At 41.4% G+C, this 53,322-nt stretch overlaps 3 protein-coding genes across 3 annotated transcripts; 1 reads left to right on the top strand and 2 right to left on the bottom strand.

Moving 5' to 3' along the window:
• Positions 1-4,541: 4,541 nt before the first annotated feature.
• LOC135462664 (dapdiamide synthesis protein DdaC-like) lies at positions 4,542-9,377 on the bottom strand. The gene is made up of 4 exons (XM_064739891.1): positions 9,347-9,377; positions 8,465-8,647; positions 5,873-6,005; positions 4,542-4,900 (listed from the first exon to the last, which is right to left on the bottom strand). The coding sequence occupies exons 1-4, from the start codon at positions 9,374-9,376 to the stop codon at positions 4,602-4,604; spliced, it is 645 nt and encodes a 214-aa protein (XP_064595961.1). The 5' UTR covers position 9,377; the 3' UTR covers positions 4,542-4,601.
• Positions 9,378-23,107: 13,730 nt separating this feature from the next.
• Positions 23,108-34,437, top strand: LOC135463117 (uncharacterized). Its single transcript, XM_064740439.1, has 3 exons — positions 23,108-23,402; positions 28,415-28,521; positions 33,354-34,437. The coding sequence occupies exons 2-3, from the start codon at positions 28,463-28,465 to the stop codon at positions 33,898-33,900; spliced, it is 606 nt and encodes a 201-aa protein (XP_064596509.1). The 5' UTR covers positions 23,108-23,402; positions 28,415-28,462; the 3' UTR covers positions 33,901-34,437.
• A 1,049-nt stretch (positions 34,438-35,486) lies between these two features.
• Positions 35,487-49,916, bottom strand: LOC135462800 (thioredoxin-like protein 1). The gene is made up of 9 exons (XM_064740068.1): positions 49,716-49,916; positions 48,063-48,159; positions 47,353-47,523; positions 46,023-46,145; positions 44,081-44,147; positions 42,605-42,698; positions 38,996-39,074; positions 37,730-37,834; positions 35,487-36,701 (listed from the first exon to the last, which is right to left on the bottom strand). Exons 1-9 carry the CDS (start codon positions 49,817-49,819, stop codon positions 36,672-36,674), a joined length of 870 nt encoding a protein of 289 aa, XP_064596138.1. The 5' UTR covers positions 49,820-49,916; the 3' UTR covers positions 35,487-36,671.
• Positions 49,917-53,322: the final 3,406 nt, after the last annotated feature.

The raw sequence follows: 53,322 nt of genomic DNA on the forward strand, positions 1-53,322 counted from the left end.
TCAAAATTACAGTACATTTAGGTGTGTCCCTTTTGTCGAGCTAACCGCCACTGGTGACAGATTCGATGGTCTCTGCCAGAAGGACACGGTGCAACTCCGAACCTGTAACTCTGACAGCTGACACTATCAACGTTAGTGATGTCACTGGTGGCTTGCTGCTATAGAGAAGTGCGGTGGAATGAGTCAGGGGCTTTCAGCACTGTGAACACGCTCGGGTTTTCTCATTCCTCAAATTCCCGTGGAGTGGTTGCAGATCATTTTGATCCACGAGATGCGGTCAGCCTAGATTTAAACTGTTCGTTAGTGAATAATTCTGTTTTTAACTTTTGACTTAACTCAGAAACCTTGGCTTTGTGGAGTCGGTCCCAGGTGCATTTACCTGCTGTATCAGTAATATGGCGGTTACCATTTGAGTGTTTGGGCCCGGGATCGCCAAGCAATCTTAAGACTTAAGCCAAAATTTCAAATTACTTTAAAATTGTTATTTCCTCCCTAACAAGATCAAAACATTGCTTGGCAACGTAAATTTGGGGTAAGTTGATGTAAACGAATTTCATTTAAAATTTTGGAAAGGAACATACGAAGTTTAACGATTGAAATTTTGACTTCAGACTAAGATCGCTTCGTGATCCCGTAGCAAGTTTTTGGGGTGTGCATCTTTTCGCATGTACGCTACCCATGTCAACGCATGTATCTATATGCATTTTGAAATATTTATGGTACACAATTCAAGCCCTTAGGGTATATTTATGCAAGCGCAAGTATAAAGGTAAGACGTTAGGATAACATAACCCGATTAAACCAAGATTTAGCCGTATACTGTATTGGAGAATGTATGCGATAACACGCCATACAGGGCATCTGAGCTTTGTTTGTCAGCCCGACGACCATGTGGCGCGGTAGTTTCACATTCACAATGCTACCCGACAACGCCCTGTTGTCAGATAAGAGATGATGTAAGACGTACGCTAGTTTATCACAAAGAGGTCAGAGTGATGACTTGCACGATTTGGGCCCAGCCTGTTTGATTTAACTGGGGCACTGGAGAGCTCAAGCTCATGGCGATTACTCGCTAACACATTGGCTGCTTCGATAACTGCACGACACAGAATTTGAAAGCGTTTGCTGTTTGTGATATTCGCATGTTTGGGATTGTAAACACCCCTTTTAATTTATGCACGAACATCTTCGATTCAGACACAGTAGTCACGATTGTTATTCTTTTTTGTTTTTACTTAAACTTGATTACGTCAGTTAATATCTAAGAGTTAATATCACCGTCATTGATTGGATCCATCAAAGATTGTGAGAAACCTGACAAAATTCGTCATGATCCAATTATTTCATCCTTCCTGTGGAGAAAAGTTTGTCATGGTAGCTCAAGATTTCATCGATGTTTCATTGATGTTAAGACTTTGTGTTTTGGTTAGTCTGAAGGTGCGTATAGCATGTAAAGGATTAGACAACGCATCGTTTATGTCTAATTCCAATGAAAGACCACTATGCAAAGAACCCTAGTGTTATCTGTGGATAATGGGTCACCAGACTACAGCACGAGCAACCTCCAAATGATTGTCGATAATACATAGCCTACACCGGTGGCTTCGGTTAATGGGTAAAACGTGACAAGCTCATGATGCGCCAACAACGTAGCCTCAGACCACCTTTGTTAGTGTTAATATTCGTGACTGTCTTGAGAATGGGTGTTGATTTGGTCCAAAACAGACATATGCTTGGCATACTTTAATAGTAACCGGATGTTATGCTACTTAGGATTTTTGTATAGATAAAACTTCTTTTTCTCCTGTAGTTTTAGTATTTATTTGTCAGCACCTTATGCAGATATTCCTTGTCGATATTTCTCCTATACAAGAGCATTTCATCAAAACGTGTATATGGAGGACCAATCGATGTGTTAGCATGCAGGTTGTACATACTAAAGACTGGCAACTGAGGTTAAACGAGCAAACATCCTCATCTGTATAAAACAAAAGATGGGAATAAAGTCGTAAAACTGCGTTGGAGTTTGTTCGGTATAATTTATTTATTCATTTGTTTGCTGGCTGTTTTACGCCGTACTCAAGAAGATTTCATTTATACGACAGCGGCCAGCATTGTGGTGGGAGGAAACCGGGCAGAGCCCGGGCGAACCCATGACCAGCCTCAAGCTGTTGGCAAACCTTCTCATTTACGACCAGAGAGGAAACCAGCATGAGCTGGACTTAAACTTACAGCGACCGCGTTGATGGGAGGCTCATTGCGCCGTGCTGGAGTGCTTACCCCTCGTCCACGGAGGGCCCTGTTCAATATAAATGGGATTGCATGTCTTTGTATCTATGATTTTTGTAAACTCTGAACACATTTGTCAGAGGGCAAGGGTGTTATTTCGGAAAAGGGCATTACGTAGAGGCAAGGTACTGATCTGCTAGGTGTTGTCATTCTGTCATTGAGAAACGTGTCATGCCTCTTGTTTTAGTGATGGGGACCTTCGCTGCAGACGGTTAAAGCTCTGACTAGCTGCGACTGAAAGCTCACGTGTTCGAATCTAGATCACTCTGCCTCGGCTATACTCCGGTTACTTCAACTCATAAACCTAACCACAATCATTTAAGACAAAACCCCTGTCTTAAGTACCACGTTAAACACTAAAATAAATATTAAAAATCAATAAGGAGACAGCGCCAAAATTTCAATATTGCACTATTGTTACCTTGTTGTTACAAAATTTAGACTCCGATGATCTATTACAAGAAACTCAAGTCTAACATGCAATATGAAATCAGCATACATCATTTGCCTCAACACGTGCTGATTTAGATCGCCACGTTGGTTCTATATGAACCGCTGCAATCAAAGCGCAACTGAGACAGGCTGCGCATTGTATTATCGACAACTTCTATACTGGCATTGTACGCTACACGATTCGAATACTGATTTCACTCATTCGCCTACAAAACATACCTTGCGTCTTTCCACCATCACTGAAAACTGACTGCTCCTCTTTGGCCGATTCCATCCTAATTTCGTGATGTATAGACTTTAGGAACGGTTTGGTGGTCTATGTTAAACGTCGTTTTGGGAATTGGGCTTGCGATTATTGACCTGGACATCCATTTTGGTTGACGGCTGGTATCAGACGGATAGATTCACTTCTTTCTTCATTAGAGCTGCGAAATGGACAGAGAAGTGCATACAGGCCTCCATGTTTCAGATTTGCCACTGTCCGATTGTCCTGCCGTACGTCTTTAAATATTAGTTATGATCCCAATTAAGGACATATATGGCTTAACTGAAGTTTTACTGTCAGTATTGAACCCTTCTGTGTCCTGAGGGTTAAGGCGTTCTTCTCGGAGTCGGGAGAACCGAGATCAAAGCCGGGTCAAATCATACCAAAGACTTTAAATTTGGTCCTCAGCACTGAGAAACAGTAAGGAAAACGGATTGTTTGTCCGGGTGACAGTGCTGTGTGACTGGGTGGGGATGTCATGACTGGTGTTTTCGGTATGAGACTTCAGTGGTGGCAGTAATTGAGCGGTACGGATTCGCCCTGCTACAAGAGGGCACAATGTATGCGCACACACCTAATGACTCCTAGTCGTCATAGGACGGAAAAACTATTAATTTGGTCGTAAAACCATACATACTTATCAGACAAGCTAGGTGTCCGCGAGTCTATCTGGTAACACGCAAATGACGTATATAAAGCACTGTATACATGTATAGTCTTACATGAGTTTGCTAATGGAAGGGGCGACATGTAAGTTGTCTTGGGCTGGACACTTCAGACGGCAATACTACAACCACAAACTAATAATACAATGATCGTGTATTTTAAACTTTCTATGGTGCCTCCGATCTGTGCAGCGCATCACGTGACGGCCACTTGCTTGAGCGTTCAAGTTGCCGATAGACTGTGGCAAGGCCTTTCAACAACTTGCGGATGGTCGTGCGTTTCCACTGGGCTCTGTCCAGTTTCCTGCCATTATAATGCTGGCCGCAGTCATATAAGTGAAATTGCCCATTCTTGAGTACGGCAAGTATCAAATCAATAATTAAATAAATATTGCTAGACCAGTATGGTTACAAGACGCAAGTTCCGAGACAACAAACTTGGTTTAAGCCAACACGGACTCATTGGCCTATTTCAGTTACCGGTACGTGGTGTGGGACCCATGTCTAATATCTTAGCCAAAGGTGTATTATAAAACTGTCAGCATTTGGTTAAAGTATTATTGTTGTGGTATAGAGAGTTTAGTCTGTGACCTACGAAATTCGCGGAAATATTTTCATGTTCAATGGAACCGAGTACAGTTTTGCGGTTTTGATGCAAAAATACAAAATCTGTTCCCGCCGATCTTTGAGATGACTCATTAAATATTTAATTTAATTACCAAATTAAAATAATACAACGCAATACAATACAATACAATACAATACAATACAAGTTTTTATTTATTTATTTATTTGATTGGTGTTCCGCAGGTTGCTGTCAGACCCAATACAAGTTTTGAATAGAATGATCTTTTTGTGAGTTGTGCAACCGTGTCGCGAAGACTGTGTATCATATCTTTTGTATCCGTTTGAACAGAAAAAAATCCACTCTACAGACCGCTCATAAGTGTGACCAGTAAACGTCTCTTGCCCACGTAACCAAGGCGGCCATGTTGAACAAGCATGTTGTCAAGAAAGAGTAGATCTCCTTTCTGTGGCTGCATGCCGACGGCGTGTTTCCATTCGACGCTTCTTATATGCCGTATCACGTTCGGGTCAACCGCTGACCCGTCCCCGTAATACGTATGGAACGGCATCATGTGATCCGGAATGTCTGCATCCATCCATCTGGGGTGTGACCGGAAATAGCTAGCGTTGCTCTGGACTTGGTTGAACCAGATTTCTTCACCTGGAATGGAAACGGCCCTGGCTAACAGACTATATTTATTTATTTATTTGATTGGTGTTTTACGCCGTACTCAAGAATATTTCACTTGTACGACGGCGACCAGCATTATGGTGGATGGGAACCGGGCATAGCCCGGAGGAAACTCACGACCATCCGAAGGTTGCTGACAGACCTTCCCACGTATGGCTGAAGAGGAGGCCGGCCAGCATGAGCTCGACTTGAACTCACAGCGACCACATTGGTTAGAGGCTCCTGTGTCATTACGCTGCACTAACCAACTGAGCAACGAAAGCTCCGACTTTTAACCCTGAGCTACGTATATATTAGCAGTAAACGATCGACACTACATCGTCCGGTCTTTCCATTAGATGGCGAAATACAACAAAAAACATAATAATTAAAAATATGTTTGCATACATAGTTTTCAAAATGTATTATCTTCCATGACTAATTACACTTAGAATTCCTAATTGCTGCGTCCTTGTTACCCCCACTATAAAAAAAAATTTGTCTGACGAATATGGCAGACTACAGTTCTGGGTTGTTCGCCTACGGCTTTAAGTCAAGGAGTTTTTCAGCCACCGGGAGATGGGTGCCGGATAACTCTGGTCACTTCCGTCTCCTGATTATAACTATGATGAAACCAGGAATTTTTCAGTTATATGACGACGAGCAGTCATTTGGTGTGTGCACATATATTGTGTCTTCTTGTGGCAGGGCGACTCCATGCCGTCAAAATGCTGCCGTCACTGAAGCATCATGCTGAAGACACCAGTCATGACACCTCACATCGTCACATTATACTGACATCTGGCTAACCAGTCATGTTTCCTTGCTCTAACCTCTCACTGCTGAGCGTCAAGCGGGGCAGCAGCAAGTACCATTTTTAAAGTCTTTGGTATGACCTGACCCTGGGGGTGTCCCGGCTCCGTGAATGATTATGTAAAATGATATTAACAAAGCAGACGGAACCTGTTGAATGATGTGGCCTGGTGGCGGGTAGATGGTACCAGTAAGCAATAGAGCCATCAGGGTGCCATTGGTAACTGAAGCCTTTGTTTATCATCACTCGCTCTGCACTTTCTCTGTCGTCCACTTCAAGCACCTGAGAAAGACAAAACACGTCACGGAGAAGCGGTCAAATGTTGTTAACCTGTCACAGAGCAGTAGTCCAATGTTGTAAACTCGTCATAAAGCAGCAGTCCAGTGTTGTAAACACGTCACACAGCAGCAATCTGATGTTGTAAAGACATCAGAGAGCAGCTGTCTAATGTTGTAAACACGTTACAGAGCAGCAGAGCAATGCTGCAAACACGTCAGAGGGCAGCTGTCCACTGTTGTAAAGAAGTCACAGGGCAGCTGTAAACACGTCACAGAGCTGTAGTCCAAATGTTGCAAACACGTCATACAGCATCAGTCCAAATGCTGTAAACACGTCACAGAGTAGCTGCTGGCAGCAGTCCAGTGTTGTAAACGCGTCACAGGGCAGCTGTCCAATGTTGTATACACGTAACAGAGCAGTAGTCGTGCTGTAAAACACGTCAAAGAGAAGCGATCTAATGTTGTACACACGTCACAGATCAGCAGTCCAAATGTTGTATATATGTCACAGATCAGCAGTCCAAATGTTGTAAGCACGACACAGATCAGCAGTCCAAATGTTGTAAACATGTCACAGAGTATCAGTTTAATGTCGTAAACACGCCATAGAGCAGCAGTCTAATGTTGTAAACACGTCATAAAGCAGAGGTCCAATGCACGTCACAGGGCAGCTGTTCAGTGTTGCAAACACGTCACAGAGGAGAGGTTTAATGGTGTAAACACGTCACAGAGAAGCAGGAGCTGCTCACAAGGAGGTCACAGGGCTGCAGTCCAATGTTGTAAACACGTTACATAGCAGTAGTCTGATGTGAACATGTCATAGGGTAGCAATTCAAATGTTGTAAACACGTTACAGAGCAGCAGTCCAAATGTTGTAAACACGTCATAAAGGAGCAATCCAGTGTTGTAAACACGTCACAGAGCAGCTATCTAATATTGTAAACACGTCACAGGACAGTAGTTCAAATGTTGTAAACACGTCACAGAGCAGCAGTCTAATTTTGTAAACACGTCAGAGACCAGCAGTCCAAAGTTGGAAACACGTCATAGAACAGCAGTCTAATGTTGTAAACACGTCAAAGAGAGGCGGTCTAATGTTGTAAACACGTTACAGAACAGCAGTCCAAATGTTGTAAACACGTCATAAAGGAGCAATCCAGTGTTGTAAACACGTCACAGAGCAGCTATCTAATATTGTAAACACGTCACAGGACAGTAGTTCAAATGCTGTAAACAAGTCTTAGAGCAGTAATCCAGTGTTGTAAACACGTCACAGAGCAGCAGTCTAATTTAATAAACACGTCAGAGAGCAGCAGTCAAAAGTTGGAAACACGTCACAGAGCAGCAGTCCAAATGTTGTAAGTACGTCACAGAGCAGTGGTCCAATGTTTAACATTGTAAGAACGTCACTGAGGGTCGCCCAGTGCAAATCAGATATTTGCCAACATAGGACATATAAAATCGGCAATCGTCCGGTCAAGTAAAACAGCGGTGAATTAACCGTCAGAACGAACGTTTACGAGTTTAATGATGACGTCTAAGACTATCAAGAATACGATCGTAAAGCCATGATTTCTGACAAATGCTTAATTACATTTTTCGATAACAAACTAAATGCCTTGTAACATTTTTGCAGGACTGGTTTGTCCCGAGAAATAAAAGAACACGGATTTATTCATGTACAATATAATATTATTAATAATTTTCCCACGGTTATGGGGAAGGTGACACCATTTTTATGTATATCTTATACTAAATGATAATATATATGACTGCCTATCCTCACAGTAAACTGGAGTGACGTGTCATAAAAGTTTTATGCAGTCTTACACAATGCCCGCATGTTAAATTTTTTGGGCGATTACGTGACAACGACAAATTGAACGGAAATGATTCTTTGAAATTCATAATTCTCTGAAATTCATAATCCTTCGGTCAAGGAAGTCTCAGAAGTGCTTTTGTTCGGTCCAGCTGTGCACTTTTCACAGTTGACCTACGATTAGGCTATTTCTATTGCCAGGCCCAAATCTAATTTAAATACTCATATTGCGAAATTTTACTATCTACCCAATGGTAACCTGTGCCACATTTGAAGAAAACTGGTTCGTTTTTTCTAAAGAACAAATTCTCAAAGAGTTTTCATATAAATCCAAAATGGCCACCAAGTCCCGTGACAAAGGGCGGCACATTTTTCATAGGCACTACTTCAGAGCATAAGCAAGCGCCGTGTAATGTGTCAGCATCTTTGGTCCATAGGTTTTCTCTGTAGCCTGTGCACAAAATTATGGTTAATAATCCTGGCAATTTCAAGGTGTCCGCCCAGATAATAACATCGAAACATGTGAATATTATTGCTTTGAGGTTTTCATTCACTTTGAACTCGATGTACATATGTCTGATTATTGAGGTTTATGGGGAGATAGAAAATCGGAAGTTGTAAGATAGTCACAGATTATTACCAACCTCCTGCCACGACAAGTACGTATCCTTTGTTCGACTGGGATATACATGCGTATGGCGGATACCAAGCCTCTTGAATTTATCTTTGACTTCTGGATTTATCTCCCTTTGAAACTCTCTGTTCGCTACCAGGACGGCTTCCCCTCCACATCCAGGTTCTGGTGGAATCTCACAAAACAACGATATCTACTCAAGCAAAAAAAAAAAAAGGGTAAAACAAATAGGAGAGCTAGGACGCCAGCATGACCTGAACCCACCGCGACTGCATTTATAACAGATTCCTAGGTCATTGCACCGCGCTGGCACGCTAACTATACCTCGGTCACGGAGGCCCCAATTAGCCCAAATCTAGCTGGAAGTACTTTCGTAACGTCCAGCTTGCTAGGGCCTAACCTAGATCCCTGAGATTAATTTCCTGATAATAACAACTATCTTACATTTGGTATGCACCGATATCACACTAAACACACACAGGAAATTTAAATTAATATGTCATCGGTAAACCAACTTTCAAGAGTAATACAGCCGTCCAAACTTTTGAATGAAACAAGTCGAAACAACGTCCACCATGTTTGGAATCTGAATTTTCGGCAGGGCGATGGGCCGCAAAAATTGTATCCCAGGCAAATATTCTCATTACAGCGCATTTTTGAAAGTCTTGAAGTTTAAATTCCAAACATGGCGGACGTTGGTTCTATATATTGAATTCAGTAGGAGAGCTACGGTGCTGTATATTGGTAGATTGCCTCGTTAGTACACAGAATGAAAAGTATTACCTAATGTTACTTAGGGCAGTTAAATATGCGGTAATGAACTGGTAAACTAATAGTGATTTCAAAGACAGCAGGAAACGAAAGGCCCCCTAGTACAGTAAGCGAAATTTACGTAAGTCGGAGACTGGAGCAGATAGGACATCTCGTTGTGAGGTTCGATGGTGAAACACGGGAGTTCCTCGCTAGCCGTCATGACGTTTGATTCGAAAACTGTACGACGTGTGGTGCCACCTTCGTACGTCATTGTGTTCACGCCAAGGAACTTGTTGAACGTAGCCAGGTCCCTAGGGGTTTGAATTGGAAGACCCCTGAAGAGCACAACACCGGAGACTGGAAGCTCTTGGTACAGGATGGCTTTAATGCTATCTGCCAGCGCCTGTGACACGCTCCCACTAAACGTTAACTTCGTCATGTCCACTACGCTAGGGAAGTCGTCCCGGGGCCTGGACAGGTAGCACGGTATCCCCGCTCCCTGGCTCCCCGGCATGTACGGACGACCAGCTAAGATTGGTTGGCCAGTTGGGGAAGTGAAAGATCGCAACAAATCGACTTCAGAGGAGACGTCCGAGGAAAAGTCCTGAGATGTATACCGCAATGCTACCAGCACAGCGGGCTTCCCTCGTCCGAGAGACCTGGACAACATAACCCTCAAACACGCCATGGCAATCAGTCAAGTAACTTAGACGTCTTGCAACCTTTCCAGAAATAATAATCTGTCTGCGATAAAAAAAATAGCCCACATCTGTGATTATACCTAGATTCAGACAACCTCTGGAATTCTACACTGACAAATGACATGGTCGTTGTTATGTGGTTCATAATGCTACTTATACAGCTTCACGTCACTGCTAGCTCTAGACAAGCTTGGCCTTTGAGAGACTGTTCGATGCACTCAGGCTCGTTTAGATTTATAGCCTCATCACTGGTGTCCTCTGGTGGAACTATTTAATCAGCATTCATCAACAAAATGGTTTCAGGTATTGGTTAGAATCATAGCATACACACCTTAGATAAAGAGCATGTGTTGTATTAAAGTAGGCGATAATTTGTTGTGTGTAAAGGTCAAAACGTCATCTGTAAGCCTTCGTAATATTTTTTGTACTTCATTGTTTTTCTTTATTTGATGTGCTAGTTCTGAAGTAAAGTTAACCATTATATCCTCCAAACTTTGTAAGCTAGTCACATATGCTTGTAAAACGTCAATCATCTCTGAATTAGCATGAATTCCTTTGACAGCATTTCCCAGTCTATGGTGTACTTGGCTTATGAAAGAAGAAAAATGTTTATTATGCTGTTGTGTTATGGTAATCGATCTTAAATTTTGTTTTCTGATTGATTCAATATGTTGTTCAAGTATTTTCATATCACTGACAGTCGCAGTGCCGAAAAGAGTTTTGGATAGAGATTCCATAAATGGTAATAAGGATCTTTTTGTTCTAACCCTCTTCGATTGGGGCTTTTCAGGGATCAAATCCCTAATTTGATCAACTTTTCGGTTAATCAGATTACTGCTAGTTAACCGTAGAGCATTTATGTGAGAAATGATTTGGTTTAGGGTGGCGCATATAGCAGCAGTGTGGTGCTCTTGACTACACAGTCACAGTTTTGTATCATCTACTTCTGTGGAATTGTAAAATCATAAGTATGGATTCGATAATCCTGCGCAGAGGCCATAGTTCCTATATCTTTGAACATAATGCCGTAATTTGGACATTGCACTGTATTAAGATTAGTATTTATGACTATCAGCTTGCGAATACTTCCAGATGTTTCTTCAAAGAGGAAGAAAAGAGGGCAAAGATTAGAGAACGGGACATGGGAATGGTGAACTACACTATACAGGGTGACCAATCCTGTTAGCACTATGGCACGATGTGTCGGTTGGCGTGTTGTACCGAGGTTGGGAAAAATAGGAGTAAGGATATCTGGAAGCAAGCGCAACTCGTGCCATCCGTGACTGATACCACATTCAAATTTCTCATTAAATAAACTGTTTTAGCCTATGAGGTTTTCTTCGCTGTCGACCTGATGCCGTCCTGGACACATGAAAAGTCTGTCTTAGTTCTTGTGGAATGTTTCCGCACACTCCTACGAATCCTCTACCTGACCTTTTCTCGTTATTAGATACTTTTTTACATTTCCATGTCGCTGTCCTTTGCGACTTCGGTTTTCTGGGAAGCAATATCTGTATCCTTTGTTGCGAGTGTTTGTTCACCACCAAGCTTATCAACGTATGGTTTAAGCCGAGCATTTATCAACGATTTATGGGAGAGTCCTCAGAACACTTCCTCAGTTTGAACGTGTGGTTAGGATGTGCCACTGTGATGTAATATGGTCCTACCCATTTATTAGTTAATTTACTCGATTTCCCTATTTTAACCTTATGATCGAACAACCATGCCTTTTGATCTACCATTAACCTGGTTGCTCTGGATGTTTTGTCAAATTAAGTTTTACTTTTATTTGTGCTCTCTGAATATTTTCAGTTGTGATCTTCTCCATGTGCTTTAAGTTCTCTATTAAGCATTCAAAATACTGTTTAGCATCTTTTCCTAACGTTTCTTTGGGAATTTTCTCGGTATCAAAATTCATGTTCATCCGTTTGCCAAACGTAAGTTCAAATGGTGAGTGTCCTGTTGAATTGACACAGGGAGACATGCGCAGAGCCATCATTATTCCTGGCAACAGGGACGGCCAGTTGTCATGGGATGGGGTAATGTAAGCACGCATCATCGGCATGATGGTCCTACTCTGTCGTTCACAAGTCGAATTAGTTTGAGGATGATACGAACTGGTGTGAATTCTTTTCACTTCAAGAAGTTCACACACGGCACTAACTAATTTTGACATAAAATTTCTGCCTCTATCTGAAATAAAGGCAAGTGGTGCACCATAGCGAGTAAAAATTTGCTCATACAGTACTTTTGCTACTTCCGTGGCTTCGTGCGTGTTTAAGGCGAATGCCTCTGGCCGTCGTGTAGAGCTGTCAGTAACTAAGAGGATGTGTTTAAACTCCCCTGGTGTTGTTGTCAATGGCCGTATGAAGTCTATGTGTCATCGGCTGAATGCCGACGTGACCGGCATTGAAGTCAGAGGTGCATTACTGGCATGAGGATGGTTTTTGATTTGCTGACAGACATTACAACTTAAGATGTAGTCTTTGATATCTTGATACATTCTTGGCCAGGAATACTTATCTCTCACTGATACAAACGTTAACGATACCCCTTTGGGGCAGCCTCCTGTTTTGGCATTATGGTAGCAGGCAAGTACGTTGGGTATGAGCGTTGTAGGTAGGGCTACCTGTGCAAAGCGTTCTGCTTTGATTAGGTTTTTAGATCGTGGCTGGAAGAAATGATACAATATGCCGTCAAAAAGATCAAAGTGTGAAGATATATGAACAACAGACTTGATTTTCCCGTCATCATCCAATGGCCTATCGGGTTCTAAATAGATTATCATATCTTTAAAATCCTGACACTCCCTTTGCAAGTGTTTTTCTCTGCTGGAGATCTCGCTTAAAGGGTATTCTAATGGATGCTCTTCTGATGGATCTATCGTTGCAACGCTGAAAAACATTGTTCAAGTGAGAAAGGTGCATGTCAAAGGTTTGGTTAAAAAGCAAAATGTCATCAATGTAGACTAATGCATATTTCCAGTGGATGCTTTTAAGTACTTGGCTCATAACTAGTTGGAAAGTCATCGGGGAATTCATCAAGCCGAATGGCATTCTAGTCCATGCGTAAATTCCCGAATGAACGGTGAAAGCTGCTTTGTGTCTCGTCGTAGGGTCCATAGCTATTTGCCAAAATCCACTAGCTAGATCAAGAGAACTAAAATAATTTGCCTTAGATTGACCTATAGCATCGAACACATCGTTCAGTATGGATATTGGGAATGACACTGGTTGTGTGACAGCATTAAGTTTCCGATAATCAACTGCGATCCTGCATTCGCCGCATTTCTTTTTCACCATGACAACAGGGCTATGCCATTTTGAGCTAGACGGAACAATAATGTTATTTGCTCTCATCTCGTCTACTTGTTTGTCGATTTCGGCTTTGGTAACTGGCCCCTGCCTGTATGGTGTCAGGCGTAGTGGACGAGCAGTTCCAGTTTGAATGTGGTGATAGTAAAGTGGAGTTTTCTCCAGTTTCACTCTGGATATTTCGGGAGAATGTGTCTGCATTGTTTTTCAGCAGGTCTAACAGCCTTTGTTTTTGTTTCTGATTTAAATCTGAATTTGACAAGTCAAATAACGTTTCCTTCCCAGTATCATCTTTTGCGTCTATAGACGAGATCAAAGGGATACAGTGAGAGGGATTTCCACTGTTTTCTGTAATCGGTTTTATCGTACTCTCAGCTACTTCCCAGACTTGAGCTATGACTTTATTAACTGGAATTCGTTTGGCTTGATCTGTCTGGTTAAGAAGGGTAAACCATGCCTTACCATTATGTATTTTAACAAGACTTCTTCCGGCTGCAAAAATAAATTTTAGTAATAGAGATTTAACAGGTTCTAACAGTACAATAGTGTTTGGTTTGTGTTTGGAAATGCGTACTGGAATCGTTTGCTGCGAGTTAGGTGAACTAGTCATGCTTGATATTGTTGGTTTTTTGTTGGTAGATCTATTTTTACCCCATTTTTTTTCTAGAAAATCCATTCCTATTATCAGTGAATGATGCAAATATTCAAATACGTGAAATTCAAAGTTAAATTCTTTCTGCTACACGGGCACGTTTTCTCAGCTCTTCCACTGTTTGTGGATTGTTCTTAATTACATAGCTTTTTTAAATGTGGTTGTTGCATCCGGTATGGGCTTATTTACTGTGAGCTGCCGGGCACGAGGAAAGTAGTCTATCACGGACTTGTGCGGTCCTTGTACAGTTGCTGTGGCCGGAATCTCTACTAAATTGCGGTCTTGTGGAAAAGCAGTCCGGAAAGCTCTTACTAACACAGTCCAGTCACTTTTCGTGCCTTATGTTTGACTCTTGTACCACTGGGTTGCATAAGTTGACAGATGAAAGAGAAATATTGCAACCTTTTGTTTGTCAACTGTGTTGTGGAAGGTACAGAACCGATGAAACATTTCCAACCAGCTCTCTCCGTTTTGGGAGGTACGCTTGTGTTGGTGACCTAATCTCTAATCACCGTCTGATTAGACATGGTAACCACAGGACTACTGATTATTAAACAAACCCAAATTAAGGCGAGGCCATCAGGCTTGCACTGATTTCAACAATGTACCTAATAAATGAATATTAATAAGTTTTACGCATTTAGTATGATAAAATAATACACATCTTAATTGTTAAAAAATAAGACCATATTGGTATATAAAAATACACATTTAATTCATATATGATACTCACGTGATACGCATATGAACATATAATAATTCTTTACTTTAATATATCTATGTAATACCTAACTGATATCACAATTTATTCACATGTTCTATGAACATAGAATTACACAATAATTCTTTACATCAATATGTTTATGTAACACCTAACCTATGCCGATATGTGCATGCACACTTATTTCAAATGTGGATATGTACGTAAAATCATAGAATAACTCTTTACATTAATATAAATATATAATACATAATTGGTATTCACATGGACCCTCTCCTATAACAATTGTCCTTAATATATATATATATATATATATATACATACAATGCAACACATGCATAGATAAAGAGGTTGAGAATCAGTTGTTGTGTTTTCCCACATCACTGAGGCCCCATTGACCTCGGCGCTGTTCAAGATTTCAGTGCAAATTTTGTCGGTGGTGGCAGTGATGTGCAGAAAACGTAGACAGTGGCACATGTGATGTAGGGAATATGGCACATTTAAACGTTATGTATAAGAGAACGCTACAAATCTTGTTTGCCTAACCTTGTTAGGCACGAGAACGGAGCAAATCCTGCGTAAATAAGAGCGATAGGTTTTCAAATAACGTAACGTTATTTACCAATGTATGATATTCCGGTACTGAAGGTATTGATTGCATAAGCGAGATACATATAATAACAATACGTCAGTGATAAACAATGGCTGGAATAAAGGTCTTAACGAGTTTGTCCTATACCGTTAACGCAAAACAACTTATGGGGCCTACGTGGCCGAGGAAGGTAACATGCGGTCGCTGTGAGTTCATGTCCAGCTCATGCTGGTTTAATCTTCGGTCGAAAGTGGCAAGGTTTGTCATCAACCTGCAGATGGTGGTGGGCTTTCCCGGGCTCTGCTCGGTTTCCTCCCACCATAAGGCTGGCCGCCGTCTTAAAAGTGAAATATTCTGAAGTACGGCGTAAAATACCAATCAAATAAATAATAATAATAATAATAATAATAATAATATACCTATATCGTAGGATAGCGGACATGACGTAATATACTATGCAGAGGGTTGCGTTTATCTGAAAATAATGAGTTACTGTAAATATGTAAAATCGAATGTGTAAATACCAATACTTATATTTATAATAAATACAGTATAGATATATATTACTTGTCGAAGATTTGTTAGCAATTTACTTCAATTTTCTTGGACATAATAATAATTAAGATAAATTTCTTCTATAGAATTGCGGAATTCTAATTGTTGATTTCTAGCATGTCTATTGTTGTAGTGACAGGTGTTTTCCAACGTGATCTGATGCAATTAATAACTCGTGGGGAAATCAATGTATGTTGTCCAGTTCAGCTTTAAAAAATATCTAAGAATTTAAATTTTTGGACATTTATTTGAAATAGTTATCAAATTGTTAATGACTTTTTTCTTAGTTAGCGGTAATATAACCGTATATGTTAGTTAACTGACGCCTAGAGATAAATGATTTCTACAAAGTTAACTATTGAGCTTCCCTAGCTCTCAGGACATTGTATTTACAGCAGTCGTAGTGCTGTTTAAAGAGAAAATCTAACTGGCATCACCAGCAAAATGAATGAACGGAAGAACAGTAGTCGCTTCGGAAATGTCGTTTGTGCGCAAGTGAAGTGGAGAGGCCCAAGAATGGAACCCTGTGATACGCCACATTTTAGAGGATGACATTCAGGAAAACTGCTGTTGACAGAAAAACACTGAAACTGTCAGATAAGTTACTTTTAACCTAGTTTTTGCACGCACGCTGAAACCCATACTATTCGATTTTTTTAAGCAAGTTGTGGTTAACATTATGGAAAGCTTTGGATAAATGAAGATAACTAACCATATATAATGTTTCCAGAAAATGATACCTGGCATATAAAAAGAGTTTTTCAAATATTACTAAAGCCGGTAAGCAGTGGTATTGGTCCATAATTTGTAAAGGTGATAGGTGTGCCTGCTTTAAATATTGGCAAAATTTTTCCAAAGTTTAAATATTCTGGCACAGTTCCCGACGAAGAAGTTCAAGGAGGAACAAGACTGGAGATCTACTGTAACAGATTTTACCTCAGAAAGTGTGAAAACTTGAAAAGAGGAATTGCTGTGTAATTTAGGGATCTTCAAGACAATTTGAGAATTCTGTCTGGTCTTGGGGAATACTTGAATGGAATTTCAACAGACTCTAGCTGAAATATTTCTTAAACTTGTTGTAGATTAATTTCAGTTAAACCGTTTAAAATCTGCCTAACAATATTAAAAGACAGCGACAATCAAGCAGTAGTCGTCTAACTAAGAAGTGAATTAATCTGTTGGTTTATTGTTTTACAGGTACGTCTTTATGTTTGGTTTATATTTGTTAAATGCATTAGTGATGTTTTTCCGTTCTATGCCAAGAGTAACACTGATGCAGTGTCCTGGTCAATAAGTGAGTGAGTTTGAAAATTAAACTTCGCAAGCCTAATAAACAGGTGTTTCCAAACTTGCCTGTGACCGTCCAGAATGGGAACGTTCTCTGACGCCGGGCCAGTGCTACAATCAATCGCCGGTGATAAGACATGCGGCTTCTAACTTCCTTTTCAGTTAACACTGCTTGAAGCATAGTAATTCCTTGACAATGTTGATTAAATGTCAGGCGTGACATGGCGTCGTGCTGTTTTCAAACTGAACGGTTGAACTTTTTGCCACGACTTGAATCAGACGTTCTAACGACAAATAAAACTGGCGGATCAGGGTAAACCGAGACATTAAAGTGTCACGTGGTCCATACCCGTCATGTACTTCATAACCTCCCGTCAAAGTTAGTTTATGAGCGAATGCACTTCCAATAGATTGATTGATCGTTTGTAATATCCTGTTTAGATGTCGACGTTTTAAATATAGGCGTTGTTTTTGCCAGGTGCTGAAGTGTTAAGAACGTTCAAAAGGAAGGACTTCGGGTTTAGCGTCGTACTTAAATTTTTCAGTTATATGACGACGAACTAGTCCTTAGAGTGCATGTGATGTGCCTCCTTATCGCTCTTTTATCTAGTGCTGCTTCACTACGACTTCTGCTCTAAGTTAGCCGCCTCGCCCGAGCCATTATGACGATACGGGTCAACCGGTCGTTGCACTATCCCCTAAATGCTGAACGCCAAGCGAGGAAGTTGCAACGTCTTCTTTTAAGGTCTTAAATGTGACCCGACCCAGGAACAGACGCTGTACCAACTGAACTATCGGGGCTCGAAGTTAAAGAAGTTACTGTCATATCCATACAACAAATTCCATAGCCCAGGCCTATTTACCAATCCAATTCATCCAAATACTGTGCAGATTCTATACAAATGATGTGTGCAAGAAGCGCGCGTTAATGTTTTTTTAACATCGATTGTGGGTAAATTCAGCTGTATAAGGTTTACAATCGATTGTAACTACAATCCATTTGTGCGTGCACGCGTCCAGGCCAGCATGGATCTACAGAAACTCCATATCCACCGATAAGAGACAGATACTCATATCGAAATCTCTCAGGAAACTCGAAGTATTAAAGCTGCCGCACCGTACTTTTTATTTGTGTGGATCGAAGAGGAATTTCTCCACCCACATAGCCTTGACTGCTATCTAAGTGAAAAGACCGAGGGGTTAGTGTGCTATAGCGCAGTACAGTGACCTTGGTACTCTCTCAGCAATGCGGTCATTATGTAATGTTGGAAGGGAAGGAAGACATGGGAAGGTCTGCTAGGACACTGCAGATGGTCACGCTCCCACCATAATGCTGACCGCTGTAGCGAATATCCTTGACAATTTTTCGTAAAACACTAATAAAATAAATGAATCATATTTGCGCTGATCAAGGACCGCTCCCTCCTTCCCCCACAGAACTGACCGCCATCGTATCAGAGAAAAGGCCGAGTGGTTATACGGTGCTAGCTGAGCACAATGAACCTCCCACCAGTACAGTCGCTGTGAAGTCCAACTCTTCGTACACGTGGCAAGGTCTGCCAGTAGGTCACAGGCCCCCATTAATTTTCTATAAGCGTCAGTGTTAGCGTTTAGCCCTATAGCTCAGTCCCAAACATTTCGTGACCAATAAGTTTTGATGCACACCTGTGAGATAAAAATCTTGACATAGGCTGACCGTCAAAATCTGGAGTCTTTCTATGCCGGGGCAGCTGGGAGGGGTGCCTAGCAACGCCAAGGGGACGTCACTCGCAGCCTCATCACTACCTCACACCTTGTGTCCTCTCGCCCAGAATTTCACAGTTTCATCAATAAACATCATACCTCCTGAACGTTTAGACAGTTTCCGGCATGTTAATACCAAGCATGCACCTGTACACCAAAAACGGCCGACTGGGGGCCAGAAAAGACTTTATACCCTAAAATACACAGAAGTACATTCGTACCGAACCCGAAAAACGGAAGTTGTAATGGGGGTCTGTGTCCAGTAACCCGTAGATTGTCGTCTCCCTCAGGCTCTGCCTGGTTGGCCTCCGTCGTATAAATGAAATATTTTTGAGTACATACGGCGTAAAACACCAATCAAATAAACAAAACAAAATATAAGTGAACAAATTCTTCAGTGTGGAATTAAGCTACAATCCAATCAATCCAAAAATGTGTGCATTTCGAAGGTGATCATTAAATTGATTGTGGTCAATGTAAAGTGCTAGCTGAAAAGAATAACGAGTTAACTGTTTGGTTGGTTAGTTGAGTGGTTGGTTGGGTAGTTGGGTGGTAAATTGAGTGGTTGGGTGGTTGGGAGGTTGATTGCATGGTTGAGAAGCTAGGTAGTTGGGTAGTTGGACCCTTTGTGAATGGGTGGAAACGTCAGGAAAAGAAGGCTCACTGATGACTTCGGTGTTTTGCTGTCTAACAGTCCAGTGTTTATGCTATCTTGGAGCTAGGCACGTAATCTCCGACAAACTTCATGCTAGACGACGTAAACTGTGTTTGTCTGCAACAAGGCAAACGAGAACGGCCTAGCTGGCACGAACACAGATCTGTGCTTAGCGTCAATGTCTCGAAGACGGCCTACATGGCGCAGATACACATCTGTGCTTACTAGTGTCAAGGCCCCGAGGACGGCCTACATGGCATAGACACAGATCTGTGCATGTTGGCGTCAAGGCCCCGAGGACGGTCCAGATGGTGCAGACACAAATCTGTGTTTGTTGGCGTCAAGGCCCCGAGGACGGTCCAGATGGTACAGACACAGATCTGTGCTTGTTAGCGTTACGGCACCGAGGATGGTACAGATGATACGGACACAGATCTGTACTTGTTAGCGTCGAGGCTTCGAGGACAGCCCATATGGGGCAGACACAGATCATTTCTTGTCAACGCCAAGGCCTGGAGAACGGGGCTCTGTGTTTAGGCCTAGATATCACTGACACAAATCTGTTCTTGTTAGCGTCTAGGCCTCGAAGACGGCCTAGATGGTACTCTCACAGATCTGTTCTTGCTAGCGTTAAGGCCCCGAGGACGGCCTAGATGGTGGAGACACAATCCTGTGCTTGTTACCGTCTAGGCCCCGAGGATGGCCTAGAAGGCACAGTCGCAGATCTGTGCTTGTTGGCGTCAAGGCCTCGAGGATGGCCTACAGGATATAGACACAGATCTGTTCCTGTTAGCGTCAAGTTCTCGAGGATGGCCTAGGTGGCACAGACACCGATCTGTGCTTGGTAGCGTCGAGGCCCCGAGGACGGCCTAGATGATACTGACACTGATCTGTGCTTGTTAGCATAAAGACGCCGAGGACGGCCTAGATGGTACTGAGAAAGATCTGTGCTTGTTAGCATCGAGTCCCCAAGGATGGCCTAGATGGTACAGACGCAGATCTTTGCTTGTTGGCGTCGAGGCCCCGAGGACGGCCTAGATGGTACAGACACAGATCTGTGCTCGTTAGCGTCGATGACGGCCTAGGTGGCACAGACACCGATCTGTGCTTGTTAGCATAAAGACGCCGAGGACGGCCTAGATGGTACTGAGAAAAATCTGTGCTTGTTAGCATCGAGTCCCCAAGGATGGCTTAGATGGTACAGACGCAGATCTTTGCTTGTTGGTGTCGAGGCCCCGAGGACGGCCTAGATGGTACAGACACAGATCTGTGCTTGATAGCGTCGGGGCCCCAAGGATGGCCTAGATTACACAGACACAGATCTGTGCTTGTTTGCGTCAAGACCTCGAGGATGGCCTACATGGTACTCACACAGATATGTTCTTGTTAGCATCAAGGTCCCGAGGACGGCCTAGATGGTATAGACACAGACCTGTGCTTGTTAGCGTCAAGGCCTCGAGGATGGCCTAGATGGTATAGACACAGACCTGTGCTTGTTAGCGTCAAGGCCTCGAGGATGGCCTACATAGTATAGACACAGATCTGTTCCTGTTAGCATCAAGGCCCCGAGGACGGCCTAGATGATACTGACACTGATTTGTGCTTGTTAGCGTAAAGACGCCGAGGACGGCCTAGATGGTACTGAGACAGATCTGTGCTTGTTAGCGTCGAGTCCCCAAGGATCGCCTAGATGGTACTGACACAGATCGGTGCTTGTTGGCGTCGAGGCCCCGAGGACGGCCTAGATGGTACTGAGACAGATCTGTGCTTGTTAGCGTCGAGTCCCCAAGGATCGCCTAGATGGTATAGACACAGATCTGTGCTTGATAGCGTCTAGGCTCCAAGGATGGTTTCGATGACACAGACACAGATCTGTGCTTGTTAGCGTCAAGGCCTCAAGGATGGCCTAGATGGTACAGACACAGATCTGTTCCTGTTAGCATCAAGGCCCCGAGGATGGCGTACATGGTATGGACACAGATCTGTGCTTGTTAGCGTCAAGGCCTAGATGGTATAGACAAAGATCTGTTTCTGTTAGCGTCAAGGCACCGAGGACGGCCTACATGGTATAGACACAGATCTGTGCTTGTTAGCATCAAAGCACCGAGGATGGCCTAGATGGTACAGACATAGATCTGTTCCTGTTAACATCAAGGCCCCGAGGACGGCCTAGATGGTACAGACACAGATCTGTGCTTGTTAGCGTCAAGGCCTCGAGGATGGCCTAGATGGTAATCACACAGATCTGTTCCTGTTAGCATCAAGGCACCGAGGACGGCCTAGATGGTACAGACACTGATTTGTTTTGTATCAGTGTTCTCTACAGTGTCTGTGGGAAGTGCTATATACCGGAGTGATATATGCTGCACGCCTTCTGAAGACAAGAATTATATGTTACCTGAACTTTTCACAACAATTTAAAATGTTTATTAACAGAGACTAATTCAAACACCTTGAAACTTTTCCATGCAATTAACGATGCATTTTGGATGAGATGTTGTACATGATATGCAGGAAAAAGTGAATACAACGCATGGGTACTCATGGAAAACAGGAAACCTGTGTGAATGTATACCAGGGGAGATAAAACGTTTTGTCTTGAAAATCCATGAATCCTAAATATATATTCATTCAAGATATATTTCATAAATTCGGTTTTGATTCAGTAAGGATTCAAGATTGTTTATAAATGTTAAAACACAATATCTTGTTAGTTTGTTAGAATTAATAGAATACGTATGTTATATTTAACAGAATAATCTGTTACCACAGTAGAATTCATTCTAGTATCACTCAGGCAACATACTTTTCGTTAAAATTGAGAAATTAATTTTTCGAATGTATTGTCACTAACTTTTCATTTATGCGACGGAGGTCAGATTTATGGTGGGAAAAAATCTTTATCTTCCAAATCTATATCTGATCTCCGTCTGTACTATCTGGACCGTCCTCGGGGCCTTGACGCTAACAAGCACAGGTCTGTGCCTGTACCATCTAGGCCGTCCTCGGGGCCTTGACGCCAACAAGTACAGATCTGTGTCTGTACCACCTTGCGCCTGCAAGTGTGATTTTCTTGGGTACAGCTATCATCAGCACTAATCAGTTATTCTGTGGATTGTGTCGTATATTTATCCACTGACTCCGAACCTTGGGATATTTGTGCCTTATTTCGGATAACAGAACGACTTCTTCTTTTAAAACACGCAGGTTATAATATCTTATAGATTGTTTGAAAAGTGTGGACGGTAGCTTACAAATGTGATTCATCATTTCTTAAATCCGTGAATTCAAGCGTAAGGATGTGCACCAGTGTAATGCTGTACTCATATATATATATATATATATATATATATATATATATATATATATATATATATATATATATATGCATTAGACACATCTGCATATCGACTCCTCCTCAGCCGAGGACCATGTGTCGTATCGATCCGGGCCGGATTGTTCCCATCAACCTTTGTTAGGTAACAGGTGCTTGCTCTGTGATCGCCTGTCTGTGCATTATGACAATATGTGCGGGGGACTGACGAAATCCCCCCTACTCAGAATATGACGGCCCAAATGGCACGGCTGAGACGTATGGCATGACCCTGCGTCGTGAGGGTAATAGGATGACTATATTTCTCTCGGAGGGTAACCGAGGGTAGCATGCGTGCACATGTATGTGTCGCGGAATGTACCGAGAGCCAACATCACAAAAAGACTGCATCGGATCGGACAAGCTGGAGTAATCGGAGCTAGAAGTATATATCAAGACATAGTTGTCCATAGTTTCACAGTCGTAGCAACACCCAAGCTAGATTTGAAATCTGTCCCCAGACGGCGTTAAACGGGCAGGGGAACCTACTGGTCTGGAGACTATAGACGATGTCTAGCCTCACCCCCATTTCCCCCTGAAGCTGTGAGGAGAGTTAGGGCAAGGTTGAGCTGTTGACATATCGCACAGGGACTTTTGTTCAGGTGAGCGAATGGGAGGTATTTCCATTCTAATGAAGTATAGCGGCGATGTGGACAAAATATGATTAGGTGGCGGGCTTTATCAATGTTTCTGCTTCACGTGGAGCGAAGTTGCAGCGACAGCTGGCCTAAACTGAAGGGTGCGGGGACGAAGTTCGGGCTTTGAACCGGGTAACACTTACGACGATGGTACATACGTTAGTTCAGTAAACGTCAGAGCAGTTGCGGTCAGAGAACCTTCCATAACTGACACAGCTGGGTGAGAGCAGAATAACAGCTTACTAAAAGCATATTCTAGCAATACAGCGTCATTTGAGTATTTCGAATTATTTATTTATTTGATCGGGGTTTCACGCTTTACTTATTTCGAATCAAGACTTAGATATAGGTGTATTTTGGTGGAATACATGTAGAAGATTAAAGTCTTCTTTTTAGCCATGTTTTGTACATATCTGATAGCTTGGGAAGTTACATGCAGCTATCAGTTTTAGCGTTAAACACTAAACCTGTTCTGTTAAATGGCTAGAGTGCGATAGAATAGGTTATGACATTGCTTCAAGGTATTATGTTATATATGATAGCCTTGCTCTGTTGTTCCACCAGAATGCTGTTGTTGGTATAGTGGAGCATTGTATTATTCATATCATGCTGGCTTCCTCTCCGGTCGTACGTGGGAAGGCGGATGGTCGTGGGTTTCCCCCGGGCTCTGCCCGGTTTCCTCCCACCATAATGCTGGCCGCCGTCGTATAAGTGAAATATTCTTGAGTACGGCTTAAAACGCCAGTCAAATAAATAAATAAAATGTTTTATCCATAACATTATATTCCGTTGCTATAGCTTTGTTTGTATTGTGTAAAACTATGAAATGTGACAGAGAATTTTCTCCTGGATTTACACATCTTCTCCTGGATTTACACATCTTCGCATGTGTTTACATATATTCTCACGGGTTTACACATCTCTTTGATCTAGACATGTTCTCATAGATTTACACATCTTCCCATGGATTTACACATCCTCGCATTGCTTTACACATGTTCTCATGGATTTACAAATTTTCTCATGGATTTACAAATTTTCTCATGGATTTACACATCTTCGCATTGATTTATACATCTTGATTTAGACATCTTCTCACTGATGTACATATCTTCTCAATGATTTACACATCTCATTCATTTAGACATCTTCATTCTCATGGATTCACATATCTTTGCATTGATTTACGCATCTTCGCATGCATTTACACATTTTGTCATGGATTTACACATCTTCTCACTTCAATGCATTTGTGGGGCCAAGGAATATTGTTAAAATCTCTGTGTTCTTTCGTTTGGTCGACACCTGGCATTTCCATTTCCTCGCCTAAACTTGATTATCATTCAATTAATTACTCAATCAATCAATAAAACAATCAGTCAAACAGTGGTTTTGTATTTGCATTTTCAGTAGACTTTCTATTAATGCTATATATTGATGCTTATTGTATTACATTTACATGCCACATTGAACACACAAAGGTTAAGCCGATAAAATGTAAATTTCTCCCAAGTTATAACATGGATCGGTAATACAGCCAGGTAAAGTACTGCAAGGTGTGCAGGGAAACTTCTTTCCCAGGCCATATATCTGTATACTGCTATTTATTCATTTATTTGATAGGTGTTTTACGCCTTACTCGAGAGTATTTCACTTATACGACGGCGGCCAGCATTATGGTGGGAGGAAACCCACGACCATCCGCAGGTTGCAGGCAGGCCTTCCCACGTACGTCCCATGAGAGGGAGCCAGCATGAGTTAGGTTTGAACTCACAGCGACCGCATTGGTGAGAAAATAGCTTGCACGCCATTGAGGCCCCTATACTGTTACGACACATACAATCAGATGCACATGCCTATCGTTCATTTCCTTTAGTCACTTTCGATACAGTGGTTATGTACTGTATTAAATTTTGTAGTCATGGGCTCAAGTTCAGATCTAGTTATTTACTGATCCGTCAGTTATTTTTCCCGATGTGGTTCAACTACGGCTTTAAGTCAGGTGATTTATCAGTGACGAAGCCAGGTACTGGAGTTTGTTCTGGTCAGGTTCCACCACCCATGAAAACTAGCTTCTCTTAGGCTCTATCTGATAAAAAAAAATTCATTAGTGAGGCGTAAAACACCAATAAAATAAATACATTAACCTGAGATAGTGCATGTACATCTGGAGAGCCGAAACTGATCTCACTCAGTACCGTTGGGTGCTCAAATCCAGTTCTCGCTGATTTGATTACATGAATATGCGTGTAAAATGTATATGCTATTTTCTTAGTTGACTGCGCTTTACCTGACTCTGTTGTTTCCCCTGACATTCTTTTCTCTTGGCTTTCTTTTGTTTCGATGGCTTTTTGTTGTTTCACCTGGCTTTGGCTCGCTTTTTGGGGTTTCCCCGATATTTTGGTGTTTCCCCTGGCTTTTGTTCAGGCTTTCTGCTGTTTCCTAACATGGTCTTTTGTTGTTTCCCCTGTCTTTTACAGTTTTCCTTGACTTTTTATTGTTTCCTATGTATCCTTTCATGTCTAGTTGTTGTTTTCCCTTCTGTCGTCTTCGGTGGCTTTCTACGTGCCATTTCCCCTGGCCTTCTGTTGTTTCACCTGGCTTTGTGTTTTGCGCTGGATTTCTGTTGTTTCCCTTAGCTTTTGCTGCTTTCGCTGATTCTTTTATCCCACTTCTTCCTGCCAGCAAGGTTAATACTGCGATTAGGCTTCATAATCACCCTTGCTTTACTGTTCACATGAAAGTGTGCATTGTGGCCCTCCTACTTCCGCCGTGGGACTTTCAGGCAATCATTGATCGCCTTTGTAAGTGTGTATTTCTTTGTTTTTTGTAGCCAATGCATGTCCGCTCGTGTCTGATTTATTCCTTGACACAGCATTACGCAAGAGCAAAAATAAATGCTATGAACGGTGATGTGCTTTTATCGAAAAGAACAGGCTGCGGGAAGTCACTGTGCTGTTAGTCAATACTCGTGATCGATAGTGGATGACGTCGAACAGCCAACGTAACATATGTTGTTTTTGTTTTGCAATAATTTCTATCGTGGCTATTTTGTCTCAAAATAACCGTCCCCGCGATAACCTTAAAAAAGTCGACGTGCAGGGAATTATGTTTTGAGCTGGAATTTTCACGTCTGTTGTGAAATAGATTTATTCCATATACACCACATAGTTTTCTCTACCTCCACTTTCCAGTGTTATACTGTCATGTACTCTTGTCAGTGCCAGTAGATCTTTGTAAAGTGGAACCTGAATGAGCCGTGAATCCTGGATATTAGAAAGGAAAGTTCAGGGCTTTGAAGAATTAATATGGCTCAGTAAATCAAGGCAGATGATGTTGGACATCGCTAGCTAAATACGTCTAAATGAAGATGTCAATCCTACCCACTAGATTTTGCTGTTTCCCCTTGTTTTTTTTTTTTATTTACCCTAGCTTTGTCGTTCCCTTGCTTTCTGTCGGCTCCCCTGGTTTTCTGATCCTCTCTTTTCCTCTCACCCTCTGTTTACCCGACCTTTTATTTGTTCTCTGGGTTTTTTCATGTTTCCCCTGGTCTTTATTGTTTCCCACACAGTCAGTCCAAGCTTCTAGAGGGACCTTACGTTTTGTTACTGAGGTACGTGTTATACACTGTAAAAACTAATCTGTTGCGTTTAACATAATATTCAACATAATATGATGTTAGGTACATCACAATACCCTGTTACAGCACAAAAAGCATATACAACACCATAGCCTGTAGCAATGACATAACCTATTCGGCCAAAGCATAGTGACCTGTCGGTTTAACAAGTTAGTTTCTGGAGTGTACTACGTATAACATCGACCTGTCGCCACAATGCATCTTCATGTTTGTGCAGATGTTAATGCAAGTGGACACAAACATACGCATGTAGGCCCTACCATTGTGCTTATGTAGGCCCTACCATTGTGCTTACGCAGGCCTTACGATATTGCTTTGTAGGCCTTACCATAGTGCTTAGAGCTTATGTAGGCCCTACCATTGTGCTTATGTAAGCCTTACCATAGTGCTTATGTAGGCCCTACCATTGTGCTTATTTAGGCCCTACCATAGTGTTTATGTAGGCCCTACCATAGTGCTTATGTAGGCCCTATCATAGTGCTTATGTAGGCCTTGCCATTATGCTTATATAGGCCCTACTATTATGCTTATATAGGCCCTACCATAGTGCTTATGTAGGCCCTACCATTGTGCTTATGTAAGCCTTAGCATAGTGCTTAGTGCTTATGTAGGCCCTACCATATTGCTTATTTAGGTCTTACCATAGGGCTTATTTAGGCCTTACCATAGGGCTTATGTAGGCCAAACCATTGTGCTTATGTAGGCCCTACCGTAGTGCTTATTTAGGCCTTACCATAGGGCTTATGTAGGCCCAACCAATGTGCTTATGTAGGCCCTACCATTGTGCTTATGTAGGCCCTACCGTAGTGCTTATGTAGGCCTTGCCATTATGCTTATATAGGCCTTACTATTATGCTTATGTAGGCCCTACCATTGTGCTTATGTAAGCTCTACCATAGTGCTTCTGTATGCTCTACCATAGTGCTTATGTAGGCCCTACCATAGTGCTTATGTAGGCCCTATCATAGTGCTTATGTAGGCCTTGCCATTATGCTTATATAGGCCCTACTATTATGCTTATATAGGCCCTACTATTATGCTTATGTAGGCCCTACCATAGTGCTTATGTAGGCTCTACCATAGTGCTTATGTAGGCCCTACCATAGTGCTTGTGTAGGCCCTATCATAGTGCTTGTGTACATGTAGCTTAAGCTTTTCTACCCGCACAGTGTCCCTGAAATGATAGGCAGGTTTGCTGAAATAGCATGCGCGTTTGCTGGTGCGGTAGTGGCTATAGTTTACGTTTGCTAACACACTCTTCCCCACAAACCGATGTGCCTGTGTGTATGCTGTTAGGCCAAGTGTTCATGGTTGTTGATATTTGTCGTTGTTGCAGTGATGGCGTGTTAATGTAACCGCATTGGTTTGCTGCCGACCAGTAAGAATGCCGGATTACGTGGAGTTTGATGACCCCTACGACACGGATGGCCTGTACGAAGTGGAGTAAGTATAGGCTGGTTAACGGGTAACATTCCTCCTTGTGACTGTACCATGGAAAGGTGCAATATACGCATGTGTTTTTGTTTTGTTTTTTTTAGCCCTGGACATGCCACTGGGCATTTATTCAGCTCTTGACCCAGATTTCACAAACCCTTACGCTTAGCGCACAAAAACAACCTTTAACGCCGAAAATCGGATTTTCAGATCGCGGTGTCAAATAATCCGGAATATTGGTTACGCGCACCCGAGCAACATTTGTTGTCCATTTTTGAAGATTTCAGCGACGAAAGAAGGTCACGCGCGATATACTTCAAGGCCATGCAACTCCAAAACGTTGTGTCACAGCTTCCATTTTGCACGTGCTCACATAACATTTCCATCGACGGTGATTGGTTGTCCTACACGACAACGATCTCACAAGATGTAGATTGCCCACAGAGGAGCAAAATCTTGTACGCGTCTCATTGGTTTCTAGATTCTTTGTTGCCCAAAGTTAAACAAGCTGAAATCTTTTAATCAAATTTTCCAGACTCAGGAATTCTTGTTGTGGTTAACCGCACACGTGTACTTTTGGAGGATTTTTTGTTGTCTGGATCAAGAACTCGCGTTTTCCATAAGAAATGTTGCCCGTATGCGCTGGGCTTACAATACCCACGTTATCTGGGGTTACAGTGTGTAGTATAACGATCATTTTTTGGAATTTACTGTTGATTTACTGGACATGCAGGATTTTACACATTCACAATGGAACAAAAGTTACAAAGAAGCACGGATCTAAAACAACAAGCTAAGCTAAAACTAGTAATAGGGCAAAATGAATATTTTCAGAATAATGATGAACTGTATCTTGGTGTGAAGACAATATTCACATATTCATATTCAATATTAAAGATGTAGATTAGAACGCTATAGCTAAACCTGGATGTTATGTTATGCAGATCCTCAAAATATCATTAAAGCTTCTGTCAATTATTTTTATTTCAGTATTTATACGCGCACAGAGTCATTTCCCGAATTTTGAGGATATTTACTTAAATTATGTTATATCGTGTCTTCAAGATGACACTTGTCACAGGCTGGGTACTCATAAACCGTCAGTCTGAAGAGATACTTATTACATAGATAAACAGAGTGCAAAATCTACGACGTTACAACAGAGTGAAGTCCCTTTGCGACGTGACGTCTTCGATTGACGGCATGGCATATCAATCGTCGGGTGGGGCCTCCTTGACTCGGTTAGCGCCCTAGCGCAGCGTAATGGCCCAGAAGCTTCTCACCAAACGGTCGCTGTGAGTTCAAGTCCAGCTCATGCTGGCTTCCTCTCTGGTCGTACGTGGGAAGGTCTTCCAGCAACCTGTGGATGGTCGTGGGTTTGCCACCGGACTTTGCCCGGTTTCCTCCCATCATAATGCTGGCCGCCGTCGTATAAGTGAAATATTCTTGAGAATGCCTTGCTTTGTTATGAAATGTCACTCACTTGTCGTCATAGCGATCGTAAGTAACTGGGTACAACTAAGCGCAGTCGACCTACGCGTAGGTTTTATGTCGTAAACATTAACAAATTAAAACATAACGATCGCCAGCAACTGGCGGCGTCTGATCAGATTCAGTTCCGTTGCGCCGGGGCTGACTACGACTGGAGGTAACTGTGGGCAGATACCCTATAGCAACATGACTGTTTGGTGGGGCCCCTTGAACACGGTGCGTGGATGTAATTGGTATGATATAAAATCCCTTTAAGTTGTCTTTTCTTTCGAAATTTAAGGTTCCTTAGAAAATTCTCTTGTCCAGCTTTTCTACACTCCTCATGTACATCATATGCTTTGCCTATGCCTTGCAGGAGGCGTTGTAAAAGTACGGGCTAAGCCTCCAAATATCGATGCGCTTATATTCCACCTGATCAGTCCACTCGGTGGTCGCCATTTTAAAGGTGTAACACTTGCATCACTGGAGCAACTTTGACGAAGAGGACACAAGCACGCGTAGATCGACGGAACTGGGTACAACTGGATATTGAACTTCGAGCAACTACTGAGTCAGCCATTGTCGGTGATCACCAGCGCGTGTAGATGGACTAAGACCAGCGTCCGACCGTATGCTCCCAGTTGCTTCCAGCTGTTCTCTTTTGCTTCCAGTCGCCAAAAACCTAATCGCTCGCATTCGCAAGGTACATCTAAGGCTTCAAGTCGGGGTCACAGTAAGGTAGAACATGTTCAACTCCGAGCAGCTGCTGAGTCAGAAAGAGGTGGTCGCAAGCGCGAGTAGACCGACTAAAAAAAGCGTCCGATCGTATCCTCCCAGTTGCTTCCAGTAGCCAAAAAACCAGATGCTCCCGATCGCAAGATCGATCTACTCGAAAACTGCGTACTGTACTATCCCGTCTGTTAAGTCTTGACGGAGCAAGAGTCCGGATTTCCAGCGATTAAAGGATGTACACATGTATGTTATCGCATATGTCATCGCTTATGTGCAGGTCATCCAGAATTTCATACCGGATCTGATATGCATCTTTCATAACACGGTGTTAAATTCTATCAAAATAGCTGTTCCCCTTGCTTCAATCTGATCTCGAACCTTATGTTCCCCAAACACGGACATCTTCAGAGGCTGAAGTAGAATTAGCAAAAACAAAATGTATTGACGTAAACTGCAATTTTATTTCTAGTAGACGTCAAATTATTTGGTCTAAAATTACTCAAAATCCTGTGTTGCTATCACTTTTACTATACGATTACATTGTAAACGCTGGTCAGTATAACATACTGACCATTCCGGTTTGTTCCAACAGTGATATACCAACATAAATGAGCCTCTTAATTTTCACAGAAAGTCTGTTGTCTGAGCGATGCTAGAATGTTTTCTGTTATTACCACACAGTAGTCAGCCATAGTCAACATAACATCCCATTAGTCCAATATGTTAAGTTAATAGAGTATGTTATATTTAACAGTATATGTTAGAACACATTCTAGCATCACACTGACAACAGACTTTCTGTTAGTATTAACAGATCATCTTCTTGAGTGTACAACTGGCCGCCATAAAACGGCATTAAGCAACAAAATATGAACAAGAGAGACCGTAATTTTGGCAGACGATTTTAATCAAATGTACAAGCGTCAAAGTTTGCACAGGAGTAGTTTTCGAATACAGTGAGGCGAGCAGCAAACTGCGCTGTTTGCACCACTGAAATGGCCGCTCGAATGCTCTGTACATTACATGCAGTACATAACTATTTTATATGTTGATGGACAGAGAGCAACACAGTGATAAGGTAGCGAAACTTGGCGGGTATTTACAAACGGTGTTAGAATCGGATCTTTGGCTAAATTTTGCAGGAAGAAAGTAAGGCCGTACCGTTGATAAAAGCGGCTGTTTTCAAGCCACGCCTTTCAGGGCGTGCATGAACCCCAGCGTCCAGATATTGCTAGTGGGAAGGTCTTCCAGCAACCTGCCGATGGTCGTGGCTTTCCCGCGGGCTCAGCCCCACTTCCTCCCACCGTGATGCTGGCCTCCGTCGTACAAGTTAAATATTCTTGATTATTAAACCACCAACAAAATAGAGAAATAAATCAGATACTACTAATATCAATGCTCCACGCGAGCTGCATGAACCACCTTCAACTGAAATTAGCCAAATTATCATGTAGCCTTGGTTTAGACGCGACTGGACGCGCGCAATGTGTGCAGCTTTCACTCTGAAGTTCTTCACCGATAACGGAAACTTTTGGGCTGTATCTAACTGCGCATGTGCACGCTCAGTAAAATTCGGTCTATATCAGCGATATGTCGAAAACTGTCTTTTTTATATAATGTGCACGACACAGCTGTTATACTGTTGATCTGCTGCAAAGCCACACTTATTTGTTCAGTCCATGATATGTCAGCTGCGTTCAATACATAAACTATTTAGCCATACACTGCACTAGCTAGTGATGCCTCCTTGGCCGAGATAGTTAGCGCGCAGGCGCTAACACATTGACCCTGAAGTGTCTCACCAGGGCGGTCGTTGTGAGTTTACTCCAGCTCATCATGTGCGAAGGTCTTTGGGTGGTCGTTGTTTTTTTGGGCTCTGTACGGTTTCCTCACACCATAATGCCGGTCGTACAAGTGAAATATTCAATTGCCATCAAATAAGTAAATAAATAAACGTTTAGCCGCCTGTACCAACGCTCGGGCGTCTATACGGGTGTTCTGGTACTTGTATCAACGTTTTGATGCCTGTACGAGCGTTCTGGTATTTGTATCAATCCTCTGGTGCCGGTACGAGCGTTCTGGTATGTGTACGAACGTTCGCGCTTCTGTACGAGTGTTCTGGTATTTGTATCAACGTTTGGGTGCCTGTACGAGCGTTCTGGTATTTGTATCAACGTATGGGTGCTTGTGTGAGCGTTCTGGTATTTGCACCAACGTTCAGGCTTCCACACGAGCGTTCTGGTGTTTGTATCAACGTTCGGGTGCCTGTACGGGTGTTGTGGTATTTGTATCAACGTTCTGGTACTTGTACGTGAGTTCCGGAAGTTATATGAACGTTCAGGTGCCTGCACGAGCGATCCGGTGTTTGCGCCAACGTTAGGGCTTCCATACGAGCGTTCCGGTATTTGCACCAGCGTTCGGGCTTTCGTAGGCGTTCAAGCTTTCCGTATTTGTATCGACGTTTGGGTATTTGCGCCAACGTTCGGGCTTGCATACTAGATTTTCACTGTAAATTTTAGGAATCAGCCTCTCTTGTGCGTTATCGAAGTCATACGAATAAAATGTGCAATACCAAGAAATCGATCCATCTATAGATCAATCAATCAATTATCCATTAATCCGGTATTTTTCTTCCTCAGGGAGCTGCGCGTGAGGCTGGGGAATCTGCTGCTGATGACAGCCGTCATTATCACAGGACTCTTTATGCTTTTCATCTTGTGGAAGCTTTGTTTCGCTGACGAGGGAGAGACCCCGGGCAAACAGCCCCGCGGAACCCCTCAGGCCGTCTACGCACACGAGATTGAACCGGGCTTTGTCGTTCTCCAATCCCAGGACGGACAATTCTTCCGGATTTTACAGGAGTACAGCGAGGCCAAATGGAATAGGCCATCCGGAAGACATGGACCCGTTACTGGAAGCGAGAACAACGCGCCACTCACGAGAACTGACAGCAGCTCCACCTGGCGGGGAGTTTCTGAAGCAGAGGCCACGGTGTACGCGCCACACTACACCAGCGCTCATTACCAAACACAACCCTCAGCGCCTCTCCCGCCACCGTCCCCGCCGCACTTGGGCGCGCCTTTGACACCTCTGCCTCAGCTGTCCACAATGTCCGACAACGAAGTGATATACTTTGATCGCAGAGATTTATCTCCACTTCCGCCGCCTTACCACGCCAGGGATTAGAAACCGTGTGCATCAAGAACTAACACTGTGATGAAAAAAAAAAATAAGAGTGCACAAAAGATGTATGCAGAAGAATCCTGAAAATGTAATGCAATCGTGGGGTAAATTTTAGAAACTTCTGTCGAAAATATTCGTAAGAAGCGATCAAAAGAACATCCATCCATACCTTCAATTGATGTTTAAATAAGAAATAACATCATAAAGTTTCTTGAAAATAGGTCTTGTCGCTTGAATAGTTAAAGGCCAATCGATTAGGTTACTTGTTCATTTAAGTAAATACAAGTATTAGTAACAAGCCGTTAACGGTGTCAAGCTTACGTTTCAGGCGTCTGGTTTTTAATCCAGCATTAACTGTCTACTCTTTCACATGGCTAAAGCAAAATGCCTGAACTCACTTCAGCCTGATGACCACCCTCAGGTTCTTAGGGTGGGTTTAAAATAATCGAAGTGTGTATTTAAAACATGTTGTTACTGTTACATAGTAGGGTGCATTCATTCTTGGTGTAGGCCTACTTAAAATAAAGTGGAACAGATGGAAATCACAATAATGGCGTGTTTATTTTTGATCGAAAAGGACATGCAGTAATTGGACTCCTCCTTTACGTTGGAAAACTCAGATGAAAATGTACAAGAGGTTTCATAGTGGAATGAAGCCCAGGAAAATCAGTGTTCCCTACATGGCGCATAGAGCCAGGGAAAATCACTGTCGCCTGTGGGATAAAACACGTGGAAACCACCGCCCCCAATCGGATATTAAAACATGGGGAAAGCACTGTTCTCTTTTGGGTAAAACACGGGAAAATCACTGTTCTCTATCGGATATTAAAACAAGGGGAAAGCACTGTTCTCTTTTAGGTAAAACACAGAAAAATCACTGTTCTCCATCGGATATTAAAACAAGGGGAAAGCACTGTTCTCTTTTGGGTAAAACACGGGAAAATTACTGTTCTCTATCGGATATTAAAACAAGGGGAAAGCACTGTTCTCTTTTGGGTAAAACACGGGAAAATCACTGTTCTCTATCGGATATTAAAACAAGGGGAAAGCACTGTTCTCTTTTGGGTAAAACACGGGAAAATCACTGTTCTCTATCGGATATTAAAACAAGGGGAAAGCACTGTTCTCTTTTAGGTAAAACACAGGAAAATCACTGTTCTCTTCCGGGAAATTCACTGTATGTTGCTACCCTTTAGCGTTTACACGAACGGAGTAGAGTAACCCTCCTCCACTCCCCTCCGCCCCGCTGGAAAACTGGAGTTTTAACAAATACTTTGACATCTGAGAGGCTTTATTATTGGAATGAATTTCAAAGGCATACCTCTATATCTTCCATTAAAATAGAAATAAGTATCAAACACACATATATCCATAACATTCTGTATAATGCGAAATACATCTCACATTTTTCCTTCAGCATTTGCATAGACAAATGCAGATCAATTTATTCTCACTTTAAGCCAGCCTAAATCTTTTTATTGACAGTTTTCTAACATTTTTATTGACAGTTCTCTTTCACAAGTCTATGTTCTCAACACAATACAGCTTTACCCAATTCATCGAACGTGCATGTTACCGTCGTGACATGCATCTTACCGTCGTGACATGCATGTGATTTAATTTAATCCAGGAATTAATTATACAACATTGTTTACTAAAGAGGAGCGCTGACCATGAATATTAAAATTAAATATTTCTATCGTTGGTGTAAACAGCCTCGACACTTGCACGTCATACATCAGTTACTGTTTAACCTCGGGCGACACAAATTTTTGGGCGTGTATTACAGGCGAGCCAATGTTAAAAACAAAAAATATCAAAATGAATGAAAATAAAACTGAAAGTTCATCTCTTTTATTTTGTACAATCTTAAAGACTATGTCTTAATTATTTACTTCATTTTCAAGGCGTTCAGATCAGGTAAATATCTCCTCAACATGAAAAATTTACGGAAACAGTCCATCTTTGCCGTAAATTTTTCAGATTTAATTTTTTTTAAATCCTCCCATAACATTGGAAAAGGCTTCAATCTTCCCCTAAAACAACGACATAAAATGGTGTGACCCCATCCGGAAGTCCATCCTAGACTGGAATCCACATGTACATTCTGGGCGCTGCTAGAGTGAACAGGCTAACGGTTTTCAGAATATCTTCAGCTCCCAATCTTTGAGTACTGATTTATGCTTGGCATTTTCCAGAAAAAATAAAGTACTTTTTTTACCATGTAAGGGAAACTGGAGCTAAACAATGTGAGGCATGCGCCCATTTTCGCAGAGCGTCATAAACCAACTTTTCGTAACTTTCCTTATAAATTATGTTCCCTTATGGCGCTATAACCAACAGGAATTCACTGGCAAAAACATAACGAGAAATAGGAAATGCCAAAAATGAAACAGAGAAAAACAACTCCTCACCTAAAAAGTGTAAGCTATTGTTTGGATTTGTCTCCTGTATTGTCCAATCTCTGAAGAGATATTCAACATAGATTCCATTTTGCCGAAACATTACATCATCTCGTACACATGTACGACGACGGCCAGAAACTGCACTGCTGTCGGACTTTGAACTGTTCCATCAAAACATCTTACTTCTCACATCTGCTGGCATTTCTTCATGACGTCAGCGTGGATGCCAGGTACCACCGTGTTATAGTAGATGTTCTTGTATCCTGAGCCTCCCTCCCTTCTCACCCCACATCTCTCATCCGCCAACCCCACATCCCTCATCCCCTACCCCGTGGAAATTCCTCCGGCAGTCACGTCCTCAGGCAGACACTAATGACTTTCTCCTTTCTTCCCCGCAACCTAAGACGGAAGGGGAACAAAATCACAAATAAAATGTCGTAAGATGCAAGCAACAAGGGATGTATCAAGCACTTGCCGTAAGTGTGAATGAGCGAGTGAGTGAGTGCTTGGGGTTTAACGTCGTACTTAACAATTTTTCAGTCATATGACGGCGAAGGAATCCTTAGAGTGCACGTAACGTGCCTCCTTGTTGCAGGACGTATTTCCACAGCTCTTTTATATAGTGCTGCTTCATTGAGAGTCCTCACCGAAGGCAAAGTAAGCTGTCACGCGCGAGCCATTATACTGATACGGGTCAACCAGTCGTTGCACTATCCCCTTCATGCTGAACGCTAAACGCCATGTGAAAAGTTCAAATGTTGACCTCTAATCCAAAATAAAGTAGAACCACTGACACTGTCATACAGATATTATTCTCTCATTAGACAGAGTTAAGATCTTGCAATTAAATCAACAAAAAAAGGCCAAATTTATTATACTTTCACAACTATGTCTATCGTAAGTGTAAGGATAGCAGAGCAGTGACTTCGTAGCTTATAAAGTTGTAAATCATTGTGGTGTTAAAACACACTGTGGGGAGTTGGTGCACAAATTTACCGCACAGGTCACTGACAGGAAAAATTGTCATCTGCCTGTGGCAATTTATGTATATGGATGGCATCTGCAATCGTGTGACTGGTATAGGTATAGGAGCTATGTGGAAAAAATTGGTCTTTGATATGTAAATCGCTAGCGACTAATGGCGATCTGTGTACTATATGTGGCCACTGCAGCCCTATGGCTGGCCACAAAACTGTAACCAAACTGGACACCGCCACCTCCACAATACGATTCCCTTCTCACAACACCTCTCTTTACTTAAATTACTTTTAATCTTTACTTTAATTAAGATTAACTAAGTCTCCCAGTTTAATCATATTCTCACATTATGGGTGCAATATTGCCAAAATGGCAATAATCAACGATCATTCACTCGTTCATTCACTCAGCCAACATCACACACCCAAAAACTGCTTCTTGTCACTCACCCGTTTGAAGTCAGACATGTTCGTTGTAGAGACTGGGGATCCTATAAAAGCTATGTAGTCTATCTGCGTGGTTTCTGTACCTTTCTGGTTGTCCTTCACAAATATCTGTGGCAAAACAACAACACAAAAGTTATTTATTTACTTAGTATTAATTTTCAAAAGACACATTTTTAATTTATTTATTTATTTGATTGGTGTTTTACGCCATACTCAAGAATATTTCACTCATACGACGGCGGCCAGCATTATGGTGGGTGTGGAAACCGGGCAGAGCCTGGGGGAAACCCACAACTGTTGGTGGCAGACCTTCCCACGTACGGCTGAAGAGGAAGCCAGCATGACACGTTTTTAACATCAATACTTATTTCAACCCAATTTACCAACAGTCATGATGTAGAATTTTTAGATATTTCTATTTGACTATTTGAATGATTTGATTTGATTTGATATAGTCAGGTTTACTAATAAAACCATACTCAAAAAACCATACTCAAAAATATTTCACTAGTTACCACAATGGCATCCTGTGGATTGTTATGGATATCCCCCTATACGTAAAACAACAATCAAAAAAAAAAAAACTAAACCAACCCCAATGGACAGACCACAGATGGCATCTTGTCAGATACATGACAAACTGGTTGGGGCTACACCTTAAGACTTTTTACATGTACATGTACCTTAAAAATTACCTTATTTGGATTTGTTTTCTAAATTTTGGCATAATTAGATAATATTGCCTTTTTACATTATTTTAATCTTGTCAGAATGTGAGTCACCCTCATATATTTGCACATCTAAATAGATGATTCACAAAAACACTATGCCAATGACACCAGACAAGAGACACAAGATAATTATTCCTACAGTAGATGTACACGAGGAATTTTTATCCAATCTTGAATGATGAAGTTTTCAGTTTCATTTCATCAAGACAAAAAGTCATACTTCAGACATTTTCTCCCACACTTACTTTTATTTCATGACAATCACTATTTATATATGGAAGAAGATAGAAGAGGCCTGGAGGAAACATCCAACCAAGTTGATGACACCGCACCCACTCAATGACATCATATATGACACTGCACCCACTCAATGACATCATATATGACACCTCACCCACACACTGACACCAAACATGACATCTGCCCAATGTTTAACATCAGACATGACCTAAACCCAACAGATGACACCAGACACAACACCCCACCAAGATGACAACAGATATGACACCCCGTCCAGTAGATAGAGTAGCACACTTACCGTTACTGTTTGAACATTCTGGTATTTGACATATCGTAAGCCTATTGTAGCCCCTTCCTTCATGTCATCAGGAGTTAAACTGAAAGAAAAAGAGAGATGGATTATTCTAGCTTAAGTCATGATCCCTCCAGTAGTTTATGACTGATTGACTGATCTCACTGACTGAACAATCTCACTGACTGACTGATCTCACTGACTGAATGATCTCACTGAATGAACGATCTCAATGACTGAATGATCTCACTGAATGAACGATCTCACTGACTGAACGATCTCTGATTGACTGATCTCACTGACGGAAAAATCTCACTGACTGAACGATCTCACTGACTGAATGATCTCACTGAATGCACGATCTCACTGAATGAATGATCTCACTGAATGAATAATCTCACTGACTGAATGATCTCATTGACTGAATAATCTCACTGAATGAATGATCTCACTGATTGAAAAATCTCACTGACTGAATGATCTCAATGAATAAATGATCTCATTGACCGAATGATCTCAATGACTGAATGATCTCAATGACTGAATGATCTCACTGACTGAATGATCTCACTGCATGAATGATCACACTCACTGAAAAATCTCACTGACAGAATGATCTCACTGACTGAATAATCTCATTGACTGATCTCAATGAATGAATGATCTCATTGACTGAATGATCTCACTGACTGAATGATCTCACTGACTGAAGGATCTCACTGACTGAAGGATCTCACTGAATGAAGGATCTCACTGACTGAATGATCTCAATGAATGAATGATCTCACTGAATGAATGATCTCACTGACTGAATGACAGATAGCTGTTTCAAACATTGCCCCTGTACACATGTGTGTGACATGTCACAGGTGGGATAAACAAAAGCACATGAGCATTTATGTCTAGGGTACAACATCACAGTCTTCAGTGACAGCCCAGAATTCAACTCCAATCCAATTTCTTTTTTTCAAAATTTTTAACTTGATACTGTCCTCGAACCCATGTGAAGTCCCAGATGTCACAACAAGTGGGATAATATTCACAGATTTTGCTGAACTGTGTGTAACTGCCAGGGGACATAATGCTTTAACACAGTGACAGGGATCTGTTCGTCCCACAGTGATGAAATCTCCACCGTGCATACTGGAAACAGCCATCCACCATTAACACAGTGACAGGGATTTGTTCATCCTGCAGTGATGAAATCTCCACGGTGCATACTGGAAACAGCCATCCAGCATTAACACAGTGATAGGGATTTGTTCATCCTGCAGTGATGAAATCTCCACCGTGCATACTGGAAACAGCCATCCAGCATTAACACAGTGACAGGGATTTGTTTGTCCTGCAGTGATGAAATCTCTACTGTGCATACTGGAAACAGCCATCCAGCATTAACACAGTGACAGGGATTTGTTTGTCCCCCAGTGAGGAAATCTCCACCGTGCATACTGGAAACAGCCATCCAGCATTAACACAGTGATAGGGATTTGTTCATCCTGCAGTGATGAAATCTCCACCGTGCATACTGGAAACAGCCATCCAGCATTAACACAGTGATAGGGATTTGTTCATCCTGCAGTGATGAAATCTCCACCGTGCATACTGGAAACAGCCATCCAGCATTAACACAGTGATAGGGATTTGTTCATCCTGCAGTGATGAAATCTCCACCGTGCATACTGGAAACAGCCATCCAGTAGTAACACAGTGATAGGGATTTGTTCATCCTGCAGTGATGAAATCTCCACCGTGCATACTGGCAACAGCCATCCAGCATTAACACAGTGACAGGGATTTGTTCATCCTGCAGTGATGAAATCTCCACCATGCATACTGGAAACAGCCATCCAGTAGTAACACAGTGATAGGGATTTGTTCATCCTGCAGTGATGAAATCTCCACCGTGCATACTGGAAACAGCCATCCAGTAGTAACACAGTGATAGGGATTTGTTCATCCTGCAGTGATGAAATCTCCACCGTGCATACTGGAAACAGCCATCCAGCATTAACACAGTGACAGGGATTTGTTTGTCCCCCAGTGATGAAATCTCCACAGTGCATACTGGAAACAGCCATCCAGCTGTAATACAGTGATAGGGATTTGTTTGTCCTGCAGTGATGAAATCTCCACCGTGCACACTGGAAACAGCCACCCAGTAGTAACACAGTGACAGGGATTTGTTTGTCCCCCAGTGAGGAAATCTCCAACATGCATACTGGAAACAGCCATCCACCATTAACACAGTGACAGGGATTTGTTTGTCCCCAGTGATGAAATCTCCACCATGCATACTGGAAACAGCCATCCAGCATTAACACAGTGACAGGGATTTGTTTGTCCCGCAGTGATGAAATCTCCACCGTGCATACTGGAAACAGCCATCCAGTAGTAACACTGACAGGGATTTGTTTGTCCCGCAGTGATGAAATCTCCACCATGCATACTGGAAACAGCCATCCAGCATTAACACAGTGACAGGGATTTGTTTGTCCTGCAGTGATGAAATCTCCACCATGCATACTGGAAACAGCCATCCATCATTAACACAGTGACAGGGATTTGTTTGTCCTGCAGTGATGAAATCTCCACCATGCATACTGGAAACAGCCATCCAGCATTAACACAGTGACAGGGATTTGTTGTCCCGCAGTGATGAAATCTCCACCATGCATACTGGAAACAGCCATCCAGCATTACCACAGTGACAGGGATTTGTTGTCCCGCAGTGATGAAATCTCCACCGTGCATACTGGAAACAGCCATCCAGCATTAACACAGTGATAGGGATTTGTTCATCCTGCAGTGATGAAATCTCCACCGTGCATACTGGAAACAGCCATCCAGCATTAACACAGTGATAGGGATTTGTTCATCCTGCAGTGATGAAATCTCCACCATGCATACTGGAAACAGCCATCCACCATTAACACAGTGACAGGGATTTGTTTGTCCCGCAGTGATGAAATCTCCACCATGCATACTGGAAACAGCCATCCAGCATTAACACAGTGACAGGGATTTGTTTGTCCTGCAGTGATGAAATCTCCACCATGCATACTGGAAACAGCCATCCAGCATTAACACAGTGACAGGGATTTGTTGTCCCGCAGTGATGAAATCTCCACCATGCATACTGGAAACAGCCATCCAGCATTAACACAGTGACAGGGATTTGTTGTCCCGCAGTGAGGAAATCTCCACCATGCATACTGGAAACAGCCATCCAGCATTAACACAGTGACAGGGATTTGTCTGTCCCGCAGTGATGAAATCTCCACCATGCATACTGGAAACAGCCATCCAGCATTAACACAGTGACAGGGATTTGTTTGTCCTGCAGTGATGAAATCTCCACCATGCATACTGGAAACAGCCATCCAGCATTAACACAGTGACAGGGATTTGTTGTCCCGCAGTGATGAAATCTCCACCATGCATACTGGAAACAGCCATCCAGCATTACCACAGTGACAGGGATTTGTTGTCCCGCAGTGATGAAATCTCCACCATGCATACTGGACATACACATGCTTATACACACGATGTAATAAAGATGTCTAGACCTCCATCAGTGTTATGTATGAAACATATATCTAGTCATCAACTTACTCAAACTTCTGCAAAGGCTCCATGTTTTCACATTGGTCAAAATCAAGAGTGTGGGGCTGATTTATGAAGATTTTTATTGTCTTTGGTCCTTTATCTGCAAAACAAATTAACACACAAGGCCAATATTATTGTTTAAATACAGGGTGTGTAATTTACAACACTCTATCATTGTATGTTTTCATCATTGGGACCAACACAGGGAAGGAACATACACGTAAGCTTCAGAACTAAGGGACACAACTCTTACCAGCACCAAATCTCTCCCCCTATAGTGACAACTCAAATACCCTCAACCTCCACCTTGTCGCATACCATAGAGCAACTCTCAGTCAGGTTCATGCACTTTCTTTCAAAGATAAAACTAAATTGGCTGGGTTGACAAATTTCCAGACATCACAAAAAAAGTATCATTTTAAAAGTGTGATGTTCTGAGAATAATGTCCTCAGAATATGCTTGAATAAGAAAAAAAAGATTGAATTACAAGTCGTGAATTTTGTAACTGACAGTAATTAACATGCACATAGCGAATCATCGATGAAACCATCCCCTACGTGTGACAGTGCTCGACTTGTGAGCAAAACCTCAGCGCAATAAAACGATACCACGCCCAACACTTTAACAGTGCTTTCTCTGTCATTGGACGCCGACGCCAACACTCGCGGGTATGAGTTGACATAAAGCTGCATGGGAGTACACGGAAGTTCTTTTTGTTGTCTCCAACCAAAAAAATTACAGACTTTACAAAAATTAACATGGACGAAAAATGCAAATCTCTCAAGACCTCAATATGACACCTCAGAGTAGGGTCTACCTTTGGTGGGGCTGTCAAGTTACATACAACCAGCAGATTTTTATTGATAGTCTGTGTCACAGAGATGTCTTGTCTTGTCTTGTCTTGTACACAGTCCATCTCCTGGTTCAAGTACTTTGAGTTTTCACTTATATGACATCTTACCCGCAGGCACTAACAGCTTTAGGGAGTGTAGTTTAACACACTGACATCTTACCCTCAGGCGCTAACAGCTGTAGGGAGTGTAGTTTGACACACTGACAACTTACCCTCGGGCGCTAACAGCTTTAGGGAGTGTAGTTTAACACACTGACATCTTACCCTCAGGCGCTAACAGCTGCAATGAGTGTAGTTTGACACACTGACATCTTACCCTCAGGCGCTAACAGCTGTAGGGAGTGTAGTTTGACACACTGACCACTTACCCTCGGGCGCTAACAGCTGTAGGGAGTGTAGTTTGACACACTGACAACTTATCCTCGGGCGCTAACAGCTGTGGGGAGTGTAGTTTGACACACTGACAACTTACCCTCAGGCGCTAACAGCTGTAGGGAGTGTAGTTTGACACACTGACAACTTACCCTCAGGCGCTAACAGCTGTAGCGAGTGTAGTTTGACACACTGACAACTTACCCTCAGGCGCTAACAGCTGTAGTGAGTGTAGTTTGACACACTGACAACTTACCCTCAGGCGCTAACAGCTGTAGCGAGTGCAGTTTGACAGCCTGGTTAAATGCCATGTGAATAATCAACTGAAAAACAAAGAACGCCAATCAGGTCAATGACAGCATGTATGAACATGTATGTAGCTAGATTCAGCCATCTATTTCACTGTTGCTTAACACTTTACTCAAGAATTATTCACTTATGCAATGGATGGAGGACTCCAAAGAGACCAGCGTAAACTACCTACGTTTCCCACAAGTGATATACAGATATGCACACAATAATGGCGGAGGACACGTGGTCTTCACAGAAGCTAACAGTGTGCAAACGGTCATATGTAAGCGTAGTCTCATGCTGATACCAGCATGTAAGTTTTTCCAATAAGATATTAATCAAATTTTACAAAAAAAAAAAAACATCTTAAGTGGTACAATTATGTAGATGAATCAATTAGTATCAAGCAAATTGTGTGACTTGAAAGAAAGGTAAATTTCATGTGAAATACAATAATACAAGTACCTGCCTATGTGACCAATTTTTGATCAAGTAAATACAATAATACAAGTACTTGCCTATGTGACCAATTTTTGATCAAGTAAATACAATAATACAAGTACTTGCCTGTGCGACCAATTTTTGATCAAGTAAATACAATAATACAAGTACCTGCCTATGTGACCAATTTTTGATCAAGTAAATACAATAATACAAGTACTTGCCTATGTGATCAATTTTTGATCAAGTAAATACAATAATACAAGTACTTGCCTATGTGACCAATTTTGAACAGGTAATTTTATATCTTCATTCATCATGTCTGACTCAAGGTAACTAATACAGTGTACCTGCTAATCTGACCAATTTTTCCTCAAGTCGGCTGATATCAGCTAATTTGACCAACTTTTATTCATGTACAGAATGTAGATCAACACTTGCTATTCTGGCCACCTTTTATTTAGGTAAACTTGATATCAGTCAAGTTAGTTTTTGCCCAGGTAGAGCTGAATCAGTATAGGCTATAAAATTGATTACTCATTTAAGTGAGTGAGTGAGTGAGTGCTTGGGGTTTAAGGTCGTACTCAACAATTTTTCAGTCATATGACAACGAAGTAATCCTTAGGGTGCATGTACGTGTAATGTGCCTCCTTGTTGCAGGACTGATTTCCACCGCTCTTTTATTTAGTGCTGCTTCACTGAGACGACTTACGGAGGGCAAGTAAGCCGCACAGCCCGAGCCATTATATTGATACGGGTCAACCAGTCGTTGCACTATCCCCTTCAAGCTGAACGCCAAGCGAGGAAGTTACAACTTCCTCTTTTAAAGTCTTAGGTGTGACTCGATCAAGGATTGATCCTGGATCTACCGGTCCTGAAGCGGACGCTCTACCAACTGTGCTGTCTGGGCCGGTATTTAGTTTCCTTTTTTTTTCACATGGTTAGTCCTTCTAATGAACAACATATTCATATCTTTACTTTTCAAAAAAAAAAAACAAAAAAAAAACAGTAGGGATATGAAACTCTCTGCTTTCAGCACCACCAATATCTGTCCTAAAACTTAGATGTATTAAGGTATGATGATTTTGTGCATTTAAAAAAGAATGATAAAAGAATTAGGAAAGTTTTTAGCTGCGTGCCTGCACAGACTCGAGTATACAGTCATGATAATGCAATGTTGTACATGGCGTCTTTCGTCACATCCTGTCTTGTTGCATGACATAGGAATCTCCAATGGTTAAGTAGGCTAAAATTATATTACATGTATGATATCTCACTAAGCATGGATTGGAACGCTGTAAAACAAAGCGTGTCTTTTTTTTGACGTCATGGCATCTGAGTGTGAAATATCAAAATGTAATAAACATAGCGATATCTAACTGAGAGAAATATCACTTTTATCAGTGAAGGAAATTCTGACATTTCACCTGTATATAAGTAATAAATCTGATCGTTAATGAACCCACCTGCTCGTCACAATCTGATTCCAGGTACCCACCCTTCTGAGTGATCGCATGAGTGAACGGGTGATCGTCAGATTCATTCAGACACTCACAGCCTGACTTGTTCAGAAAACTATTCAAATCTCCCTACAATGATAGAGAGAATGAGTGTTATAATCAGTCACATATGAATCCAATTCTGCTTAAAAGGAGAAGAAAATATAAAAAAATGATGCCAAATTTAGATGAAAGAGTGTGAAATCTTATTTGCAAGCAATGGTCTTTAATATTTTTTCAATTTTACTGAAAGTATTTCTGTGTTGAAGGTCTTTAGGACCACATATTGTCCTTACATTATAACCTTGTAAATAAAGATGTGATGCATGTCTAATAAATGTATTTGAATGTAAATTTGTTATTTATATCCAAAGAGTAAGACATACGTTTAATACTAATTATGATAATATTTATGAATAAATCAAAAATATAAATATGATCAAAATCCAGGTTGAATACATTTGTTAGCTGAAAAGGCCAAATTGCAGTGCAAATATACATGTATTTAATAAAGCTGAGTTACATTCTCATTTAAAACATTATTATGCTAAACCGATATATACCACAAGGTGGTCCCAAATACCCATTATATAAAAACTATTTTCAAGAGTCTTACTCTCTCTAATCAAAAATTGAAAAAATATTAAATACTGCATTTACCACTATTCACATTATTTCATCTGAACTTTATGTTTTTGTAATGTTTTCTCCACATTTAAAAAACAAACAACAACACTAGTCTAAATGTATGTATATATCAGCATGTCATCAGTTTTATCCAATCAGATGTGAGTTTTTTCTATAACAAGTGGAGGCATTTTTTTCTGCTTATGTCACCCTAACCAGACATGACACCAGGCACAGGCTTAGCCAGTACATGCATACTGACACTTGGCCTTCAAAAAATATTGAAATATTCAATTTGACTAAACTTTGGATTGATACTGAATTGTTTACTGTTTATCGCCATTTTGGAGAACTTTGTTTCCGTTTTGTTTTTTTTCCAAAACGATACATATAATGGTTAGAGGAAAACGGAGTGCCTGAGGTAAACCACTGATCGTTGACATGTTCCGAACAAAATTTTGCATGTGAAGTAGAGATGGGTAAGAGTTAAGCAATCTTAAATGAACATAATACTACACAAAGGGAACATGAGTGTCATCAACTGCTCATTGTCACCAAAGGTGCACCCACGGAAGTGGAAGCAGACTTCTGACTGAAAACAACCAAAAACAACATGGAACTTAAATTACGCTACCACACGAGCGTCATGCTACTTTGGTTGTTGACTTACGTGTCCTTTGACAGGTGCGTCTCCCTGTACACCATCCTCTCCCTCATAATGCTGCTTAATCTTAGCCTCCAGGCTCGCAGGGTCCGCCCCCTGTAAGCTGTCCACTTTGGTCATGTTTTTGTAGAACAGGAAAGTTGGCATGGCTCGGACATCTCGGCTGTGAGCTACATCCTGGCAAAAATGAATCAATATTTCACCTATAATCGCAGCAATAAGTATAATGTCACACCATGTGGGGTTTTTTCTTCCATCTCCCTAGATCAAAGTTTTCTGGATCAAAATCTGATTTCTCCCTTACTGCACTGTTTTTACACACTGGGAATACAGCACCCCTACAATATGCTGAACGGACTTGGCTGTGAGAGCAGGTTTCCAATCGCCTTCTTGTCATTTAAGATGAGCAGGAGAGAAAAATGAAATGGTTCAACAGACTGACACAGAAATGTACGCTTGGGGTTTTACATCATACTTTTCAGTGATACAACAACAAGGAGCCTTTCAGTGTGAGTTCATACACTGTGTTTTTTTGTGGCAGGGCGAGTCCATGCTGCCAAAGGGATACTGCAACTGAAGTACCATGCCACAAACATCAGACATGACACCTACACCCAGTCATGTCACACTGATAATGGGCCAACCAGTCATGTTTCGTTGCTCTAACATCCCCCTAGTTAGCACCTGTCATATTTTCTGAATAAACAAAGACTTACCGGCGTCTGGTCTACATCCACCTTGAGGAATACAGCATTTGGGTAGGTGCGACTGAACTGCTCAAAGCTTGGAGCTATCCTCTGGCATGGCCCACACCTGTAACAGAGGAGCGGTTCTCATTTACACGATGTCAAGTGAAATTCCACAACTTTTTCATGACAAGAGATGTAGATGATATCTACATGTATATTCCCTAAAATCAAAGTTAAGGGAATTCATCTGGATCTCAAAAAAGCTTTTAAAAAAAAAAAAAAGAAAAAGAGTTTATGGTTATTTAAGTGATCTGCAAGGTACATACAGAGAAGTCAAATGCTGCATGTTCCTGTCCATACTCACTTGTGACAAAAAAAAAACAAAAACAAAAAAAACAGAGAAGCTGCAAATGTCAAGTACAGAGTGTCAATCTGAAATGCTCTTGCTTTACTAGCAACTTTACCTCAAACTTCAAAGGTTTCTGGATGTTAACTTGACCATGGCTAGCCCTGGATGACAAAGTTTGTTTTTCGTATATTTGTTCTGGTGCTGACATAATCATGGCTGAGTCCCATTCACCCTGGTAAGAAGCTTTATAAAGTGTTGTGAGCAGCTTGGTTTTATGATGCTGCATGTTTGTGATAGAGGATATGATGTCAATTCACTGAAGAATTTGCTTCTCAAACTAAACATCTGAGAAGAGGGTCAATGACACTGGGCTGCAACATTAACTTAACTCCCACAGAGCCCATATGTACTTGAACTCCACTTCTAGGTCTTTCAGCACACATTCACATATCATAGAACACAATACTCATTGCTATTTTAAAATTCTGATATTCATCAAGTCCATCCCTGTCTCTCACAAAATTCACCACACATTTCCGAACGCCAACTCAATGGAACTGCTCTTAAAGATGTCTGTGCTTGTGCCACCAAAACGCACCTGCACTTTACAAACAAGCTTTTTTTAAAGTTCTTCTGGGCTGTATTGTGAAGCCTGATGTTGTATCTACAGACTGCAATGAACATGTCATAGTTTTCAAGACGTTTTCAATGTTTCTCGGTTACATCCAATGTATTTATTTATTTATTTGATTGCTTTTTTATGCCGTACTCGAGAATATTTCACCTGTAAGACGGTGGCAAGCATTATCGTGGAAGGAAACCGAGCAAAGCCCGGGGAAAATCCACAACCATCTGCTGGTTGCTGTCAGACATTCCCACATACAGCTGGAAAGGAAGCCAGCATGAGCTGGACTTGAACTCACAGCGACCGCACGGTTCACATTTCAGAAACCACAACAAGCTCTTCAAAACCTTCCAAATTTTTGCAGTTAATGTGACCACAAGCGAATAAATTAGTTTAGCGGGTGAGATTAGTAAATCTGGAAGACAATATTCAAGATTCAACTGCACAATGACAAAGAAATAAGCACGTGAGTTGAGTTTGTTTGCCATAAGTGTGAAGGAAGTGAGAGTTTGGAATTCTGTACTGTGTGTTCTTAATGAACTTACTGAACAGACATATCGCATCCGACCTGGAAAATTATCATACACTAGACGTAGCAAAATGACCTACTGAAAGCAAACACATAAGTCTGAAGCAGCCTCAGTTAAGTATTACAACTGCTTCTTAATGTGACGTAGTTGAGATCAATGGCGTTGTTGTTGTTTACCATGACGCGAAGAAATCCACCACCACAAGTTTAGCCCCTGCGTTTGCGAGTTCTGTTTGAAACTGCCCCTCGTCAGCGACGACCAGGACTCTATGTGATGCCATTCTGCCGCTGGTATTGCCTTTCTGGATAAGATCGACGTAAATCCGAACACACTGGCTATTTTAAGTCGGTATTATTTATCAACATGTATTCAAAACCCGTATGTCACGCTTACCGGAAGTGACGTCGTCATAACTACTCAAACTGATGACGTCTTATCTGTAAACACAGGAAAGGTAGTGTCATCAATATATGTAACCATTGAGTGGTCCAATACCTGGAGCCTTGTTACCTCCCCTCTCATAAAAAGCCATTGAAAAAAACTGAAAAAAAAAAGATATTGTGTTAATAGTATATCATTTTTAATGACTTAATATGAAAGATCATTAAAACAAGGCGTTTAAACTACTGTAATTTGATTCTTTAAGCTATCAAAACAACCAGAATATAAATTTCTGTAAGGAAATGACAGGACGTCATGTTGATTAGTTTGGCTTCATATCTATTGGTTCATAGGACCTTCATGGCGTACATTTATAGCAAGTACCTTAACGGGAGTAAACATTAAAATAATTAGCCGACTGTAATTAAGCTTTCATTTGAACAAGTTTAGGATAGGTGATTGTGACAATTGAACTTAAGCATACACAAGTTCAGATGATTGGCAAGATATGTGGTAAGTTTCATCAAAATCGGCATGCTAGTTTGAACAAAATCTGAATGCATGGAAAGCACTGTTACGAAAAGTTCTAAATTGGGGCAATTAATAAAATAATTACTCGATTGCTATTAAACTAAAACATGCACAAGTTCAGGTGATAGGCAAGGTGTGTGGTAAGATTCATAGAAATCGATGCTGTAGTTTGGGAGGAGATGCAAGGACAAAATCGTGTCTACAACCAGACAGACGGACAGACAGCGTCATTCTAGTTTACCCCCCCCCCCCTCCCTATTTCCCTCACAAATTTCGTTTAGCTGGGTATATGAAAAACGTACCTGTATACCCTAAATCTTCAACCTTTTATTTACTTACTTATTTTCATTGGTGTTTAATGCTGTACTCAAGACTATTTCTCCTCTTCCCGGGAAGAGTCTACAACGCAAATAAAACCCACGATATTCACATCACCGCATTGGTGAGAGGCCATTGCGTTAGCAGGCCAACCACTCAGCCACACAGGGCCCTGCGAATGAAATCAGTATCAAAATCGCGTATACCATGGTAGGTTTTGAGTTGTCGATAAACAAAATATGTATCTTAGTTGAGATTTGATCACAGCTGTTCATATGTGCAAGGAGCCTCCGTGGCTCAGTTGGTTAGCGCGCTAGCGCAGCGTAATGACTCAGGAGTCTCTCACCAATGCGGTCGCTGTGAGTTCAAGTCCAGCTCATGCTGGATTTCTCTCCGGCCGTATGTGGGAAGGCCTGTCAGCTACCTGCGGATGGTCGTGGGTTTCCCCCGGGTTCTGCCCGGTTTCCACCTACCATAATGCTGGCCGCCGTCGTATAAGTGAAATATTCTTGAGTACGGCGTAAAACACCAATCAAAAAAAAAAAAAAAAAAATCGTATGTGCAAAGTGACAATCTAATTCATCAGGACGAACATTCTGTCCCTAGCCCCAAATTCAGCATAATTAGACATAGTTATGAAGCAGAGTACCATAGACACTCAGTCCATACTTACTCACAAGAGAATTATACTCATTGAAAAACTTAAGGAACTTGGAATGAAGGCGTATGATGGAATAACCTTGACGTACTAGTTTCTGCAGTAATTGTGATCTTAATTGAAATCGTCACATAACACACAGGATCTAACATTTGCTACAAGGCCAGATAGCCTATTTAAACGCCAGATACAGATCCCTTCGGTATGTTGCTACCAAATTAAGGCCAACTTACAATGTAATAATTGAAACTATCCATCTTGTCGTAATGTTTGCGTGACAAGAAGCCGTTCTGATCTTTGTAGTCTAGATAAAATGTACCATTTGGATCTGAAGTTTCCTTTAAATCAAGTAAATATGGCAATATATCTTTGAAAAGCCTTTGCTATTTATTGTCGACCACTTGTTACACGATTTCAGTCGTGTAGAATCGATTTGGATTCTAATTTAATTCATTTGCCCAGAACACTCCATGCTCTTTTCCAACATCACTGAAAGCTGCTGGCTGCTTTCTCTGTCACAAATCCGTCCTAATCTTGTGCTTTGTATACTTTTTTAATTCTTTGGTCGTTTGTGTTCTGACGCCTATATAGACCCATCCCCATAATGTGGACGGTATACGTAGCGGTCATCATCAGAGTCCCTTGCCATGCTTAGAGAGGTCAGCATTTCGAAAGCAATGTCCTTTTTTTTTTATTTATGAACCAAGATTCCCAGATATAAACTCTCTTCGTACCCATTCGAGTCGAATCGATCCCAATTTGTTTCCAGAGGATCCACCTCTCCTAACGAGATCCACGTGTCACTTGGTTTGCTCTTTGCCCAGATCTAGTTGGGACACTACTAACTTCCCATCAAATCCCGGGAAGGTACGCGCTGGCTGTTTCACAGATAAACTGTTGACAAAGAAATCCAATATCTATAGTACCATTATCTTTGAAACAAAACAAAAAAAAATCAAAAAAAAAAAATCAAAAGTTAAAAAAGCAAAAAGGGATTAAAAAAATCAAATAAAATCCCAACGTCCCGCTAATTAGACGAAAATTTGGAACAGCCAGCATGTACCTTACTGGGATTAGGTGGAAGTTCGAAATCAAAACATGGCGGAAGTTGGTTCGACTTGTTTGATTCAAAAGTTTAAACCGTTGCATTACTGTTGAAAGGTGCATGTTTACCAATAATGGCGTTGGAATACCTACGCTACGGACGACTTAAGAAATCGATACGTATTAAGAACATGGACAAGTTTGAGCTGTTATTTTCAGTTAAGATTTCTCTTGTGAAGTTAGCTTACATCGAAATAGGGGGCTACGTTAATATGTATGTATGTATGTATATTGGGGTTTTCCGCAGTACTAAGTAATTTTTTCAGCCACATGACGAAGATGCATAGATGTCTATACATATACTTATAACATTCAGTACTTAGGTCAACACAAAGTCGAATGTCATAACAGTATGATAATTTTTTATGTATAAAAATCCCCTAAATATGTCCCCTGATATTAGTATATATAAAAATCCCCTAAATAAATACCCCTTGATTTTAGTATATATAAAAATCCCCTAAATAAATACCCCCTGATTTTAGCGTATATGAAAATCACCTAAATATATACTCCCTGAATTTAATATATATAAAAATCCCCTAAATATATACCCGCTGATTTTAGTATATATAAAAATCCCCTAAATATATACCCGCTGATTTTAGTATATATAAAAACCCCCTAAATATATATCCCCTGATTTTAGTATATATAAAAATCCCCTAAATATATACTCGCTGATTTTAATATATATAAAAATCCCCTAAATATATACCCGCGGATTTTAATATATATAAAAATCCCCTAAATATATACCCGCTGGTTTTAGTATATATAAAAATCCCCTA

This window comes from Liolophura sinensis, chromosome 2, assembly GCF_032854445.1.
Source record: "Liolophura sinensis isolate JHLJ2023 chromosome 2, CUHK_Ljap_v2, whole genome shotgun sequence".
NCBI classification, from domain to species: domain Eukaryota; kingdom Metazoa; phylum Mollusca; class Polyplacophora; order Chitonida; family Chitonidae; genus Liolophura; species Liolophura sinensis.

Bases quoted from the DNA above. Each gene is read 5' to 3' on its own strand.
- LOC135462800 (XM_064740068.1), bottom strand. From the start codon at position 49,819: ATGGCATCACATAGAGTCCTGGTCGTCGCTGACGAGGGGCAGTTTCAA. The intron at 42,699-44,080 runs GTAAGTTGTCAG...TTTGTTTTGCAG, and splicing joins ACAGCTGTTAGCGCCTGAGG to ATAAAGGACCAAAGACAATA. The intron at 36,702-37,729 runs GTGAGTGACAAG...CTTCCGTCTTAG, and splicing joins ACATGTCTGACTTCAAACGG to GTTGCGGGGAAGAAAGGAGA.
- LOC135462664 (XM_064739891.1), bottom strand. From the start codon at position 9,376: ATGTCCTATCTGCTCCAGTCTCCGACTTAC. The intron at 8,648-9,346 runs GTAAATTTCGCT...TTGCTTGAGTAG, and splicing joins TGCTCCAGTCTCCGACTTAC to ATATCGTTGTTTTGTGAGAT. The intron at 6,006-8,464 runs GTTGGTAATAAT...TGTCTTTCTCAG, and splicing joins CGTACTTGTCGTGGCAGGAG to GTGCTTGAAGTGGACGACAG.
- LOC135463117 (XM_064740439.1), top strand. From the start codon at position 28,463: ATGCCGGATTACGTGGAGTTTGATGACCCCTACGACACGGATGGCCTG. The intron at 28,522-33,353 runs GTAAGTATAGGC...TTTCTTCCTCAG, and splicing joins GATGGCCTGTACGAAGTGGA to GGAGCTGCGCGTGAGGCTGG.